Source organism: Pteronotus mesoamericanus, unplaced genomic scaffold, assembly GCF_021234165.1.
Source record: "Pteronotus mesoamericanus isolate MK-2021 breed Mesoamerican mustached bat unplaced genomic scaffold, CSHL_Meso_final contig_40, whole genome shotgun sequence".
Classification (NCBI taxonomy): Eukaryota; Metazoa; Chordata; class Mammalia; order Chiroptera; family Mormoopidae; genus Pteronotus; species Pteronotus mesoamericanus.
Window position 1 is genome coordinate 10247742 of NW_026555150.1, and position 72089 is coordinate 10319830.

Here is a 72089-nt window from a genome sequence, read left to right on the forward strand (position 1 = left end):
TCAATGTGTGGTTGCCTCTTGTGCGGCCCCTATTGGGTACCTGGCCCACAACCCAGGCATGTGATCTGATTGGGAATCGAACCAGCAACCCTTTGGTTTGCAGGCCAGTGCTCAATCCACTGAACCACACCAGCCAGGGCCTTACACTGACTTTAGAATGAACTTTTGGTGAATGCAATGGAATGGCAAAATGGAAGGAAATTATTTTGCTATTGGGAACTTAACTCAGGCATAAGCCTGGATCCAAATTGGATCTAAAAAGGTGCTCACAAGAGAATTTTCTTGTATGGACTCGGAGAGTATATTGTATATACTCTATTGTCTTAAATGTATTTTGACAGAGAAGCTAAACAAATAGCCTTGTCTTAATTTTGAGGAGTGAGAATGCAGGCATCATTAATTTTCACTAGAGTTAAATTCTAAAACTTTAGGAGCAGATGAGGTATGACTGTAATGCAATGAATATACAATTTGCAGTATCAATCTCATATGCTAAGTAAAAACTTTTTTATTATAACAGTAATAAAAAGTTAATAGATGTCTATTACTTTTTTAAAAATAATTGTATTTTAATCATGATATATTTTTTAAATTCTGATGATTTCAGGAAATCAGGTGTTACTGCTAAAAATGTTCATAAATAAAACAACCATACACAATTTCTCCATTGATATTTCAAATTTGGTGCTTCTCACCTTTTCAATTTCTCTATGGAGACTAAGTTTTCTTCTAATGTCATCCTGATGGTGTCTTCCTTTTTCATGCATCTGGAACTTGTTATGATTTTCTGCATTGTCTAATTCTCTACTAATCATATCTAAATATCTAGGTAAAAGTGCAAATATAAGTGAAGGTAAGTTGGGTGTTTCCCTTAGGATGATATGATCTATTTTTTTATATTCACAAAGCATTTTCTTGGTTGCTTTTTATTTCTTGAACTACAGAAAATATAGAGTTTTTCAGGGACATTTAAGAGAGCCTGATCCACAAACTCACCAACTCAATCTGTACTCATTTTACCAGACTCTGTTATACAAATCTCCGTTATTGTGGCTGGGATAGTGACAAAATGTGGAACAGAGTTAAAAAGCATTTTACACAGAGGTTATTCATAACTCAGATATTGTGGGAATATACCTTTCTAAAGATAGCTGAAATCAACTTAAGAATTGACTTAAGAGAAAAGAAAAATATGGCGGAGGAGTGAATGGTAGTCACACTGACCTCCTCCTCCCAAGATCAAACTGGAATTGTGACTAAATAATGGAGTAATCACCTGGAAAACGAAGGAACTATAGTGGGAGAGGAGCCTTGGCACGGAGGACAGACAGTGGATTCAACTCTCACACATCCCAACGGGTGAGAAGTGTGGTGGAGGCTCGAGAGGGTGGGCTGGGTGCCCACGGGTATTAGCACCAGAGGAATATTGAAACGGCCAGTTAACTTCCCCCAAGAAGAACGGGGTCTGAATCATAAACAGGGACCTCTAAACTACAGCAGCTAAAACCAGGAAAATACAGACAAAACGCAACCCCGAAAGCTGATGGGCGCTCTCTGCCAGAGACAGGTGGCTGGGGATGCAAAGAGACATTTAAAGGGCCAACGCAAAAATTGCAGTGGCAGCTGCCCTCCTTGATCTCTGGGTAGAGGCAGCAGCAGGGTGGGCTGGTGCCTGGGAAAAGATTGGTGAGGAAAAGTTTGTGAAGAGAACTGAGACGGCGGCCGGTGGAGCCCTGGTGGTAACTCACCTCCCACTCTGCAGCTACCATCTCTCTTAGGTATAAAGGAAGCAATTTACCTGCCTTTTGTGTACTCTGCACACAGCTTGTGCGCGTGTGAGCTGGGGGGCTAAGTCCAGACTGGCTGGGAGAGCCCTGAGGAAAGACTGGAGATGTAGGCATTGGGGAAAGAATGGAAGGAGGAACTGGGGAGTCCCGACTCCCTCCCCATTCCCTAGTCTCCATTCTGGGCAGGCAAGGCGCGCCCTCAAAGAGGCAGAAGCGGGCCCGCAGGAACCAGACTGCCCATGATTGAAACACAGTCCGCACAGTTGGTGGATCCTTGGCCGAAGGGGTCAAAGAACTGCCCACAGACCCCTGAGGAGAGACTGGAAGTGAAGGCGTTGCGGAAAGAACGGGAGGAGGAACCAGGGAGTCCCGACTCCTCCTTTCCCTGGTCTCCATTGCGCAGGAAAAGGACACCCCCCCCCAAAGAGCCAAAAGCTGAAAAGCACACAATAGAGAGCACAAAACCACCCAGTGCAGGTGCACACACTTTGTGCCTAGTGGCCGGCGAGGCTTGGCGAGTGTGTGTGTGGACCTGCGCGGGCCGGCAAGGCCTCCCACAGGTTCGCACCGATGGGGCCCGCCAGGGAGTGCACAGATCGGCAAGCCCAGGTGTAAATAGACCCGCGCCGGCCGCGAGTGCAGAGCAGGTCGCAGAAATAGTGGATCCTGGGATGAAGGGGTCACAAAGGTGCCCAGAGTCCCTGGAGGAGAGACTGGAGACAGGATTAAGCGGAGAGTCCAGGAGCTGACTTCCTCCCATTTCCGTAGTCTCCATTTGCCAAAGGCAAGCAACACATCCAAAGAGACAAAAGCAGGGAAAGCACACAATAGAAGACGCTAAACTGACCAGTGCTGGGGTGCCCGCTGGCCTGGGGGGCAAGACAAGTACGCGAGGTCACGAAGAAGCCCCCTGGGGTGGGGCAAGCACGCGCGAGCCCAGGCTGGTGAGGGATCCTGTGGGGCCCGGGAGCACGATCAAGGAGCCTGCACGAGAGTGCAGAGCAATCCACAGAAATAGTGGATCCCTGGACAAAGGGGTCACAGGGCTGCCCAGAGCAGGAGTCAGACACAGACAGTAGACTCCTGGCAGGCTCAAACAAACGACCCAAGACCATATAGGGTCAACAACTGACATCATCAGAGGCAGGCCCAGAAAGAAAAGTAAAGGAAAAAAAATAAAAAAATTAAAAAATAAATAAAAAGACCCGCCTACTACCATAGAAGTTTAATCCACAAAGTCAGGAAATCTAGACGGCCCAATTGAAGCAAAAGCAAAAATAAATAAATAAATAAGTAAATTACTTAACAGACTCTCACAAAAATGGGTATAAAAAGAAGTTCCCCTCAAATGAGTGGAAAAGGGGACTCCCCACAGAGAGAGCTAAATGAAATAGAGTAAGGGAACTCTCAGATATTGAATTCAAAACAATGGCTCTAAGGAAGCTCAATGAGCACAGAGAGCTCAAAGATAACTATGAGAAACTGCAGAGAAACTATCAGGATCTTACAACAAACTATATCAACCTGGAAAAGGACATAGAAACTATCAAGAAGACACAAGAGGATATGAAGAATACCATTTCTGAATTGAAGAACACAGGAGAAGGAATCCAAAGCAGGCTGGATGAAGCCGAGGATCGAATCAGTGAGATGCCGGATAAGGTAGAAGAAACCTCCCAGAAAGAACAAGAAATGGAAGAAAGACTCAAAAAGAATGAAGAGGCATTTAGGGAAATGCAGGACAACCTGAAACACAATAATATCCGTATAATAGGGATACCAGAAGGAGAACAAGAGGAGCAAGGGATAGAGAACCTCCTCGAAAAAGTAATGATGGAAAATTTCCTTAATTTGAAGAGAGAAAGGCTCCAGTGGATCCAGGAGGCACAGAGGACCCTACTAAAGAGGGACTCAAGGAGGTCCCCTCCAAGACATATCATTAAAATGGCAACTATCAAAGACAAAGAGAGAATCCTCAAGGCAGCAAGGGAGAAAGAAAAGTAACATACAAGGGGGCCCCGATACAGCTAGGAGCTGACTTCTCAACAGAAACACTACAAGCCAGAAGGCAATGGCAACAAATATTCCAAGCCATGAAAAGCAAGGGCCTACAGCCAAGGCTGCTCTACCCAGCAAGGCTCTCAATTAAAATAGAAGAGGAAATGAGGAGATTCCCAGACAATGGGAGGCTAAAAGAGTACATCTCTACCAAACCAGCACTCCAAGATATGCTAAAGGGACTGGATTAAGAAGATGAAGGAAAATAATGAGAAAGAGAAAAACACAGGTATAGAGAGAAAAAATGAATAGGTTTCTATCAGTAATAACTCTCAATGTAAATGGACTAAATTCCCCAATCAAAGGACACAGGACAGTTGAATGGATAAGAAAACATGACCCACACATATGCTGCCAACAAGAGACCCACCTCAGAATAAAGACGTACACAGATTGAAAGCAAAGGGATGGAAAAAAATATTCCAAGCAAATGGGCAAGAGAAAAAGGCAGGGGTTGCCATACTTGTATCAGACAAAGTAGATTTCAAAACAAAGGCCATATAAGGAGACCCAGAGGGGCACTTTATAATACTTAAAGGAAGAATTTATCAAGAAGACATCAACATTGTAAACTTACATGCTCCCAATATAGGAGCCCCAAGTTTATAAGGAAATGGTTGGACGACTTCAAAAAAGATACAGACAGCAACACACTAATAGTAGGGGATTTCAACACCCCACTGTCAAAAATAGACAGATCTTCCAACCAAAACATCAGTAAAGATATTGTGCAGCTGAATGACACACTGAATCAAATAGACTTAACTGACATATATAGAACCTTACATCCCAAAGAAGAAAAATACACATTCTTTTCAAATGCTCATGGAAGTTTTTCAGAGATAGACCACATGATAGGACATAAAGGAAGCCTCAGCAAATTCAGGAAAATTGAAATAATACAAAACATCTTCTCGGACCACAAGGGCTTGGAATTGGAAATCAACCTCAAAGAGAAACTTCAAAACCTTGCAAACTCATGGAGACTGAACAGTAGACTATTAAACAATGAATGGGTCAAGAATGAGATAAGAGAAGAAATCAAAAAATTTCTGGAAACAAATAAAAATGAATAGAAAACAGTCAAATCCTATGGAACACAGCAAAGGCAGTCCTGAGAGGGAAGTTCATAGCAATACAAGCTTACTAAAAAAGATAGAAACATTTGAAATAAAAGACCAATGAATAGTAAAACTCCAGGATTTGGAGAAACAACAACAAATTAATCCCAGAGCAAGTAGAAGGAAGGAAATAGTCAAGATGAGAGCAGAACTGAATGATATAGAGACAAAAAGAACAATTCACAGGATCAACCAATCCAGAAGCTGGTTCTTTGAAAAGATAAATAAAATTGACAAGCCTTTAAGCAGACTCATCAAGAAAAAAAGGGAGAGGACCCAAATTAATAATATCAGAAATGAAAGAGGATTAATAACAACTGATACCACAGAAATACAAAGGATTGTCAGGAACTACTATGAACAATTATATGCCAAGAAATTTGAAAACCTGGATGAAATGGACAAATTTTTAGAAAAGTATAATCTTCCAACACTAAAGGAGGAAGAAATAGAAAGCTTGAACAGACGGATAACAGCTGGGGAAATTGAAGCAGTAATCCAGAATCTCCCGCCACACAAAAGCCCAGGGCCAGATGGTTTCGCAGGAGAATTTTACAAAACATTTAAGGAAGAGCTAACCCCTGTCCTTCTCAGACTATTCCAAAAAATCCAAGAGGAGGGAAGACTCCCAGACACTTTTTATGAGGCCAGCATCGCCCTAATCCCAAAACCAGATAAAGACCCTACACAGAAAGAAAACTACGGGCCAATTTCACTGATGAACATAGATGCTAAAATCCTCAACAAAACATTGGCAAACTGCATCCAGGAAAACATTTGAACGATTATCCACCGTGATCAAGTGGGATTCATCCCAGGGATGCAGGGATGGTTCAATATACGCAAGTCAATAAATGTAATACATCACATAAATAAAAGAAAAGACAAAAACCGCATGATCATCTCGATAGATACTGAAAAAGCATTCGATAAGGTACGGCACCCATTTATGATCAAAACACTCAGGAAAATGGGAATAAATGGGGCATTCCTCAACATAATAAAGGCCATATATGAAAAACCTACAGCCAACATCATACTCAATGGGTAAAAACTAAAAACTTTCCCACTAAGATGGGGAACATGACAAGGACGTCCACTTTCACCCCTTGTCTTCAACATGTTACTGGAATTCCTAGCCACAGCTGTCAGAGAAGAGAAAGAGATAAAAGGCATCCAAATAGGAAAGGAAGACATAAAGCTATCATTGTTTGCAGATGACATGATAGTGTACATAGAGAACCCTGTAGACTCTACCAAAAAACTTCTCAACCTAATAAGTGAATTTGGCAACACAGCAGGATACAAAGTCAATATTCAGAAATCAAAGGCATTTTGTACAGCAGCAATGCAATAAAAGAAGAAAAAATCAGAAAAAAATACCATTCGATATAGGAAGAAGAAAAATAAAGTACCTAGGAATAAATTTAACCAAAGAGGTAAAAGACCTCTATGCAGAAAACTATACAGCATTGAAGAAAGAAATTAAGGAAGACACAAATAAATGGAAGCATATACCGTGCTCATGATTTGGAAGAATTAATATCCTCAAAATGTCCATACTACCCAAAGCAATTTCTAGATTCAACGCAATCCCTATTAAGATACCAATGACATATTTCACAGAAATAGAACAGACGTTTCAAAAATTTATATGGAATCATAAATGACCCTGAATAGTCGCAGCAATTTTGAGAAAGAAACACAAAGTAGGAGGGATCACAATACCGGATATCAAACTGTACAACAATGCCACCATACTCCAAACAATCTGGTACTGGCATAAGAACAGACCCATAGACCAGTGGAACAGAATAGGAAGCCCAGAAATAAGCCCAGGTCTATATGGGCATCGAATATTTGATAAAAGGGGCAGAAGCATAAAATGGAGCCATAATAGCCTCTTCAACAAATTGTGTGGGGAGAGCTGGATGGCTACATGCAAACAATTGAAATTGGATCATCAGCTGACACCATACACAAACATAAAATTAAGATAGATAAAAGACTTAAATATAAGTCGCAACACCATCAAAGTCCTAGAGGAGAACATTGGTAGGAAACTCTCACATATCCCACGCAGCAATTTTTTCAGCGATATGTCTCCTAAAGCCAGGGACATAAAGGAAAGAATAAACAAGTGGGACCTCATCAAAATAAGAAGCTTCTGCATGGCAAAAGAAAACATCAGCAAAATGAAAAGGAAGCCACCTGTATGGGAAAATATGTTTGCTAATGATACATCAGATAGAGGTTTGATCTCCAAGATATATAAAGAACTCATTCAACTCCACTCCAAGAAAAGAAACGATCCAATCAAAAAATGGGCAAAGGACCTGGGCAGAAGCTCTTCCAAGGAGGAGATACAGAGGGCCCAGAGGCATTTGAAAGGATGCTCAGCATCACTAGCCATCAGAGAAATGCAGATCAAAACCACCATGAGGTACCACCTCACACCGGTCAGAATGGCCATCATAAACAGATCCACAAACAACAGGTGCTGGCGAGGCTGTGGAGAAAAGGGAACGCTAGTACACTGTTGGTGGGAATGCAGACTGGTACAGCCATTGTGGAAAGCAGTGTGGAATTTCCTCAGAAAGCTGAAAATGGAACTGCCTTTTGATCCAGGGATTCCCCCGCTAGGACTATACCCTAAGAATCCCAAAATGCCACTCAAAAGAACCTATGAACCCCAATGTTCATAGCAGCACAACTGACAGTAGCCAAGTGTTGGAAGCAACCTAAATGCCCATCAGTAGATGATTGGATCAAAAAACTATGGTACATTTACACAATGGAATACTATGCAGCAGAAAGAAAAAAAGAACTACTAAACTCGCGGCAGCATGGATGGAACTCGAGAGCATTATGCTAAGCGAAATAAGCCAGGGGGCGAAAGACAAATACCATATGATCTCACCTATAAGTGGAACCTAACCAACAGTACAAAGATGCAAGGAAAATAAGACTAGCAACACTGAAAGGAAAACAAACCAACAGAGAGAAGAGGGAAGGAGGGGGGAGGGGCGGGGAAAAAGGGAGGGAAGGGGAAAGTCAAGGAATATATAGCAAGGACTCATGGACAAAACCAAAGGGGAAGAGTTGACGGAGGGAGGGAGGGAGGGGGCAAGGGAAAGTGGTGGGGGGTAGGCAGAGACAAATGTATTTGAAAAAATAAATAAATTAATTAAAAAAATAAGAATTGACTTCAAAAAACAAATATATTTGAATTTTCTTTAAAAATAAGTGGGTATTGGCCTCTCTGTTTTTCCCAACTTCTTAAAGAACCTTTTATTTATATGTAGGTCTGAAGAATCCCACTATGGGACTCTGGAGGATTTGTGTGTATTCTGGCATATGACATGAATCCATGGAATATAAGAGCCAGGTGATGGGGAACTGGCCCTCACCCTAGATAAAGGAGAGAGAACTATGTAACTCATTCATTTTACTTCTGGGGCCTGGGTTGGCCTCTGAATGATAACATTGAATATGTGTGGGCAATAGCTCAATGAACATACACAGTTGGTTGGGGAGCAACACCTGTTTATATTAGGGCAGAGTTACAGCAACTATTCTTTTTTGACCTTATAGTAATTTCCTTAAGCTTAAGGTTTAAACATACTAAAGAAATCTCCTCTCTCTCTGCTACTATTGGCTTGGGTTTTCCAAGCTCAGGGATTTGTGCTTTGGATCTCTTCTTCAAATATTAACTTACCTCTTGGGCTCCTAGCAACTCCAGTTACTCAGGTAATAGAAACTCTCCTCCCTACACTTGGAATCTAGGTTCCCAATCGCTTTTACCTCTTAATTTTCTTTCCTTTCTCTCTAGGTTAAAGACTATAGGGGGTTAAATATTATCTGGTGCTTTTTTTCATTTTGCTTTCAATTCTTTCTAGAAATTTTTTAACTTTCTGGGGTTCACAATATATCCCCAAACTATCCATTAACTTCTATCATACCTGTTCTTTATTAATAATTCTTGGTCTGGAGTTGCTTGGGTTCTTTCCTGTAAAAGCCATTTGTGGAACCGTGAATTTTCATGGGCTCTCTTCGTTTCATAAAGTTTACTTATTTGTTCTTCAAGCATTTTCTAAGAGGAAAAAAAAATAATTAAATTTTTATACTAGCCAGAAATAAACCTACACTTTTATATGTCTTTTGTTTAGGCCTAGGTAAACTTCCTGTACTTTACAAATGATTAATTCTGTTAACTTGCATTTAAGTCTGATGTGGCTCCATTCTAACAAGTGAAAATTTCTCTCTGGAAATGAAAAACAAAGGTCTTATTTTTACCTCTTACAGATCTCTAGAGATCTTATTTAATTTGTTATCTTAATTATTCTAAATTAGTAACATTATAAGAAAATATTCTTCAGAGGACCAAATTTTTCTTTCAAAACCTACATAAAAATCTTTCTTACAGGCCCCTCAAAAAATAAATTTAAGTACTAAACTTACTTGTTCTCTTATATAGTTTCTTTCAAAGTCTAATTTTAAACTGGTCAGGTAGTGCCTGTATTTATTCAATTCCTTCAAAGTACACACAACCTATAAAAACAAAAACAAAATATATAAATAGAAAGTTGTAATAATCATAAAATCTTCCCAGAGAGTCATAAGAAGATTCATTTGGTAACAATTTTGGGATCAAGCGTTAATAATAGCACATTTTGGTAACAATTCGGAAGGTAGTATCTTTTTACAAGTGCTTTATCACCAAAAAATTTCTATACAAATAATATTATTTCAATAATATGATTCACATCATAATTGGGAATTTACTATTCCCAATGAAACTGTTATGTAAACACCAGTATAATAATGATGTTTAACACCCCTGAGGAATTTATTCTCTCAAGCTGTATTCTGCAAGGTTTCCATTTTGTCTCTAGTCTTCTCAAAGGATATAAGAAATATTCCTTGATAGGTAAACAGTAACATTATTACTTTTAGAGCTAGAGGAGAGGCACTACAATATAGCTGGGAAAATACATACATAAATGTGTTTTTATTTACCTACTCAAATAATTTGGTATTTACTTTTTGCTGTTACCAAAGAGAAAAACTTTAAATGGGAACAAGTGGTTTAATTTAGACATAACAGCTGCATGGTTTCTCTCTACCCAAATACTAAGTTATTCATTGTTTTCTACTAGGTACCCTGTAGTGCTCAGCTAAAAGTTGATAAATTCCCAGTGAAGTACAGAAGTTAGTATCTATCAAGTCCCTAAACTCTTGCTGGTTAAGAGGAAGTAGGCTTCAACCCACTTTATTACTGCTGGTGATGTAGCCGCCTTTCTTTAATTTCCTCAGGATATCTTTTCGCTTATAGTATGCTTTTAAGTGTGGATCATGAAGGCTTTTATAGCTGGTTTCCAGAAGTTGACAATAAGGGTCAGTCAGGTTAAAATCATAAGAAGGTTGATGAAGCTATAAACACAGATCGAAAATTGTTATGTAAGATGCATGAAATCACATTTTTAAACTTCAGTTTGTTGAAATGATTAGGCTATTCACTGAAAACAAAACATGCAAGCAGAATATGAAGTGAGGGAATACAGACAATGGACTGATTAGGATAAATATTACTGCCTTTCTCTTCCTCTCTTCTCTGCCAGAGCTGTCTTTAGGCTGGAGGTGGTAACCTCACCTCAGTCCAATTCCTGAACACTTAGGTGTATCCCTAAAAGTAACTATAATGTAGGTAAGATACGTGATATGTGGGAAAGGGTCAGACAGAAATGGACCCTTTTTTCCATTTAAAAGCTCCCTTTGTAAATTTCTGAACACTTGATTGATGCCATCCTCTTGTCTCTCACAAAGAGACCTATATCAGGAAGCTGGATTCCCTGACTACCAATGTTTACTTAAAAATGTAAAGAAAGACATCCTTCTGGGCAAAGATTTAATTTACAGTGAAACTAGATAGGAAGCCCACATCTTTCCTAGAATAAAAACAATCATCAGTGATGGCAACTGAAGTGATGCTGCAATTATAGAGGATTGATTATTGCAGCTTCTTCTTCTTCTTTTAGATATTGACTTGTCATTGACAGGCATGTGTTGGCTACTGACCTATCAAGAAAGAACAGATTTATTTGTTAAGGCCAGGGTAAGCTTTCTTGTATCAATTAAAATTACTGGTTTTCCTGAACTGAAGAGTCACTCTATTATATCACCACTACCTGCCAGTGGGAGATCATAGGGGAGACTTTTAAAAGTATGCACATTGCTTTTTCACTTACCATGTTATCTTTTCTTGAAAGCAAAATGTCCGAGTTAATTGGCAAAGTATTCACTATTAACTTTACAATAAAATTAATATGTAGATTTTGTGAACTGTCCCTATCTAAGTATGGTAATACAAGATGGTAAAATACAATAATTTTGCTTCCACTTGTATTCAACACAATGTGAAAGACCTTTAAATTTCCCATTTCCATAGTGCTCTGCTAAAGTGGTCTGCAGTTCAAGAAGCAGCAGGGTCAAGTGAAGGAGTGTGACTTTAAAGTCAGGAGACAATGGTTTTTGTCTGAAATCTGCTGCTATGTACCTGTGACATTAGATAAATTATAGTTTCAGAGTAAAATGAGGTTTTCAGAAAATTAAATGTGTAAATATAAAGTCTTAGTTCCTTGAGGAGATCCTGCTAAAAGACAAGCATCCCACAAAGTTAGTCTTCAGGGCAGCTGAATGTACTCCCTGGCTATGATTAAATGCACACATTTTAGGGTAATCAATATAATAAAGTATATAGAGTCAGTATAAATAAGTATAGAAAAACCTGGAAATAAAAAAAAGTAGCTTACAAGTGAATAACAGAGGAACAGAATAGAAATACAGCAAACAGAAGGTACTTGAGGAAGCAGCCAACAGATACGGCTCCAGTTACAAATTAAAAAGGAGTGTTATTATCAGTAGTGAAACAGGTTCTGAGTATGTTTTAGGAAAGCTAATTTGTGAGAGTGTGATGACTCAACTTCTGTGAAGTTGGCATATATATAAAACATATTGGTTTTCAAAAGAGAAATTATATTGTTTTCCTAGAGAGCCCAGAAATAAACCCATGTCGATATGGTCAGTTAATATTTGACAAAGGGGGAAGGAACATAAAATGGAGTAAAAAATCCTCTTCAATAAATGGTATTGGGAGATATGGACAGCTACATGCAAAAAAATAAAACTAGACCCCCAAATTACACCATACACTAAAATAAATTCAAGATGGATAAAAGACTTAAATGTAAGTCGTGACACCATAAAAGTTCTAGAGGAAAGCATAGGCAGGACAATCTCAGATATTCCTCACAGCAACATTTTCACTGATACATCCCACAGGGCAAGGGATATAAAGGAAAGAATAAACATTTGGGACTACATCAAACTAAAAAGCTTCTGCATGGCTGAAGAAAGCATCAGTAAAATGGAAAGGGAACCAATTGTATGGAAAAAGATATTTGCCAATGATACCTTGGACAAGAGTTTGATGTCCAAAATATATAAAGAACTCACACAACTCCATACCAGGAAAATAAGCAACCCAATTAAAAAATGGGCAAAGGACCTGAACAGACATTTCTCCAAAGAGGACATACAGAGGGCCCATAGACATATGAAAAAATGCTCAAGATCTCTAGCCATTAAAGAAATGCAAATTAAAAGCACAAGATACCACATCACATTGGTCAGAATGGCCATTATTAATAAATCAACAAACAACAAGTGCTGGTGAAGTTGTGGAGAAAAGGGAACCCTAGTCCACTGTTCGTGGTGCAGACTGGTGCAACCACTGTGGAAAACAGTATGGAACTTCCTTAAAAAACTAAAGATGGAACTTGCCTTTGGATCCAGCGATCCCACCACTGGGACTATACCCTAAGAATCTTGAATCACCAATTCAAAAGAACCTATACACCCCAATGTTCATAGCAGCATTATTTACAATAGCCAAGTGCTGGAAACAGCCTAAGTGCAAATAAGTAAATGAATGGATCAGAAAAATAAAAAAAAAACAAACCTGTGGTACATTTACACAATGGAATACTATGCAGCAGAAAGAAGGAAATCCTGCCCTTTGTGACAGCATGGATGGAACTGGAGAGCATTATGCTCAGTGAAATAAGCCAGGGGGCGAAAGACAAATACCATATGATCTCACCTATAAATGGAACCTAATCAACAAAACAAACAAATGAGCAAAATAGAACCAGAGACATTGAAATAAAGAACAAACTGACAGTGGCCAGAGGGGAGGAGGGAGGGGGATAACGGGGGAAAGGAAGGGAAGGGGCAAGCCAAGGAACAGGAATAGAGAACTCATGGGAACGGAGAATGTGGGGGATTGACTGTGGGAGTGGGGGACAGGGTAGGGGTGAGCAATGGGAAAAAAGGCAGGACAACTGTAACGGAAAAAATACACTTTTTAAAAAAGATCATACATATTGAGCAAATATTAGAAATACCAAGGAGCCACTACTCATCCTTGATGGCACCCTAGACAGTGAAAGGGTAAAGATGTCATAACCATTCCTGTAGAAACTTTCTCTCATTGTGATCAAAGCACACACTCAATCAGAAAGTTCTGAAACTCCTTCAGGTTTGGCCTAGCTAAGGACGGGTGGGAAGTATTAGGCAGAGGACTTAAAATGTGTATAATGTGAGTGAAGCATAGTGAAACAGTAACAGTACTGATTCAGTACTGATGCTGAGTGATATAGTCTGTAGACCAATGGCAATGTAAATTCTAAGGAAATATAAGATTGGAGGTTGTGACATGGGAAAGTCTTCATATAGTGGCTCTTGAAAGACGACTCAAACTGAAGGTCAGGAAGGAGAGGAGGAAAGTGCATGACAGATGTACAAAAGCATAAGAGTAGGAATTAGTATGGTATGTATGGGTAGGTAGAGAGACCCCAACCTTCACAGCTAAGGCTCTCGGTTGGAGGTAAGGCTGAATTGGTTGGCTGAAGCATATCATGGGGCCTTCTACCATAAAAGTGAGGTCCAGACATTAAACACTTCCACTAATTTAATTTCACTTGGGTATGTGAAATTGAAGCTGACTCAAAGGAAAACCACAGCAGTGTTTCAAGTTTAATACCAAGCTGAAAAGGGTAAAGAAAATCACTGAAGCACTAGTTTACCTTTTCACTTATATTTGTAGTGTAGAATACATTACTGCTTCCTGGGAAAACAGGCAGCTTGACCCCAAGAGGCAGATCCAGTAGATGAGATGCCCCTACTTCTGTAATGGGTTTTTTTCGTGAGGTCTGTCAGATACAATTAGAAAATTTGTCCTTTTTTCTTTAACTAGTTTTCTAGTTTAGACCACTCTACTCATATGTCAATGGGCTAATACCTCCAAATAAACCAAAGAATCATACACTTAGGGTTGAAAGAATGTGCCGGCCAACAACCTAGAAGGCCTCCCAGGTTACCGGGTTCGCCAGACCCATCTCTTGGCCCCGCCCATGGCCTCGCCTGGGCCAGAGGAACACCTAGCCAACTGACTGCCGAGAACCTGGGAGCCGGCAGCTGAGTCGTCAAGGACCCGCCCATTCCCCCTGTCCCGCTCTTCTGAGATCTCTGCCCATTTCGTCGGCGAGTCCTCCGGAGACCCCGCCCAGGAGCCCGGAAGAGTGTGACTGCGGACTGGCCGCCACTCACGGTTCTGCATTCCTCTGCGTAGTCACTTAGGCTGCGGGCGGCCGCCTTCCTGGCGGCGGGTTCAGCAGCCTTACGGCAGTTGCTGAAGTACAAATCCATGGCTTGCCATCAGCCCCCAGAGAGCCGGGGACTGTGCAGCAAGCCGTCGTTTTTCCTTGTCTTCACGGACACCTTTACCGCCTCGAGCCTCCTTCAAGACTGAGCCACGAAAGCAACGGTCGCCATGGCAACGCGTCCTTCTGGCCAAACTCCTCATAATGCTGCATTCCAGGCAGGACCTCTGACGTCCTCAATCTGCGTCTACGTAACGGGTGTCCCCACTTAGGGAGTGGAGGACAAGCGGGACTACTCACTCTCCCACCTGAGCTTGCGGCGCGTGCACAGTACCCAGGCCCCAAGATTTAAACACCTCAGAGTTAGGAAAGTCGTCTAAAGGTCCTGGTGTGAGAGGGCCACAGTTGAGATTCCATTTGTCTATAAAACTAACAGCCCTTATTTAAACTAAACCAGAGTATATCAAGCTTTTTCATGGTATCTGGCTGTAACTCTAATTCTTCCTAGCCCCTAAGGAGCTATTCATCACATGTCCATGAGTAATTGTGGTAGTTTGTACAAAGGCCAGAAGGCTGACTTTCCACATCTGCCCCCTTTATAAACACTGTGACCCTTCCCACTCTTCCATTAGCCATACCATTCCTCAGGCCTCACTTAGGACATGTTGCTTTTTCCAAGGCTCAATGCTTTCTTCCCATGTCTTCCTCTGTCCTGTCTTAGGCTCTTCATCCCTCTACCTTCTTCTCCCTACCTTTCTCTCTCTTTCTTCGATTCCTTTCTATCCTCACATAAGATTATCCAACCTTTATTAAGTACTTGCTCTATGCCAGACTCTGGGTGTGAGGATACAACAGTGAGTAAAAAATAGTTCCTGCCGCCTAGATCACTAAACTGTAAATACATTAAGGGCTAAGATAGCACTCAATGTGTCAGGAATTTGAACTTTGTCTCCTTGTTTTTTTTAATGCATTGTTTTATTGTGTTAAAAACTGCATAACATAAAATGTATTGTCTTAACCATTTTTAAGTGTACAGTTCAGTAGCATTAATTATATCCACAATATCTTGTGCAACAGATCCCCAGAACTTTTTCATCTTGCAAAACTTAAACTCTATACCCATGAAACAACTCTCCTTGTCTCCTTTCCCTTCAGCCCCTGGTAACCACCTTCATTTTCTATTTTGTGAACTTGAGTACCTTAGATACCTTATATAAGTGGTATAAGTAAAACCATATGGTATTTGGTTTTTTGTGATTGGCTTATTGCATTTAGCATAATGTCCTGAAGGTTCCTTCATGTAGTATGTGGTAAGATTTCTTTCCTTTATAAGGCTCTAAATAATGTGTATATACCACATTTTCTTTATCCATTCATCTACCATGGACATTTAAATTGCTTCTATCTTTTCGCTAATATGAATAGTACTACCATGAACATGGGTGTGCAAGTATCTCTTTAAGAGTCTACTTCAATTTTTTTGGATATATACTCAGATTTGGGATTGCTGAGTTATAGTAATTCAGTGATTATTTTTGTGAGGAATTACTATATTGTTTTCCATAGTGGTTGCAACATTTTACAATCCCAGCAACAGTACACAAGTGTTCCAGTTTCTCCACATCACTGCCAAAACTTATTTTCTGTTACATTTATGTTTTGTTTTATTTATTGATTTTGTGATTAATAGCTCTCCTAATGGGTATGAGGTGATATTTCATTGTGGCTTTGATTTGCATTTCTCTGACGATTAGTGATGTAAATCATCTTTCCATATGCTTGTTGGCCATTTGTTGTCTCATGGTTTTGGTGCACTTCTTTGTTATCTTTTGGCTATTTAGTAACAATACCTATCATTTATTGAGAATTTACTAATTTTAGATGCTATGCTAAACACTCACCTCATTTAATCCTCACAGCAGCCCAATCTATATTTACTTTATCTCTGTAGATGAAAAATTTGCTCACAATGACAATGGCTGATATATAATGGAGCTGAAATTTGAATCCAAGTTAACTGACCCCCAAAACTGTATTGTTAATCCATACTCTGCACTCTTATATGTGTTTTGATTCCACATATAGGATTATGACTCCTGCATTTACTACTATAGGCTGGGGAGATACTCTACTGGTAGTCAAACATCTCTCTATGAATGTCTGACAAGCAACTGAAATCAGTGTATGCAAAACTCAACTAAACCTCACCTTCCTGAAACAGAATAAAACAAAGGCCTCATTATTTCCCTGTATTTCTTCTCTCAGTGACAGGTACCACTTCTACCCAAGCCAAAAACCAGAAATTGTTCTTAGATGCCTCTTTTTTTCCCTGCAACTTTGACATTCAGTAAATCCCAAATCCTACTGTTTTGACCTCCTAAATGTTTCCCATGTCTCTTCTTTCCTTGCCATTTCTTCTACCACTGCTCTTAATAAACCACTCATCATTTTTTTTGTCCACACCATTATCACATCTTCCTAACATCTCCCTTCCACCTTTCACCTCTCCAATCTATCTTTCATATTGCCATGAAAGTGATCTTTTTAAACTGCAAACTGATCATGTCTCTTCCCTGCTTAACACCCCAAATGACTCTCAAGAAGAAAGAAAACAAAGCATAAAATGTCTTTGGGACTTGGCCCCTATACCACATAAAAAAATTAATCTTACAGCTGCTTCATATATATATGTTCATTGCCCAGGCTGTTTCCTCTGCCTTGCATGACTATGCCCCTACCTTGCCCAGGCTGTTTCCTCTGCCTTGCATGACTATGCCCCTGCCTTGCTTGGCTAATTCTGGGGCCTCAGCTGGAATGACTGGGACATTTGGACTCTCTCTTCATGAGTTTTTCATCTTCTATGAGGTAAAGCCATGCTTCTTTACACAGTTGTCTTAGGGCAAGAAAGGGCAAGCCCTGAAATGCAAATACTTTCAAGAATTGCTTGCATCAAACAAGCCAAAGAAAGCCACGTGGTCAAGCTCAGAATCAATATAGGAGATTAAGTAAGAGCATACAGAGAAGAGTTGTTCATTGAAGGTGAGTAATATAACAATATAGCACAGTCCACTCTATGGTCCCTATGATTTATATTTCTTCTATATGTAAAGTATACTTATATCTTTTTTATTTTTAGTGTTAAAGATTCTACTTATCCACTTTTAGAGAGAAGGGAAGGGAGGAAGAAAGAGAGGGAGAGAAAGATCAATGCTTGGCTGCCTCCTGTGCGTCCCTCACTGGGGACCTGGCTTGCAACCCAGCAAAGTGCCCTGACCAGGAACCGAACTGGCAACCCCTTGTCTCGCAGTTCGGCACTAATCCACTGAGCCACACCAACCAGGGCCTTACTTCTTTTTTAAAAATTAATTATTTTTTATCTTCACTTGAGGACATTTTTTTGAATAGCTTTTAGAGAGAGAGGAAGGGAGAGAAACGTCGATATGAGAAACGTCAAATGTTTGCCTCCCATACATGACCAGACGAGCAATCATATGTACCTGGGCTGGGGGCCAAATCTCAACCCGGATATGCGCCTTGACCAGAAGTTGAACCCACAACCTTTCGGTTATGGGATGATGCTTCTATCAACTGAGCCACACTGGCCAGGACTGCTTACCTCTTTTTTCAACTTTATTTTTATTGACATTATTACAGATGTCCCTTTCCAACTCCTTCTCTTTTTGCCCACCTCCAGCCAGCCTGCAACCCCTCTTCCCTCTAGCCATCACCATACTGTTTTCCGTGTCTATGGGATATGTATATATGTTCTTTGGCTAATCTTTTTGCCTTCTTTCATCCAGTTGTCCCCGCCCCTCAACCCCTTTCCTCTGATGGCTGTGAGTTTGTTCCATGTATCCATGCCTCTGTTTTTATTTTTTCAGTTTATTTTGTTCATTAGATTACACATATAAGTGAAATCATATGGTTTTTGTCTTTCCCTGACTGGCTTATTTCACTTAGCATAATACTCCCCAGGTCCATCCATGCTGTCCCAAAAGGTAATATTTCCTTTTATATGGCCATGTAGTATCCCATTGTATAAATGTACCACAGCTTTTTTATCCACTCATTTCTTGATGGGCACTTGGGCTGTTTCCAGCACTTGGCTATTATAAATAATGCTGCTATGAACATAGGGGTCCATATATTCTTTCTGATTGGTGTTTCAGGATTCTTAGGATATATTCCCAGACATGGGATCACCAGGTCAAAAGGCAGTTCCACTTTTAATTTTTTGAAGAAATTCCACACTGTTTTCCACAGTGGCTGTACCAGTCTGCATTCTCACCAACAGTGCACTAGGGTTTCCTTTTCTCTACATCCTTGCCAGCACTTATTGTTTGTTGATTTATTAATGATGGGTGTTCTGACTGGTGTGAGATGATATCTCATTTTGGTTTTAATTTGTATTTCTCTGATGGCTAGTGCTATTGAGCATGTTTTCATATGTCTATTGGCCATTCGTATGTCCTCTTTGGAGAATCGTCTGTTCAGGTCTTTTACCCATTTTGTCAATTGGACTGTTTGTCCTCCTGGTGTTGAGTTGTATAAGTTCTTTACATATTTTGGAAATTAACCCTTTGTCAGATGTATCACTGGCAAATATGTTCTCCCACACAGTGGGTTCCCTTTTCATTTTGTCGATGGTTTATTTTGCTGTGCAGAAGCTTTTTAGTTTGATGTAGTCCCTTTTGTTTATTTTTTTCTTTATTTCCCTTACCCCAGGAGATATATTGGCAAAAATATTACTATGCAAGATGTCTGAGATTTTACTGCCTATGTTTTCTTATAGGGTTTCTATGGTTTTGAAACTTACATTTAAGTTGATTTTTAGTTTATTCTTGTGTATGGTTTAAGTAGCTGGTATAGTTTCATTTTTTTACATGTACCTGTCCAATTTTCCCAACACTATTTTTTTTTAAGAGACTGTCTTTACTCCATTGTATATTCTTGCCTCCTTTGTCAAATAGTAATTGACCATAAAGATGTTGGTTGATTTCTGGGCTCTTTTTTTTTTTTTTGTCTTTTTCCAGCTTCTGGTGATTTACCAGCAGTTTTGTTATTCTTTGGCTTTTCAACTGCATAACTGCAATCTCTGTCTTCATCATTATATGACATTATCCCTGTTTGTCTGTCTTTACATGACCTTCTTCTTATAAGATACCAGTTATGTTGGATTAGGAACCAATCGTACTTCATTATGACTTCATCTGGACTAATCACATCTTCAATGTTCTGAAGTACTGTGGGTAAGGATTTCAACATATTTTTTGAGAAGGCACAATTAAACCCATAACAGAGCCTAAACAAGGTGAGGATGGTCTTCTCATGTGAGGAATCAGAGCTGGAGTAAGGTGAGGAAGGCATCCACACATATGCATGACATGGTGTGGGGCTGTCACATCCTGAGCAGAGTGAGCAGAGCATCTGTTAGGTGCCAGAGACCAAGCAGGATGAGCAGAGCATCTGTGAGAGGTGTGCTGGGTTTCCGATTCTGAACAAGGTGAGCAAGGGTGTTCTCTACATGAGGGCAGGAGAGGAGGAGTCTTGTATGGGTTGTTGGAGCCTCATCGGGGGAGAAATGTGTCCATGTAGGAGGGACAACCTAGTTTACAGTGCTAGAGTCTAAGTCAAGTGAGGAGGATGACTATGTGTGGACAGCCAGATATGGGTTTTCAGAGTCATCATGGAACATTATTGAGACAAGTGGCAGAACTTAAACAAGGTATTAAATTTTTCATGGTTATATTATGGTGATTTAGGAAAATGGTTTTGCTTATATTAAGTACTAAAGTATTGGGGGTATCAAATTGGCAACTAGAAAAACTCTCTTTGACTTGTAACTTTTCTGTAAGTTTCAAGATATAAAATAATTAAAAACTCGAAAGCAAATATGGCAAAATGTTATATTTCTAGAGACTTGGGTAGTATATTCACAGATACTTATTATGATATCTCTAGTTTTCTATCAGATTTTAACATTTCAAAATAAAAATTTTTCAAAATAAAAGGTAATGCATGCTCATAATAGAAAAGAAGAAAGTAAATCACACAATAACTTATCACTCCAAAAAACTGTTAATACTGGGTATATTTCCTTTATGTTATAAAAAAGGCAGTTATCGAAGAAAATTGAACTTGATGTTATAAACTTTTGAAGTGTGGGGATTTTTTAAAAAGATTTTATTTATTTATTTTTAGACAGAGGGGAAGAGGGGAGAAAGAGAGGGAGAGAAGCATCAATGTGTGGTTGCCTCTCACATATCCCTTACTGGGGACCTGGCCCTCAACCCAGGCATGTGCCCTGACTGGGAATCGAACTGGCGACCCTTTGGTTCACAGGCCGGTGCTCAATCCACACACCAGCCAGGGCTGAAGTGGGGATTTTTAAAAGGTAAAATCATATAAGTAATTTTCCTTTTTTCACCTCTAGAGAAAAAGTTGAAATTGTTCAAGTTAGTGTGTTAGATTTAAGGTGCCTGTTCACTTGCAAGTCATTGCTGGAGTCACTAGGGGGCACACTCCTATCAAAGACCATACTAAATTCTGAACATAAAGTATTGCAACATTCTTTGAAATATTTTTTAAAAGCTTCAAATGAACTTTTATCCGTCCTTTAAAACATCAGCATGGTATTTGGGTATCCTTTTCATTAATCTTATGTCTGCTTACTTTACTTTTAGAAAAATAAGTTGTGGAATCTACTGTTTTCTACATAATGGCTGTCAAAAGATTGGATTTTCCCTTTAAGTTTACTTCTACATCTTTGCCTTAGGTAGTAGCATGGATCCTCTTGAGGTTCTTAGGTTCTCCCTACAATTTTCTCACACTTCCACAGAGGTGAAATTGTCACAGTTACTCTGTCAGTGGTCCTGTCTTAGATATGCCTCCTTCGTTTGGGAGATGTGAAGCTAATTTTTATTTTTATAGATTAAGAATTTTGTTTTGTGAGTTTGATGGTTTTTAGGAAAAAGTAAAGAATTTTTTCCATGTTTGAAAGGCAAAATAATCCTGATATTGTGGTGTGTAGGAGAAGGTAGGATCTGGGTTCATTTGAGGTCGTGTTTGGGGGTGGTGGTACTTGCTGGTGGATCTGTGGCCATGAGGCAAACCCATTGTCAGACCCAAGATTATGCCAATTCACTTTTGTTATGATGAATAAATAATTGAGACACCAAAAGTGTCAGCAGTGAAAGAGACCTAAACAAACAACATTGTTTCCCATCAGTATTTAGTGAAATCCTAGGGTTCCATAAATGTTCGATGTGAATTTTCTTAGAAATTTTAAAGCCCAAACTTGCATTAAAGGACAATGTGTTCACTCAAGTGCCAAGCTAGTTTATTTTGGGATATACCTCAAAAGAATTACTCTTCGTATCTCAGTACTCATATTTAAACTTCTTTTAAATTTCATTGATTAATAATAATAATAGCTGATATTTACTGAATGCTTACTATGTGGCAAGCACTTTGTGTGTATCATTGGATTTAATTATATGGTTAAAATTATTATTTTCCTACTTTGTAGATGAGGGAACAGAGGCTCTTCACTTAGCATAATGCCCTCCATTCATCCATACTGTTGCAAATGGTGAGATTTCATTTCTTTTTTATGGCTAAGTAATATTCCATTATGCACCACTAATTTTTTATCTGCTTGCCAGTTGTTGGGCACTTCAGTTGCTTCCATATGTTGGCGATTGTAAATAATGTGGTAATGAACATGAACATAGGTGGTGCATATATTCTTTTGAATTAATGTTCTGGGTTTCTCTGGATATATACTCAGAAGTAGAATGGCTGGGTCATGTGGCAGTTGCATTTTTAATTTTTTGAGGAGCCTCTATAGTGCAGGGGGAGAGTTTATTTATTTATTTAATTTTTTGTGGGGGGAGGGAGGGATAAAGAGAGGGAGATAAACATCAATGTGTGGTTGCCTCTTGCGCGCCCCCCACCGGGGACCTGACCTGCAACCCAGACATGTGCCCTCACTGGGAATTGAACCAGTCACCCTTTGGTTCACAGTCCAGCACTCAGTCCACTGAGCCACACCAGCCAGGGTTGCAGGGGATGATTTTTTAATGTTAAAATCAGATAGGTCATTTTTCTTTCATTTTAAGTGATTTGCTCACTTAACTTAGATCTGTTGGACTCTAAGTCTTCTTTATGGTACCATTAAACTATATGGCCTCCACAAAAGGTTTCTAACAACCACTAGGCTCCCCCCCCCCGCACCAATCACAGCCTATGGGCCACACTCAGCTTAAAGATAATCAAGCAATTGGGAATTTACACTTGGCACATGCTCTTGTCAGAGCAGAGAATGTGGAGTGAAAACACCTAATGAAAGACTGTGTGGAACTGAGGGGCTGCAAAATAGGCCAGTGTGGCTGAAGTAGGTTTAGTGAGGGAGAGAGTAATACAAGGGATCAGATTACTAAAAAAGCACCAGAGTTTAGAAGGATTTATGGAACTTTGTAAGGCTTTCACTCTGAATGAAAAGTGGAGCTATCACAGGGTTTTGAACAGATGAGAGACATGATCTGACTCAAAGGTTTAACAGGATCATTCTGGCTGGTTGAAATTAGACAGTGGATAGTCAAGGGTAGAAACCAATTAGGAGGTATATTAGTTTCTTAGAACAGTAACAAAGTGCCACAAATTGGGTGGCTTACAACAACACAAATTTATTGTCTCACAGATCTGGAAGCTAAAGGTATGAAATGAAGGTGTGAGCAGGGCCACCCTACCTCAAGCTTCTGGGTAGAATCCTCCCTGGCCTCTTCCTAGCTCTTTCTGGTGGCTGTTTATCCTTGGAATTCCTTGGCTTCGAAGCTGCAACACTTCATTCTGTGCCTCTGTTATCATATATGACTTTCTCCCTGTTTGTCTCTGTTTTCACATGGCCATCTCCTCCCTGGGTCTTTCTCTTCATGTCAAGCCACCAGTTATGTTGGATTAAGGACCCACCCTACAGCAGTATGACTTCATCTGGACTTATTTAATTACATCTGCAATGACTCTATTTTCAACTAAGTTTACATCTGAGGTACTGGGGGTCAGGACTTTAACATATCTTTTTCTGGGAACACATTTAACTCATAACGGGAGGAGATTACAGTAACCTAGGCAAGAGATAAGGGGAACTTGGGCCAGGGTGGCAGCAATAGTGGTAGTGAGAAGTGATCTGGTTATGAATATATGTTGAAGGTAGAGCCAAAAAGTGTTACTGATAAATAGGAAGCGAGGCCTAAGATAAAGAGATGAATCAAAGATGACTCCAAGGTTTTGGCTTGAAGAACCGGAATAATGAAGTTAATAACAACCAAGGTTGTGAATATAGAAGGAGAGCATACTTAGAGGGAAATCATGGCTTGGTTTGGGACAAATTAAGTTTGAAATGCCTATTAGACATTCAAGTGAAAATATCCAGAACAGTGGGCAGTTAGATATATGAGCCTGGAATTCTGGAAAAAGTTCAGAGCTACAGACAGAAATTTAGTAGTGATTTCTAGGAACCATGAAAAACCACTTACAACTTGAGGTCGTAAAGCTTAAAATGAAACTTGTTCCAGCTAGGATCAGTTGCTGGGATGCAGATGTAGCAAGATGAAGAGTCAAATTTAATTTAAGTTCAGGTCTTTCCAGGTAAGTTGGTGGTGGTACAAGGAGGTGAGGAGTTGAAGATGGATGCCAAGGGGTGATTATAATAATGGACCATGGAATCTAAGTTGGATAAACATGAACATGAGAATATGAAGGTGGTGATGGGGAAAAAAAAGGTTAGGGGCCAGAGGATTGTTAGAGTGGAGATATTAGAGGGGATTAGATAGAAAGAGGGGTGAGTGGGGTACTTAAAATTGAGATACTTAAGATGGTGTGGTAATTTGTAATGGCAAGGTCTAGGAAATGAATATGGGTGTGGGTGGCTGATGTTGGTAAAAGGACAAGACCTTTGGACTAGAAGTCAAACAACTGAAATGCCAGAGTGAAATCTCCAAGAATGATGACATGAGCAGTTGTGAGAAAGAAAGAACCATGAGCTAAAATCATCAATGATTAAGGGAGTTTGAACAAGAGGAGGGTAGATGACTACAATAAGGATTAGTAGGTGATATAGTCTTATAGTAAAATGAAAGGAGGTGAGGCTCAGGGGTTAGGGAGGACCTACAGAAAGAAAATGGCAAGGAAGAGCAAGGACACATACTCCACCTCTGGGCCCAGTGGTACATTGGATATGAGAAAAAATAGCCACCACTTGAGAGAGTTGTTCAGGAAGCAGTGTTTTCAGAGGGTAGCCAAGTTTTTGATAAAGCAAGAAGTTCAAGGGAAATCTTGGGGAAGTTGAGGATGTTGGGGACTTTGCATAGAGCAGGACAGAAAGGTTTGGGAGGGTTGGGGAGGGGTGGTATATTGAGTCAGATTAGGGGATGTAGGAATTCATTTTCCACATGGAAAAGAATATCAGTAATAATGGATTATCTGGGTGGTTTGAACTTTTTGTGATAACAAGTGATAGGCATTTAGAGCATGGTGAGTCCTTATGATCACTTGGCTGGAGGGGGCAGATGGTCAGTTTTAAATATAGGGTCTTCTTCGTACTGGTATCTTATATAATTTGCAGAAATTGACAATGGGAATTATAAGGTGAAGTGGAGTGGTGGTCTTACCAAGAGTACGCAGAACACTGGGCTGCCTTTGATTTTCTCCAGAGAGCTGGGAAGTCTGGAGTAGACTTTATCTTACCAGGAGGGATTGTAACCCTTAGACTTCCTTTGTAATCCTATTGAGTAATTGTAATACTTCTTTTGTGTCTTTTATTTTCATAGAGTGCTCATCACTTTAAAATAGTTCAGTGATGTTAGTTTTTATAAAAATGACACATTATTCTTATAAAATATTCAAGTGATTGAGAAAAGTAAAACAAAATTTTTTTTAAAAAACATGCAAATAACCATGACTAACATTAGGTGAACATTAGACAACTGTATGAATTTTTACATTCGTAACTATTTTACATGCTCTTAGGTCTTTTTTAAATAATATGGGTCAATTGCCATACAGTTTGAATGCTATAGATTTATTCTAAACCTCTTAGTTTACAAATGAGGACATTGAGTTCTAGAGACAAAAAATACCTAAGACCACTCATCCAGTCAGTTAGACCTAGGTCTCTTACCTCTCATGAGAGGTTTTTGTTTCTGGTTTTGTTTTGTTTTGCTAAATAAAGCATGCTTATTTCCTCTTCTCTTACCACCTATATGACATACCCTCGGATCTTGCACTATATAGATCTCTGAGTGGCTCATTTTGTCTTTGTATTTGAACATTAATTTCATCATCCAACAAATATTTATTGAATACCTAATATATGACAAGCAAAAATGCTAGCCATTGGGGACATAGCAGTGAACAAAGCATACGATCTCTGACCTTGTGAAGCTTACATTATACAGAATGTACATGAAGTTTATACCTCACACCTTAATTTTATCCAACCTAGACAAGATGTATAACTATGATTTGTTTATGACCCTAAATCCTTCATGATGGTGGGAAAACGAAATGAGAAATTGTTAGACTTAAAATCATGTCAGTAACACATGGGAGTACCAAATGAGTACTTGCAAGTAATAGACATTAATACAATTTGTGAGCTCTAGAACACTTTTTTGTAACTATAGTTTTTTTAAAAATGTAATTTAAAACTTTAACTTAAAAATGCCATAGTGTCGCATATAAAAAAAGAAAACATTCCCCTAATACAACCATTTAAAACTTAAAATATATATTTAATCTATAGAAGCAAAGTTTTTATTTAATCCTACCTTCCAGAGGTAATAATTCTAAACACATAGATGTAAGCCCCTACCAACTTTTTCTATGCTTATATATATTTTAGTTTTTGTTTTTAATAATAAAAGGATTGTGTAATTGTAAAATTTTCAAACAATACAGAAAGAGTAAGTAGAGAGTGAAAGTTCCTCACATCTTCATCCCTAATCCCAGTCCTCATGGGTAAGCATTAACATATTGATGTGTATTTGAAGTGAATACTTTCAGGTCTTTTCTATGCATTTACAAATAAACGTATGTGTGCACACAGACATATGTGCACACATACATTCAAAGAAAAGGGGCTCTGAGGTTTTTTTGTTTGTTTGTTTTGTTTTAAACCAGCAACAGTTAGAAATTTAAAGTTCAGCAATTGAGGGTGCATTCCTGTTTTTAAAATGTTCTTCAAGTTTTCTTTCCATATGCAGCCTGGATTTAGTACTTGATGTTTGGAATGTGAAGAAATGCTGAAAGCTATTAACAAAGCTTTTGAAAGGAGGACCATTCATGTACTTTGTAGATACAAGGCCAAAATTGAATGTAGAGGCCAACTGAGCAGCTGGCAATGGGATAGGAAAATGAAGAACACACCAACATTAGTAGCAAGGTGATGGGCCATGGGAATCACATTATCTGGAGCAGTGTCCCAAAATTCCTATAATTTTTGAAATAAAAGCAATACTTGGAGCCTTATGGCCTTTTAACATTAATTGCTAAATGAGTGTGTTGCAAAACAAACAAAAAATACCCAGATATGGTCTAAATAAGACTGCCTTCTGCCCTAGCTGGTGTGGCTCAGTGGATTTAGTGCCAGCCTGAGAACCAAAAGGTCGCTGGTTTGATTCCCAGTCAGGGCACATGCCTTGGTTGCAGGCCAGTTCCCCAGCAGGGGGCATGTGAGAGGCAACCACACATTGATGTTTCTCTCCCTCTCTTTCTCTCTCCTTTCCTCTCTCTCTCTCTAAAAAAAAAAAATAAATAAAAATAAAAAATACTGCTTTCTATCATGTCTAAAATTGGAAAATTCGAAGATTCTCATTTTAAAAATTGTTTAGATACAAAGAATAAGCTACAGTGTATGTTTGATTAATGCCATCTCTCTAAACTCTTTAATGTCATCTCAGTACTCTTCATTACCAACCACCGCATGTGCTTTTCAGTTTGGGCAGGTCTACCCCACTGGAAAAGACACTGTGGTGATCTCTATCATCCCAACAATTAGATATTTGCCTTTTAATAAGATTTCACAAGAAACCTTGATGAAATCGTTATAACCAGACCTGAAATAATTAACCTTTGCTAATTTGAAAGGCCTAACAGGGAATAGTCTCTGCAGCAGGTGTATAATTTCACTTCTTCCAGAAAATTACTGGCCCAGCAGATGCTTCTTCTAACTGAAAAAGAAATTCCATTCAAAAATAAAGAAGTTTCACCTTTTATCATGAACATTGCACAGGCACAATGAGTTAAGACAATGGCTTCCCATGTAGCACTTTATGGCCTTGAACTTCTGATTGCTAATATTCATTGAGCACATACAGTTGATAAATAACCACCTGTTATCATTATCCATCAGTGAGTTGCAAGAACACTTGAGTTCTAGTCCCTGGAAGTTTTATAATGCATCACAGTATTAGGCTTTCTCAGAGAAGTACAGTAGGTTAGTGTGCCAAGGCTTTGAATTGAAAATAGAGGTTGTCTGTGAAAAACAATTCTATTTATACTGCCTTAGAGAAGAATCAAGAATAAGAAAGAGAAGCTATTTTTATACCATACTGCAAAGATAAGAAACCTTGGACCTATAATTTAGATGTGACCATGGGCTTAATACAGCTTGCAGCAATTTCCTGAGTTCTTACCCATTTTCCCCTATAGTGATCCCCACACATGTACAAACAATTTCTTCAAGTTGAGGGTAATATGAATATTATGTGAATTCAAAAGATATCTCTGGGTGTTAAAAGACAGGCTCCAGTGCTCTAATAATGGCCTTTGAGATGGAGAGATGCTTTGTACAGAAACTTAGTTTTCTGGAGGAGGCATTGGGTAGATGATCGCAATGTGAGAAGTGATGGAGTCTGCACCACCTTTGGGCTGAGTGATACTAAGTTTGAGAGGAAGTTACTGAAAATGTGGGGTTGCTGATCTTGGGTAGGCCAAGCTTGCTCAATGTTAGCTGGAGGTGACATTAAGGTGGCAAAGCTGGAGGGGGAATAGGGGTAAAGGCTTCTGAAACAGTAGCTGATAAATGGTCAGGCAGAGCATGCTGACTGGTCTTTTAATTTTTTACTTTTTTTCACTATTTATCTCCTTCTCTTTTTGGCTTAATTTCATTCTTTCTCCCTCTTCTTCTTGGGGTAGGAGTGGCAGGGATGGGCTTCAGAGAGGCTACGGACTCCTTAAAATTTCAGTAAAGAGGAGGATCTGTAGTTTGCGTAAGTTTCTCAGATCCAGACCTCTTCTCTGCTCTATCTCCCATCTGATTTCAAGTTTCTCATTATGAACCGTTAGAGTCCTCTTCTTTGAAAGTTCCCCTTTCTTGGAGTCATTTCATTCCTGTAGTTCCATTTTTACTCATTTAGACATCAAATAGAAGCTCCCTTTTATTTATTGAACAGTTGTTCAATTGTATTGTAACAGGTTCAATTGTACCTTTTATTGTAAAAAAAACAAGTGAGTGGGAGTTCTTATATTTATTGCCCATGAAACCTAGTTAAATATTTTTAAACAAATTTTTTCCTGTGGGACAGTTGCTCTAAGTGGAAACAAGATTTTCCATCCCTTCTGTGGAGGCTTTGTATTTTTCAGACCTATGGAGAAATAATATTCATTATAAGAATTAGAAATTATTGGTTGAGCTTACTCTGCCAGGGACTACATACATTGTCTTACCCGCCTCACAGGGTTGTTGTGAATACTGAGAAACTCAGGTACATGAAGTGCTTATTGCAATACTTGGCATATAGTAAGCTGTCAATGAAAGCGAGTGATTATTACTGGTGCTGTTATTACTATTACCACTATTATTGAGTTTTTGAAATAAGACACAGCCAGTGGCCTTTAAAAAGCAAAGTTCAAGGTATAATGACTAAAATTCTTGCTAGATACAGGAAAGCTGCTGGGAATAGGATAGCACATATTTTAGGGATATGGTAGAGGAACAATGATCTGGAAGCAACACGAGGAGTAAAGAATAGGCTGACAACTACCCAACTTTCAGCCTTGGAGATAAGGTATGACTACTTTTTTTATTCTACAAAAACCAATATTATTACTTTTTAAATATTTTTTTATTTTTAAATTACAGTTGACATACAACACTATCAACAATATCTAGTTTTAGGTCTAAAACCCAGTGATTAGACATTTATATAACTTATGAGGTGATTCCCCTGATAAATATAGTACCCACTTGGCACCATACATAATTATTACAATATTTGTTTTGGAAAAAAGCATCTTCCTTTCTTTCTTTATTTTTAATTCTTTTTAAATTTTTAATTATTTTTTTAACATTTTTTATTGTTCAGATACATTTGTCTCCATTTTCCAGCCACCACTTTCCCTTGCCCCACCAACCCGCACCTCCCACCCTCAATTTTTCCCCACTTTGGCTTTGTCCATGGGTCCTTTATACACATTCCTTGACTTGACCCTTCCCCTTCTTTTCCCCGTTACCCACCTCTTTCCTCCCCTTTAGTTACTGTCAGTTTGTTTTTTTCAATGTTGCTGGTTATATTATTCTTGCTTGTTTTTTTTTTTTTTTTTTTTTTTTTACATTCCACTTATAGGTGAGGTCAATGGTATTTCTCTTTAACCCCCTGGCTTATTTCACTTAGCATCATGCTCTCCAGTTCCAGCCATGCTGTCACGAAGTGTAGTAGCTCTTTCTTTCTTCCTGCTGTGTAGTATTCCATTGTGTAAATGTACCATGGTTTTCTGATCCACTCATCTACTGATGGACACTTAGGCTGTTTCTAGCACTTGGCTGTTGTCAATTGTGCTGCTATGAACATTGGGGTGCATAGGTTCTTTTGAATTGCTGTTTCGGGATTCATAGGGTATAATTCCAGCAGTGGAAGTGCTGAGTCAAAAGGCAGTTCCATTTTTAGCTTTTGAGGAAATTCCAAACTGTTTTCCACAGTGGCTATGCACCAGTCTGCATTCCCACCAACAGTGTACTAAGGTTCTCTTTTCTCTGCAACCTCACCAGCACTTGTTGTTTGTTGATTTGTTTATGATGGCCATTCTGACCGGTGTGAAGTGGTATCTCATTGTGGTTTTAATTTGCATTTCTTTGATGGCCAGTGATGATGAGCATCCTTTCATATGTCTCTGGGCCCTGTGTATGTCCTCCTTGGAGAAGTGTCTGTTCAGGTCCTTTGCCCATTTTTTAAAATTGGATTGTTTGTCTTCCTGGAGTGGAGTTGTGCAAGTTCTTTATATATTTAGGAGATCAAATAATTGTCTGAGGTATCATTGTCAAATATATTTTCCCTTATGGTTGGTTCCCTTTTCATTTTGCTGATGTTTTCTTTAGCTGTGCAGAAGTTTCTTATTTTGATGAAGTCCCATTTGTTTATTCTTTCCTTTATGTCCCTTCCTCTAGGGGAGATACTGCTGTGTGGAATATCTGAGAGTTTCCTGCCTATGTTCTCCTCCAGGACTTATAGTGTCATGACTTATATTTAAGTCTTTTATCCATCTTGAGTTTATTTTTGTGTAAGTTGGTGGTCGAATTTCAATTTTTGCATATAGCTGTCCAGTCCATATATATTTTTAAATGTTTGTTGTATATCTGTGAAATACAACATTGGTGTTTTAATAGAGATTGCATTGAATATATAGATTGCTTTGGGTAATAGGAACATTTTGATGATGTTAATTCTTCCAATCCATGAACATGATATATGCTTCCATTTATTTGTGTCTTTCTTAACTTTTTTCTTCAGTGTTGTATAGTGTTATGGGTACAGATCTTTTACCTCTTTGGTTAAGTTTATTCCTAGAAGCTATAGCGGGGAAGGGGCTCTGATCCCCCAGAGCCAGTCAGGGTCACCATGGATGGGAAAATAAACTGTATCAGACACAATTTGCCTGTCAGGAGAAAGGACTGGTGATTCCCTATAGTGGATAATGCCCCGAGCCCTTCCCTAGAAGTGGCATTTATTGAGAACGATATGCGCAGGGGTATACAGCATGCATACAAATCCTATCAATCTTCATGAAAAAGGCTATAGATGATAAATTGAAGAAATACAGAGGTTTATCTTAGATCAAGATTCACCAGACAAGTTGGCACCAGATGCTCATTAAGTCACAGTTTTCTGGACTCAGAAATTATCTCCTTGCTGTGAAGTAAAACACCTGGTTTTTCCTTATCAGGGTAGTGGGAAGCAGAGCAAGCTTCAGTGGATACAATGTATTCTTTTGTGGGACTACAGTCCCCAATGCCTCACAAACTGGTCCTCAACATCAGTACTCATTAACTCCAGGGCAGTCTTAGCAAAGCAAGTTTCATAAGATTTAATGCATTCCTTTGCCAGGCCTAATTGTCCCTGGGAACTGCCTGATCCAGTTCAGGGATGTATCTGCCTTTAGATTGTTTCACTGACTCACCAGGTGGCTGGGCAGAGCAGCCAAGAGATACGGAGACTTCTTTCAGATAGAATGAGGGCTCTGGCCATGACAAAGCCGAGGGGTGAGGGTCTTTTGCTCTTTTTCCGTGTCCCTCAAGTCCTTCTCTGATGGCTCCCATGCAACTATGCCTGTCTTAGGTTGCCCCTGCCATCAAGGGAACTTATCCATTGTTGACTAACCAGCCATCCTCTGGGGCCAAGCAGGGTGATGTGAGGCAGGCAGGTGCTGCGCCCATGCCAGGGGGACAGTTTTTGTCTGCTCAGTGGCCTATTTTCCCAAGGCCTCCTTGCTTAGCTCCAGCCTTGGGGCCCTCTTGCCTGTTGGCAAGGCTACAGTTCCTGAAACCAGGCAGGAAGGTTCCCAATAAGGTACTTTATTTTTCTTGTTGCTATAACAAATGCGATTTTTTCCTGATTTCTGATTCTGATATTCCATTGCTGGTGTACAAAAATGCCTTCAATTTCTGAATATTGACTTTGTATCCTGCTGTTTTGCCAAATTCACTTATTAGGTCGAGTAGCTTTTTGGTGGAGACTATACGGTTTTCTATGTACACTATCATGTTATCTGCAAACAATGGCAGTTTTACTTCCTCCTTTCCAATTTATATGCCTTTTATTTCTTTTTCTTGTCTGATTGCTGTGGCTAGGACTTCCAGTGCTATGTTGAATAGAAGTGGTGAAAGAAGACATCCTTGTCTTGTTCCTGGTCTTAGTGGGAAAGCTGTTCGGGACCACTTTGTGTGGTTTTGGGAATTGTAGCTCTGCATGAGCTAGGCCCCCTGCCTGTAAGTCTCGACTAGAAAGCCAACAATGCTGGGGGGGCATGGACTGATGCTAACACTGTGGGCCCCCTGGGAAATCTGGCCTAAAAAAATTACTGAAGCTTGCTCTGCTTCACACTGTTCTGATAAGGAAAAACCAGGTGTTTTACTTCACCAAAAGGAGATAGTTTCTGAGCCCTGAAAACTGTGCTTTAATGAGTATCTGGCACCAACTTGTCTGAAAGACCTTGATTTAAGACAAACCTCTGTATTTCTTCAATTTATCATCTATAGCTTTTTTGATGTAGATTGGTAGGCTTTGTGTGCATGCTGTATATCTCTGCGCATATAGTTCTCAATAAAAGCCACTTCTAGGGAAGGGCTTGGGGCGTTCTCCACTAGAGGGAATCGCCACCCCCTTTTCTTGGCAGAATGAGAGTGTCTGGAACGACTTACTTCCTCAGCTGTGGAGGCTGAGGGGACTGTGAGGCGTGGGGTAGCCCCCTCATGTGGCAACCGAACAGGGAATCTCAGGACCTGGTTCGGCCGAAGAGGCTATGAGCCATCATCGTGGACCACACACCTACTGGATGGGAGTTTCAGCACCCTTTTCATCCCTGGTAAGGACCCAGCAGCACCATCTCTTGTTGGTTATGCTGCGGGTGTGTGTAAGATAAAGGGGAAGGGGGATTTCTTCCAGGGTCATCTCTTGTGCCTGTTCATTTTCAGTTTTTCTGCCCTGCTCTTTCTCTGCCTCAGATAACATCTGACAGTTCAATCTGAATCCAAACACTCCTTGCAGTATATTGCTCTCTCTCCCTCGAGAGTTTGCCACATTCTGCGCGTGGGGCACGGGTTGAAGCATTTAAAGTCCACAAGGATGCTCTCCACAATAGACTCCCATGAAAGGATAAGCTGGACGTGGACTGGGACAGAACACTAGGTTTCTTGCCAGCCGTAAGCAAAAGTCCACGCAATGAGAGGCACACTGTAAAAGCAGTCATAGTCCTGTCCCTGTGGCACATTTCCCACCTAGGTTCTCGAGAAGAGAAAGCAAAAATCTAGCTTAAAGGAAAAAGTGCTGTTTTTTCCAGACCTTTTTTCTCTTCTCCCTCTGCTTTCAAATATGATTAGGAAGTTTCCAGCAATTAAATAATTAAATAGCCAGGACTTGAATGAGTGCTCTGGTCTTGGCCAGGCTCCAAAGATAAGAGGCACATCCTCTTACTGGCTCGGGTTCTGCTCAGGTGTCCCTATGTGAGTAGGGGCTTTGTGAGGGTGTCTGGGATCAATTTCTAAGACGTGCAGGGGCCTCACAGGGAATTCCAACCACAGTAATTAACTTTTGGCTCGTCCGGGGACATGCGATATAAGGATTGGTCACCCAGCACTCCAAGCCCCACTGGCTGTTTTAGACAGTCAGGGGAGAAACTGAGACATGTAAGAGAGTTGGGGTTAACCAAGGGGTTAACCTTTGGAAGCCCTTCTCTCAAGCACACACTTTGACTCACTACACTTATCTCAATCCCTAGCAATTAATCAGAAAATGCTTACAAGATTAGATAAGGTGGAGTAAAGATGAGAGAAAGTGAAAATGAAAACAAAAACAAAAGCATCTCAGCGGCAAAAATGGGCTCAAGACTTTCTAGGGAGCAGAAAATGTACTCTCAACTGCTTCAGCAGCTTTTTAAGGCTGCACGATGTCAGGTTAAAGAGAAAAATTCAACCAACTTATTGCAGACAGTAAAGAAATACTGTCCGTGGTTTCCAGATAAAGGTTCTCTGGATTTAGAAGTATGGGAAAAAATCAAGCAGAAACTGAAATGGCTTCAGGAAAATGGGACCTCTATAGGACATCAGAATTTACTAACTTGGAGCCTAGTTAGAACAGCTCTCATCCCTATTCACACTAGAAATCCTTGTAATCAGGAAAGCTCAGACTTAAAGGAAGGGTCCAGAGGGCAGATACAGGTGTGAGTGCTGAGTCTAACTGCAGGGAGCCACCGCCACAAACAGAGAAGGATTGCTCCTCTCCTAGCCCTCATCCCATCCTGCTTTGGGACATGGTGCTAGAAGATTTACACCCTCTGCCTCCTCCTCCCTCAGATTCTCCTCCGGCATTTACTCAGACCACCACTGAGGTGCAGCAGTGTCTTAAAGAAGCTGCAGAGGAAGGAGATTGGAAAGCTTTGTCGGCTTTTCCTGTTGTCATTAAGCAATGTGGACAGCCTGTCCATGAGCTGTTGTCTTTTATAACATATAAAGATTTAAAGAAGAGCATCAAAGACAATGGTCACCTGACACTTTAGGGCTTATCTATGCCATCACTGATGTCTATTGAATAGCCCCTTGTGACTGGATTGCTCTGGCTAGAACTGTTTTGACCTCAGCCCAGTTCACTGTGTGGCATTTGGAATACACTGACCGTGGCCATCGACAGGCCATAGAAAACAACAGGAATGGCAACCCCATGCAGCTTAATATGCTGCTTGGGACAAGTCAATATGAACCTCCTGAAGAGTAGGCCACAATGGATCCCTAGGTTTTACCCAATGCTCAACAGGAGGCTTCCTGCACCCTAAAAATTGTCCTGGAAGCTGAAGTCCAGGGGCCTGTCTCCTTTGTTAACATTTGACAAGGAGCCACAGAAGCTTATTTAGACTTTGTTGACAGACTTCAGGAAGCAATACAGAAGCAGGTTGAAAATCTGGAAGCTGCTGAATCCCTTCTATTACAGTTGGCCTATGAGAACACGAATGATGATTGTAAAGCTGTTCTCAATCCTATTAAGCTAACCACAACTAATATCAGTCAGTTCATCAAGGCCTGACAGAATATAGGCATGGAGCAACACCATGCCTCGCTATTAGCAGCTGCGATAAGAGAAGTTAAGTGTTTTGGCTGTGGCAAGCCAGGTCATACTCGCAGGTACTGCAAAGCCTCATTCCAAATTAATTCAGGGAGGCCACCCAATAAAGCTTGCCCACATCGTCGTAAGGGCAGACACTGGGCTAATCAATGTAGATCTAAATATGAGAATAATGGCAAACGACTTCCCCCTCAGGGAAATGGGCAGAGGGGTGCAAACTCCGGTGCCCCAAACCCCAACAGAAGTTCTCCAGACAACTGCAATCAGTTGTTCTGGAATCAGGAACATGCCGAGTCACCGACCTCCGTGCTGCCACAAGGGGGAGCGCAGGACTGGATTTGGTCACTACTTAGGAACTCATCTTAAAGGAACAAGACAAAACCCTCCTGGCTCCTACAGGAATGTGGGGGCTGTTGTCTGAGGGCACAGTTGGATTGATTTTAGGAATATCTAGTTTTACTGTCAAAGGAATCCTAGTTCAGCCTGGAGTAATTGATTCTGATTATCAGGGAGAAATTAAAATTATGATTAGAGCCTCTGGATATGTCATTCTTGCCTAGAGTTCTTGCATATAGCCCAACTTCTTCTTCTTCCTTATATAGTACCAAACACCTAAGATATTAAGAGAGGAAAAGGAGGCTTTGGCAGTACTAATAACCAGTTGGTTTTTGGAATGCTTCCATTAAATTAAATAAACCTCTTTTAGAAGTGACAATTAAAGACAGAAATTTCCATGGCCTGTTAGATACGGGTGTAGATATCTCTATAATTTTTAGCCAATACTGGCCTCCAGACTGGCCACCAGTGGAGGCTGACATATCCATAACTGGCGTAGGAGGCGACACTCAGCAACACAGAAGTGAAGTGTCTGGTCCCTTAGGTGCTATGGTCCTGATGGACAGATAGGGCGAATGCAGCCTTATGTCTTCCTGCCCCACTTAATATGTGGGGAAGAGACCTTCTTACCCAATGGGGAATTAAAATCACCCTTCTGCCTTTTCATTAATGACCACTGTTCAAATATCTCCTCTACCCCTCACATAGCTTTCAGATACACCTGTGTGGGTCGATCAGTGGCCACTGAAAAGGGAGAGAGAAAAAAACCATGAATTAGTACAATAGCAATTAGAAGCAGGACATATTGAGCCCTCTAGCAGTCTGTGGAATACTATGATTTTTGTAGTTCCTAAAAAATCAGGGAAATAGAGACTTATACATGATCTTAGAAAAATTAATGAGGTACTCCAGCCCATGAGCACTCTTCCACGCTGAGTTCACAATCCAGCTAGCCTACCTAAGGAATAGCCACTTTTAGTCATTGATTTAAAAGGTCACTTAAAAAAAAAAACAATTCCTTTAGCTGAAAAGGACAGGGAATGATTTGCTTTCTTTGTTCCGGTTCTTAACAATTCTCAACCATTATAGAGGTTTCAATGGAAAGTTCTACCTCAAGGCATGTTAAATAGCCTGTTTGCCAACATTTTGCTCACCAGACTTTACAACCTGTCCAAGAAAAGTTTCCTAATTCAATAATATATCATTATATGCATGAAATTTTAATTGTTCCATCCTCTGAAACACTAGCCAAAACCTGTTTACTTAAAGGAGGCAGTCTCTCATGCCGGCTTAATTATTGCCCTTGAAATGGTCTGGCAATCGGAGCTTTGGGAGTACCTAGGGCACATTCTTTTTCAATGGACAATTTGGCCTCAAACACTCCAAATCAGTCTCCCTGAACCTCTAACTCTTAATAACCTCCAACAACTGTTAAGCATTATTAACTGGATTCGACCTAGCCTAGGAATTACCATTTACCAGCTTACTCAATTTGTTCAACACCTTAAAATGTGACTCTAATTTAAATTCCCCTAGTATTTTATCCACCCAGGCTCTCCAAGAATTAGACCTTATCACTCAACATATCAGTGAGAGGCAGCTCAAAAGAGTAGACCATGAATCCCCCGTTAGGCTGTTCTGTTTTCCCAACTCTAGCCCCCCCAATGGGGTTAATTGGTCAGTTGCTGCCTCAGCTAGGCATGATAGAATGGCTATTTCTCTCCCATCAACCTCGACGTACTATAACTACTTATATTACAGCTTTATGCCATCTTATTATTAAAGGATGTGAGAGAACTCAACAACATTTTGGCCATAATCCAGCTGTTATTCATGTCGCGCTTATTCAAATTTACTTACAACAGCTATCCAGCCAGTCTCTAGAATTTCAACATGCTATCACAGATTTTATAGGCAAAATAGAATCGGTCTGCCCTCAGATAAATTATTACAAAACATCCCAATCCTTAATATTCGCCTGAAAGAAAAAATTAGTGAGACCCCTATGCCCAAAGCAAGGACTATTTTTACTAATGGTTCAGGATAAACAGGAAAAGCTGCTATCATCTTACAGGAAAATAAGGAATGGAAGCATTATTTCCTATGGTCATGCTTCTACCAAATGAGCTGAGCTCTCAGGAGCCAATATGGCTCTCCAGCAATGGCCTCACGAGCCCTTGAACTTAGTTTGTGATTCTGGTTATACTGTATATACTTGCCTTCATATAGATCAAGTTCTCGTTAAGCAATCTATTGACCCTTCTCTGCTTAGCCTATTTTTAACCTTGAAAACTTTATTAGATAAAAGGGAACATATTCTGTTTGTCACTCACATGTGTTCCCATACAGGTCTCCCTGGTCCTATGTCTGAAGGCAGTGCCCAGGCTGACACTCTAGTGAGCATAACAGATGCCTTTCAAAAAGCTGTTGCTTCTTATCAATTTTTTTCATCAAAATAGCCATGTACTTCACAGAATTTAAACTCCCTCATTCTTAGGCTAAACAAATTATTAAAGAATGTCCAGATTACCAGGCCATAGGTAAAGCATTGCCCTCTGTTGGAATTAATCCCAGGGGCCTAGAGCCACAAGTAATTTGGCAGACTGATGTCACCCATTACCCCTATTTTGGGAAGTTTAAATTTATTCATGTCTCTATTGATACCTTCTTGGGGACATTACATGCCTCTGCCCTTACAGGTGAATTGGCCAAGAACATACAAGCCCACTGGCTTGAGGCTTTCAGCCATTTAGGCCATCCACAGAAAATTAAAATTGACAATGGACTGGGATATACAGCCTGATATACTCAATATTTCCTACAAAGGTGGGGAATTCAACATAAAACACGTATCCCTTATAATCCCACAGGCCAACTAATTGTTGAATGCGCTCATCATACTTTTAAAATTTTACTTAACAAACAAAAAAGGGGGAGCCAGGAAATCTCTCCCCAAAACTTGATAATGCTGGCCATGTATACTTATAATTTTCTTAATTGTGACAATTCTCTTAACACACCAATTGAAAAACATTTCAATCACCAAAAAGCAGATAGTAAGGGACCCCGTCCTCTAGTATATATAGAGATTCCTTAGGAGAAGGGAAGTGGGAGGGGCCAGTTGAATTGTTAATGTGGGGAAGAGGGTATGCTGTGTTTTAGTACCCACAGGTCCTTTGTGGCTGCCTGCCAAGAGGATAAAGCCTTACCATGGGAGACCCTCATACCATGTGCTTCAACCAATCAGAAAGGATCTGCCGTCTTGAGGACCTGACCAATCAGCTATCCCGATGGTCAAAAGGGAGCAAGGACAAAGGATGCGGCCGCTGTCAGAAGCCAGAGATGCTGATAACCGGGACTTCCTCACATGCTGATCCAAAAGGAGTGACTTGGGGAGACCTAAAAAATCTCAGTCGTAGGGCTGAAAATCTTACGAAGGATGTAGGGGTCCAAGATGCCCCTGAGAATCGATTTTTAGCCTACTTATCAGTAGTATCTTCTAACTCCACCAAAATTATAGTAATGCTTGTCCTGTTGGCTGGTTTTGGGGGATTTGGCCTTGTCGCTGATGTTCAACATGTTTCCTGGGGTCACATCCTTGATTCACCCTTGTTTAAGCTTCACACATGGTGGAATCTGGAACCCGCTTTCTCTAGTAATGATACCAAATGGATGGGGGGAACGTGACTCCCTCTGGATGAGCCTTTAGAAGAAAAAGGGCATTGGTTATCTATCCCTGAATATACTGTTTGTATGTCAGAACATTTACCTGCTTGTTTCTCTACTTCGTCTGATACTTTGTGCCTTCCCATAGTGTTCAAGTGGTATGTGTATGCCATTGGCAGTGAGAAAGCTCAGACTAATCTCTGCCTAATAGGAGCCATAGGCTTCAAGAGGGAGAGAAAAGGGTGAGAAAACCACCCCCCAAATATACCCCTTTGTAAAATCAAAGCCAGGACCACTGAACCAGTCACTTGGTCAATATGCAGAGACCAACAGGCCTCACTCATTAATTTCTAACACCCCACTTACAATTGAGAACTGGGGTGCCAAGTGGAAAGTACCTCGTGCTGTGCAAAGACAGCATGGCTCCGTGGGGGAACTGGGGCCCCCATCATCAGAATTGTTTCCAAGAATCACACTAGCCCTTAGCAGGTCAATACTTGGAGAATGGGACTTCCATTCGTCGAATGCCTCCTTAGACACATGCAATACATCCAGGGGGAGGGTGACTCCTGAATGAAGTTCTCTTAGTTTAATATCCAGTGCTTCCTGGGTTACGGTGTGTACTTCACACCTTTTTCTTTTTCTTGCCATCCCAGGAATGCCTCGTTTAACCTATAATAATTCCAAGTTATATACTTCCCCTGGATCTATCTATGATAGTTGCCTTACCTGCACTAATGTCATACAACCTAATCTTACTACAAACTTTGTCATCCGCAGACAAACCAAAATTTGGATTCCAGTTAGTGTCACCTGGGAATGGGAGGACAAGAGAGGCCTGGCTGCTCTCAACTGTGCCCTGTTCCAGGTCCAGGTGCAGCGCTTCCTACAAACTCTCATTGCCTGAATCGTCTCTGCTATCATCATTGCTGCCTCTGCAGCAGCAGCTGCCACAGCCCTGACAGAGTCTGTCCAAACCACTCACTCTGTTGATGTCCTTCTTACAAACACCACTCAGGAAATGATCCAGCAGACCCACATTGATCAGGAGATCCTTTCTAGGCTCTCAGCCATACAATCAGCCATAACATGACTGGGAGAATGGCAGGATGCTCTTGTCACTCATCAACAACTTACATGTGACCCAGGTTTCTCTAAGCTGTGTGTTAGCCCACTGAAATGGAACTCCTCCAAACGCTCTTGTGGGGAGATACAACAACGCCTTTGGGGACATTTTCTGCTAATCTTAAAAGACAAATTGATCAACTCCAGCTTGAACTGCGCCAACAGCTCCAGGACATTAAATGGCTCACTGAGCAGGAGGTCTTTAAGACCCTGCATAACAACCTCCAATGGCTCAATCCAAAAACTTGGTTTGAGGGACTGAATTTACATGTTTGGGTCATGGGCACTGTGGGATGACTCCTGATTATTGTCATTTTTTGTGCCTTGAGATACATTTGCAAATTGTTCTCCAGGGACCGTGTATGTGAGAAGCAGGTAGCAAGCTTTGTTGGACTAAATACCATGTCTGCCTTAACAAACAAAAAACGGGGAGATGTTGGGGACAACTTTGTGTGGTTTTGGGAATTGTAGCCCTCTGCGAGCTATGCCCCTTGCCTGTAAGCCTCCACTGGAAGGAAAGCCAGGAATGCTGGGAGGCTCATGGACTGATGCTAACACTAAGGGTCCCCTGGGAAATCTGGCCTAAAAAATACAACATAATTACTGAAGCTTGCTCTGCTTTGCACTGTTCTGATAAGGAAAAACCAGGTGTTTTACTTCACCAAAAGGAGATAATTTCTGAGCCCTGAAAACTATGCCTTAATGAATATCTGGCACCAACTTGTCTGAAAGACCTTGATTTAAGACAAATCTCTGTATTTCTTCAATTTATCATCTATAGCCTTTTTGATGTAGATTGATAGGATTTGTATGCATGCTGTATATCTCTGCACATATAGTTCTCAATAAAAGCCACTGCACAAGAAGGGCTTGGGGCGTTCTCCACTAGAGAGAATCACCACTCCCTTTTCCTCGCAGAATGAGAGTGTCTGGAATGACTTACTTACTCAGCTATGGAGGCTGAAGGGACTCTGCGGGGTAGGGTAGCACCCTCAGAAAGCTTTTATTTTTGCCCTTTCAGTATGAGGTTGGCTGTAGGTTTTTCATATATGGCCTTTATTATGCTGAGGTATGCCTCTATTACTCCCACTTTGCTGAATGTTTTCATCATAAATGGATGCTGTATCTTATTAAATGCTTTTTCCACATCTGTGGATATGATTATGTAGTTTTTGTCTTTCATTTTGTTTATGAGATGTATTACATTTATTGACTTGCAAATATTGAACCATTCTTGCATTGCTGGGTAAATCCCACTTGATCATGGTGTGTAATCTTTTTAATGTATTGCTGGATGTGGTTTGCCAATATTATGTTGAAGATTTTAGCATCTATGTTCATTAGCAATATTGGCTTGTAGTTTTCTTTCTTGGTTGTGTCTTTGTCTGGTTTTGGGATTAGGATGATGCTGGCCTCATAAAAAGAATTTGGGAGTCTTTCCTCTTCTTGGATTTTTTGGAATAGTCTGAGAAGGACAGGGGTTAGCTCTTCCTTAAATGTTTTGTAAAATTCTCCTGTGAAATCATCCGGTTGAGGTCTTTGTGTGCTGGGAGTTTTTTGATGACTGCTTCAGTTTCCCCAGTTGTTATCAGTCTGTTCAGGCTTTCTGTTTCTTCTTCATCCATTGTTGGGATGTTATGTTTTTCCAGAGATTTGTCCATTTCAATGAGGTTTTCAAATTTCTTGGCATATAATTGTTCATAGTAATTTCTTACAATCCTCGGTATTTCTGTGTTATTAGTTGTAATTTCTCCTCTTTCATTTCTGATATTATTTATTCGGGTCTTCTCCCTTTTTTCTTTCCTTTCTTTTTTTTTAGCTTACAAAAGTATCAGTTATTTAAAACTCATAATTTTTTCATTTGTCCATAGAAACAGTGTTAGAAGTTAATTTCCTAAGCAAGCTCACATATATGAAATATTACATTTGCATTGGAAAATAGTAATATATATATAACACATGCTATATGTATTAAAATAAGATTGAAAAGAAATTTTTAAAGATATTTAGCTTAAGCTGATACTTTTATTTTTTAATTTATTATTTTATGGTTCAAATACATTTGTCTCCATTTTCCTGCCACCACTTTCCCCTGCCTAACCCACCCCCTCCTCCTACCGTCTGTCCTTCCCCACTTTGGCTTTGTCCATGTGTCCTTTATACATGTTCCTTGACTTGACATTTCCCCAATATTTTAAAAAGGATATTTTAAAAAATATATTGAATTGTGTGCAAAAAAGGAGATAAGTGGAAACCTAATTTTTATAACAGCTCTATTGAGATAGAATTCATTTACCATAAAATTCACCCATTTCAAGTGTATAATTCAGTGTTTTTTGATATATATCACTCATATCTAATTCAAGGATGTTTTTATCACGCAGAAAAGAAACCCCACACCCATTAGCAGTCACTCCCCATTCTTCTTTGATCCGGCCCCTGGCAACCACAAATTATTCTGTCTCTATGGATTTGTCTGCTGTCAACATTTTATATAAGTGGAATTATAAAATACTTGGCCCTTTGTACCTGGCTTCTTTCACTTAGTATGTTTTCAGGATTCACCAGTGTTTTAGCATCTATCACTACCTTGTTCCTTTTTATGGCTGAATAATATTCCACTGTATGGATTACATGTCAGTTTGTTGTATCAGTTTATCGGTTGATGGATATTAGAGTTGTTTCCACATTTTGACTACTGTAATGCTGCTGTAACCATTCATATACAAGGTTTTGTGTGGACATAACTTTTCAGGTCTCTTGAGTATATACCTAGGAGTAGAATTGCTGGATCATATGTTAGCTCCATATTTAACTTTTTGAAGAATTGCTAAACACTTTTCCAAAGTGGTACCATTTTACAATCACCAGAATGAAAGTTCCTTTATTCCACATCTTTATCAACAGTTGTCTTTTTACTTTTAGCCATCGTAGTGGGTATAAAGTGGTAGGTATCTCATTGTGGTTTTGATTTCCATTTTTCTTTTTTTTTCCAGCTCTCTTTTATTTATTTTTTAAAATACATTTGTCTCTGCCTCCCCCCCCCACCACTTTCCTTTGCCCCCTCCCTCCTTCCCTCCCTCAGCTCTTCCCCTTTGGTTTTGTCCATGAGTCCTTGCTATATGTTCCTTGACTTTCCCCTTCCCTTCCCTTTCCCTGCCCCCCTGATTTCCATTTTTCTAATTTTAGTATGTAAAGCATCTTTTCATGTGCTTAAAATCCGTTTTTCAGTCCTTAATTGGGTTATTTGTCCTTTTATGATAGAGTTGTAACTGAGTGGTGAAAGTTCTTTTTTTTTTTCCTATATATAAGCAAGTTTATTGTATTTTATTCTTTTTTGTTAACGGGAATTTTATTGTATTTATTATTTTAATTTATAAATCATGTTTATCCTATTACAGTTGTCTCAGTTTTTACCCCTTTACCCCCTCCACCCATCCCACCCCCCACCCCACACTCCCACAGTCAAATGCTATTATGTTGTCAATGGGTCATTCATACATGTTCTTTGTCCAGTTGTTTCTCCTTCTTTCCACCATTGTCCTCTTACCTCATTCCCTCTGGTCACTTTCAATTTGCTCCATGTCTCCATGCCTGTGGTTTATTTTGTTCGTTAGTTTATTTTGTTGAGTAGAGTCCACTTATAGGTGAGATCATATGGTATTTGCCTTTCATCAACTGGCTTATTTCACTTAGCTTATTATTCTCCAGTTGTAGCCATGTTGTCGCAAAAGGTAGGAGTTCCATCTCACTCTCTTTCTTTCTTTCTTAAATGCAGATTGATTTTTTAAATGTCAAAGTTAATTATACAATATTAAAAAAATTTAAAACCATTATAAAGTCTCAGCAATTAAACCAACATGACATCAGCACAGAAATAATCAAGTAGACCAATGAAATATAATGAATATTCTAGAGACAAATATATATATATATATATATATATATGTCTAACAATACAATATATGATTAAGTTGATATTTCAAATCAATGAGTAAAATAAGGCTTATTCCACAAATAAGGTGCATGGACCACTATTATTTGAAATAAATCAAATATAAAACTCTATTTCACACATTATTACAAGAAATATTCTGGTGAGTTAAAAATCAATATGTAGAATCTATGGAGTTTTAGTAGAAAATAGAACTAATATTTTTCATGACCTGAAGTAAAATATTCAAACCCAGAAGCTATAAAGTAAATATTGACAATATTAAACATTTAACTATATAGTAATATACATATAGAAAAGTTAAAAGACAAGGATTAGAATAGAAAAGTATTTGCAACACATCTAAAACATTGTTAATAGGTTGCTTTTTTTTTGTTTGTTTTGTTTAGGGAAAAAAGTTCTACAAACCTTTAATCAATAAATGGATAAAGAATACCAAAAAGTCATTTAAAGCTTTTTTTAAAAAAAATAATAGAAATAGGCAAGAAATATACTAAAACAGGTTTAGTTTCAACAAATAGTAAAGGAACAAATAACATCATTGTCACAATCAGATTAATGAGTATTAAAAATATTGGTAATATCAAGTATTGGCAACTCTGAAAGTAACTGGGTATTCACAGAAACATTTTCTTCATCTTAAAGCAGTCTCTTTAGCATATTTTGCAGTGCTGGTTTGGTGGAGGTGTATTCTTTTAGCCTTCTTTTGTCTGGGAAAACCCTTTTTTTTGTCTTATGTTTTAATTGAGAGCCTTGCTAGGTATAGCATTCTTGGTGGCAGGCCTTTGCTTTTCATGACTTGGAATATTTCTTGCCATTCCCTCCTGGCTTGCAGTGTTTCTGTTGAGAAGTCAGCTGCTACCAGTATTGGGGCTCCCTTATATGTTACTACCTCTTTCTCCCTGCCTGCTTTAGGATTCTCTGTTTGTCTTTGATCTTTGCCATTTTAATGATGATGTGTCTTGGAGTGTGCCTCATTGGGTTCCTCTTGAATGGGACCCTCTGTGAGTCCTGGACTTGTCTGACTTTTTTCTCCTCCAATTAGGGAAGATTTCCATCATTACTTTTTCAAACAGGTTCTCTAACCCTTCCTCATCCTCTTCTCCTTCTGGTATCCCTATTATATGGATATTATTATATTTCAGGTTGTCCTGCATTTCCCTCAATGCCTCTTCATTCTTTTTGAGTCTTTTTTCATTTTCTTGCTCTTTCCAGGAGCTTTTTTCTACCTTGTCCTCCAGCTTGCTGATTCGGTCCTCAGCTTCATTTAGCCTGCTTTGGATTCCTTCTACTGTGTTCTTCAATTCAGAAATTGTATTCTTTATTTCGTCCTGTGTCTTATTGGTAGTTTCTATGTCCTTTTTCATGCTGATATACTTTGCAGTAAGTTCCTTGTAGTTTCCCTGTAGTTTTTTTTGTAATTCCCTCTGAGCTCACTGAGCTCAGTGAACTTCCTTAGAACCGTTGTTTGGAGCTCAATATCTGATAGTTTACTTGCCTCTATTTAGTTTAGTTCTCTTTCTGGGGATTGCTCCTTTTCCTTCAAGTGGGGCATATTTCTTTTTCTTCCCATTCTTTGTGGGACTCTTCTTTTTTGCTTCTGCTTCTTAAGTTGTTATGCCTTGATTTCCTGACTTTGTGGTGTGAACTTCTGTGGTTGGATCCTGCTGTTTTTACTCTCTGGATCTGCCTCTGATGATGTCAGATGTTGTCCCTGTCTGACCTTAGGCAGTCTGTTCTAGACTTCCAGTAATATGCTGTCTGTGGCTGTCTCCTTCAGCTGTTAATCTATTCACTCTGCGCTCAGCAGGCACCTTAGACAGCTCAGGGCAGGGTGGAGTCCCTCCTGGGGGCAGGGTTATTGGGTCCTCTCATTTTGCTGCCATATGGGGGAGGAGTCCACACTGGGTTCCTGCCTCCTACTCTCTCTATTCTCTCCCCAAGGCCTCCGTCTCTCTTCAAGTGTCACCAGATCTCTCCGTGCCCCCTTTATCCAGGGATCTACTGTCTGTGGCTGCCACTCTGCACTCAGCAGGCAGCTTAGGAAGCACAGGGCAGGGTGGAATCCCACCTTAGGGTGGGACTATTGGGTCCTTTGATGCTGTTGCCTCTCAGGCGGAGTGGTCTCTGCCTGACCAAGAAGACTGCTGCCACATGGGGGATGAGTCAGCACCGAGGTTCCCGCCGGCTACTCTCTCAGTTCTCTCCAAAAGCCTCCTTCCCCAGTGTCTCCTTAGGCATCTCTAGCCCACTCTGACCCACCTTTGCCAGAGACCAGGGTATGTGGCTACAAATGAAAATTTATGCGTTGGTCCTTTAAACAGTTCCTCGTGTCTCCAGCCACCTGTCTCTGGCAGAGAGCAACCCCACTGCTTTTCGCAGCTGGCTGTTTTCTGTGTACTTTTTGGGCTCTGGTGCTCTGGGCTAGAGATTCTGGCTTTTGGTTTAGACCCCGCTCCTCTCAGGGGGATCCCACTGGCTGTTTCAATATCCTTCTGGTGCTGCCACCTGTGGGCGCCCCGCCCACCTTCTCAGGTCTGTACCGTGCTCCTTACCAGTTAAGTTGCGCTAAAGCCAATTCTTCTGTCTCCGAAGTTACAAGGCTCCTCTCTCGCTATTGTTCAGTTGTTTGTTCCAGGTGATTTCTCCAAAATTTAGTTGTAATTCTAGGTTGGTCCTGGCCTGGGAGGAGGTCAGTGTGACTTCCACTCAGTCCTCCGCCATCCTGATTCCCACCTCTCTCCCTTTTTTCTTGATGAGTCTGCTGAAAGGCTTGTTGATTTTGTTTCTTTTCAAAGAACCAGCCCCTGGATTTATTGATCCTTTAAATTGTTATTTTAGTCTCTATGTCATTCAGTTCTGTTCTGATCTTGATTATTTCCTTCTGGACTTTGTTTGTTGTTGTTTCTCCAGTTCTCGAAGCTGTAGGATTAGGTCGTTTATTTGAAATGTTCTACCTTTTTTAGGTAGGCCTGTATTGCTATGAAGATCCCTCTTAGGACTGCCTTCATTGTGTCCCATAGGTTTTGGACTGTTGTGTGTTCATATTCATTTGTTTCCAGAAACTTTTTGATTTCTTCTTTGATCTCATTATTGACCCATTCATTGTTTAATAGCATGCTATTCAATCTCCATGAGTTTGAATATTTTTTAGTTTTTTCCTTGAGGTTGGTTCCTAGTTTCAAGCCCTTGTGTCCTGAGAAAATGCTCACTATGATTTCAGTTTTCTTGATTTTGTTGAGGCTTCTTTTGTGTCCTATCATGTGGTCTATCTTTGAAAATGTTCCATGTGCATTTGAAAAGAATTTTGTTTCTTTGGGAAGAAAGCTTCTATATATGTCAGTTAAGTCCATTTGATCTAATGCATTCTTCAGTTCTACAATATCCTTCTTGATGTTTTGTTTGGAAGATCTATCCATTGAGGACAGTGGGGTGTTAAAATCCCCTCCTATGAGTGTGTTGCTGTCTATATCTTTCTTGAAGTCCTCCAAGATTTTTCTTATATATTTGGGTGCTCCTATGTTAGGTGCATACATGTTTACAATGTTTATGTATTCTTGATGGATTGTTCCTTTGAGTATTATGAAATGTCCTTCTGGGTTTCTTTTTATGGCTTTTGTTTTGAAATCTAAATCTATTTTGTCTTATATAAGTATTGCAACCCCAGCTTTTTTTCCTTTCCATTTGCTTGGAATATTTTTTCCATTCCTTTACTTTCAGTCTGTGTAGGTCCTCTGTTCTGAGGTGGGTCTCTTGTAGGCAGCATATGTGCGGGTCATGTCTTCTTATCCTTTCATTTATCCTATGTCTTTTAATTGGAGCCTTTAATCCTTTTCATTTAAAGGAATTGTTGATAGATATGTCTTTATTGCCATTTTATTATTCATATTTTTAATCTTTTTCCTTCTTCTTAAAGAAGACCCTATAGCATATCTTGTAATACTGATTTGGTGGTGATGAACTCCCTTAGCTTTTTCTTCTCTGGGAAGCTGTCCATATGTCCTTTGATACTAAATGATAGCTTGCTGTGTAACATAATTTGGGCCACAGGTTCTTGCTTTTCATAACTTGGAATATTTCATGCCCATCTCTTCTGGTCTGCAAAGGTTCTGTTGAGAAATCAGCATGTATTCTTATGGAAGCTTCCTTGGAGGTAACTAACTGTTTTTCTCTTGCTGCTTTTGAGATTCTCTCTTTGTCTTTAAACGTTTGCATTTTAATTATGATGTGTCTTGGTGTGGGTGTTTTTGGGTCCATCTTGTTTGGAATTCCCTGTACTTCCTGGACATGTATGTCTATTCTCTTTTCCAGGTTACAGAAGTTTTATGTCATTATTTTTTTCATGTATTTTTGACACTTTAAATATATCATCTTTATTATATTTTTTCCATTACCATTTAGACCCCTTATTCCCCCATGCCCCCTGCAATCACCACACTGTTCCATCACTGTAAGTCCTTTTTCCTTTTTGCTCAATCCTTCCACACCTTAAACCTCCTCCCACCACAACCACTAGCTTTCATCTATTCTCTTTCTATGAGTCTGTCTCCATTTTGCTTGTTAGTTCGTTTTATTCATTAGATTCCACATATGAGTGAAATCATATGTCATTTGTCTTTCTCTGACTGTCTTATTTCACTTAGCATAATGTTCTCCAGGTCCATCCATACTGTTTCAAATGGTAATTTTTTTTCTTTTTTATGGCCGAGTAGTATTCCATTGTGTAAATGTCCCATAGTTGTTTTATCCACTCATCTATTAATGTACATTTGAATTACTTCTATGTCTTGGTGATAGCAAATAATGCTGCAATGAACACAGTGGTGCTAATACTCTTTCAAATTACTATTTTGGGGTCCTTGGGATACATTTTCAGAAGGGGGGATGGTGGGTCAAAACGCAGATTTATTTTTAATTTTTGAGGTATCACCATACTGCCTTCCACTGTGGCTGCACCAGTGTGCATTTCAACCAACAGTGCAAAAGTGTTCCCCATTCTCACCATCCTGACCAGCACTTGTTTGTTGATTTGTTGGTGATAGCCATTCTGACAGGTGCGAGAGGGTATATCATTGCAGTTTTTGTTTGCATTTCTTTGAGTATTAGTTACGTTGAGCATCTTTTCATATATCTATTGGCCATCTGTGTGTCCCCTTTGGAGAAGTGTCTATTCAGGTCCTTTGCCCATTTTTTAATTAGGTTGTTTGTTTTTTTGGTATTGAGTTTTGCAAGTACTTTGCAAATTTTGGATATTAACCCCTCATCAGATGTATTGGTGAATGTGTTCTCCCATTGTGTGGGTTGTCTTTTTAATTTTGTTGATGATTTACTTTGCTGTGCAAAACCTTTTTAGATTGATGAAGTCCCATTTGTTTATTTTTTCTTCTGTTTCCCTTGTCTGGGGAGGTATATCTGATAAAATATTTCTGTGAGCAACGTCTGAGATTTTGCTACCTATGTTTTCTTCTAGGACATTTATGTTTTGGGGTCTAACATTTAAGTCTGACCAATTTTGAATGTATTCTTGTGTGTGGTGTAAGAAGGTGGTCTAGTTTTATTTTTCTGTATATATTTGCCCAGTTTTCCCCAACACTATTTATTGAATAAACTATCTTTATTCCATTGTATGTGCTTGCTTCCTCTGTTGAATATTAATTGACTATAAAGATGTGGGTTTATTTATGAGCTCTCTATTCAGTTCCATTGATCTATGTGTCTGTTTTTATGCCAGCACCAGGCTGTTTTGTTTAATATAGCCTTGTAGTATAGTTTGATATTAGGTAACATGATTCCTCCAACCTTGTTCTTCTGTCTCAGGATTGCTGTTGTTATGTGGGACCTTTGGTGGTTCCATAGAAATTTTTGAAATATTTGTTCCAGTTCTGTAAAACACATCATTGGAATCTGCATAGGAATCGTGTTGAATCTATAGATTTCTTTGGGTAGTATGGATATTTTAATGACATTAATTATTCCTATCCATGAACATGTTATGTGCTTCCACTAATTTGCATCTTCTTCAATTTCTTTCTTCAAAATCTTATAATTTTCAGAGTACAGTTCTTTTATATCTTTGGTTAGGTTTATTCCTAAGTATTTTATTCATTTTGAATCACTTGTGAATGGAATTGTTTTCTTAATTTTTTTCTGTTAGTTCATTATTGGCATATAAAAATGCAACTGATTTCTGAATATTAATTTTGTATCTTGCTACTTTGCCAAATTCATTTATCAGTTCTAGTACTTTTTTGGTGGAATCTGTGGGGTTCTCTATGTACAGTATCATGTCCTCTGCAAATAAAGACAGTTTTACTTTTTCCTTTCCAATTTGGATGCCTTTTATTTCTTCTTTTTGTCTGATTGCTGTGGCTAGGACTTCCAGTGCTAAGTTGAATAAGAGAGGTGAAAGAGGACATCACTGTCTTGTTCCCGATCTTAAGGGGAACACTTATAGTTTTGCCCATTGAGTATGATGCTGGCAGTGGGTTTGACATATATAGCATTTATTATGTTTAGGCATGTTCCTTCTATTCCCACTTTGCTGAGAGATTTTATCATAAATGGGTGCTGGATTTTATCAAAAACTTTTCCTACATCTATTAATATAATCATGTGGTTTTTATCCTTCATTTTGTTTATGTGGTGAATCACATTTATTGATTTGACAATTCTGTACCATCCTTGCATTCATGGAGCAAGTCCTACTTGATCCTGGTGTATGATATTTTTAATGGATTGCTGTATTCAGTTTGCTAATATTTTGTTGAGGATTTTAGTATCTATGTTCATGAGGGATATTGGCCTATAATTTTCCTTCTTTGCAGTGTCTTTATCTGGTGTTGGATTTAGGACAATGCTGGCCTTGTAAAATGAGTTTGGGCACCTTCACTCCTCTTGAATGTTTTGCAATAGTTTGAGAAAGAGAGGTGTAAGTTCTTCTCAAAATATTTGGTAAAATTCACCTCTGAAGCCAGCTGGTCCACGGCTTTTGTTTGTTGGGAGTTGTTTGATTACTACTTCAATTTCATTAGGTGTAATTTGTCTATTCAGATTCTCTGATTCTTCCTGATTAAGTTTAGGGAGATTGCATATTTCTTGGAATTGGCAGTTTGTTGGCATATAACTGTTCATAATATTTTCTTGCAATCCTTTGTATTTCCTTGTTTGTCAGTGTTATTTCTCCTTTTTCAATTTTCATTTTATTTACTTGGGTCCTTTCTCCTCTTTTCTTGTTGAGACTGATTAAAGGTTTGTTAATCTGTGCAGACTGGCTGGGAGAGCCTTGAGGAGAGACTGGAGACGGAGGCATTGGGGAAAGAACGGGAGGAGGAACCGGGGAGTCTCGACTCCTTCTCCTTGCCATAGTCTCCATTGCGCGGGAAGAGGCCACACCCCCCAAAGAGCCAAAAGCCGAAAAGCACACATAGACACCCCAAAAAACACCCAGTGCAGGCGTGCACACTTGCACCGAGTGACCCGCGAGGGTTGGCGAGCGTGTGTGTAACCTGCGCGGGCTGGCGAATTCTTGCACCGGCCGACAAGGCCTCCCACAGATTGGCACCAATAAGGCCTGCGAGGGAGTGCGCAGAGCGGCAAGGGCAGGCGTAAATTGACCCGCCCGACCGTGATTGCAGAGCGGCCCACAAAACTAGTAGGGCTGCCAGAGTCCCTGGAGGAGAAACCAGAGACAGGATTAACTGAAGAGTCCTGGGCTGACTTCCTCCCATTTCCGTAGTCACCATTTGACGAGGGCAAGCAACGCACCAAAAGAGCCAAAAGCGGGGAAAATACACAATAGAAGACCCTAAGCTGAACAGTGCCGCGGAGCTCCCCGGCCAGGGGGCCAGATGAGTATGCAAGGTCACGAATAAGGACCCTGGTCTGGGGCAAGCACATGCGAGCCCAGGCAGGCGGGGGATCCTGCCGCACTGGGAGCGCGCTCAAGGAGCCTGCATGAGAGTGCAGAGAGATCCCAAAAGAATAGCCCAGCCCTGACCGAAGGGGTCACAGAGCTGCTCCAAGCAGGAGTCAGACACAGGCACTAGATTCCTGGAAGGCTCAAACAAACAACCCAATATCCTATAGGGTCAACAACTGACATCATCAGAGGCAGGCCCAGAAAGAAAAGTAAAGGACAAAAATACTTTACAGACTCTCACAAAAATGGGAAGAAAAAGAAGTTCCCCCCCAAATAAGTGGAAAAGGGGACTCCACACGGAGAGAGATAAATGAAATAGAGGCAAGGGAACTATCAGATATGGAATTCAAAACAATGGTTCTAAGGAAGCTCAATGAGCTCAGCCAGCTCAAAGATAACTATGAGAAAATGCAGAGAAACTATCAGGATCTTACAGAAAACTCTATCAGCCTGGAAAAGGACATAGAAACTATCAAGAAGACACAAGAGGATATGAAGAATACCATTTCTGAATTGAAGAACACAGGAGAAGGAATACAAAGCAGGCTGGATGAAGCTGAGGATCGAATCAGTGAGATGGAAGACAAGGTAGAAAGAAGCTCCCAGAAAGAACAAGAAATGGAAAAATGACTCAAAAAGAATGAAGAGGCATTTAGGGAAATGCAGGAAAACCTGAAACGCAATAATATCCGTATTATAGGGATCCCAGAAGGAGAAGAAGAGGAGCAAGGGATAGAGAACCTCCTCGTAAAAGTAATGATGGAAAATTTCCCTGATATGAGGAGAGAAAGGCTCTCATGGATCCAGGAGGCACAGAGGACCCCACTCAAAGGGACTTAAGGAGGTCCACTCCAAGACACATCATCATTAAAATGGCAACTATCAAAGACAAAGAGAGAATCCTCAAGGCAGCAAGGGAGAAGGAGAAAGTAACATACAAGGGGGCCCCGATATGCCTAGGAGCTGACTTCTCAACAGAAACACTACAAGCCAGAAGGGAATGGCAACACATATTCCAAGCCATGAAAAGCAAGGGCCTACAGCCATGGCTGCTCTACCCAGCTAGGCTCTCCATTAAAATAGAAGGGGAAATACGGAGTTTTCAAGACAAGAGAAGATAAAAGAATACATCTCTACCAAACCAGCACTCCAAGATATGCTAAGGGGACTGGTTTAAGAAGATGAAGGAAAAGAATGATAGAGAGAGGAACACAGGTACAAAGAGAAAAGATGAGTGAGTTTCTATCCGTAATATCTCTCAATGTGAATGGACTAAATGGCCCAATCAAAAGACACAGGGTAGCTGAATGGATAAGAACACATGACCCACACATATGCTGCCTACAAAAGACCCACCTCAGAGCAAGAGACCTACACAGATTTAAAGTAAAGGGATGGAAAAAAATATTCCAAGCAAATGGGCAAGAGAAAAAGGCCAGGGTTGCCATACTTGTATCAGACAAAGTAGATTTCAAAATAAAGGCCATAAAGAGAGACCCAGAGGGGCACTTTATAATACTTAAAGGAAGACTCTATCAAAAAGACATCAACATTGTAAACTTATATGCTCCCAATATTGGAGCTCCCAAGTTAATAAGGAAATTGTTGGATGACTTCAAAAAAGGTAGAGACAGCAACACACTGATACTAGGGGATTTCAACACCCCACTGTCAAAAATGGACAGATCTTACAAACAAAACATTAATAAACATATTGTGGTGCTGAATGACACACTGAATCAAATAGACTTAACTGACATATATAGAACCTTACATCCCAAAGAAGAAAAATACACATTCTTTTCAAATGCTCATGGCAGTTTTTCAAAGATAGACCACATGATAGAACACAAAGCAAGCCTCAGCAAATTCAGGAAAATTGAAATAATACCAAACTTTTTCTCGGACCACAAGGGCTTGAAACTGGAAATCAACCTCAAAGAGAAACTTCAAAAACTGGAAAACTCATGGAGACTGAACAGTAGACTATTAAACAATGAATGGGTCAATAATGAGATAAGAGAAGACATCAAAGAATTTCTGGAAACAAATGAAAATGAAAAGACAACTGTCCAAAACCTATGGGACACAGCAAAGGCGGTCCTGAGAGGGAATTTCATAGCAAGACAGGTTTACCTAAAAAAGATAGAAACATTTCAAATAAAAGACCTAACACTACAACTTCAAGAACTGGAGAAACAACAACAAATAAATCCCAGAGCAAGTAGAAGGAAGGAAATAGTCAAGATGAGAACAGAGCTGAATGACATAGAGACAAAAAGAACAATTCAGAGGATCAACCAATCCAGAAGCTGGTTCTTTGAAAAGACAAATAAAATTGACAAGCCTTTAAGCAGACTCATCAAGAAAAAAAGGGAGAGGACCCAAATTAATAATATCAGAAATGAAAGAGGAGAAATAACAACTGATACCACAGAAATACAAAGGATTGTCATGAACTACTATGAACAATTATATGCCAAGAAATTTGAAAACTTTGATGAAACGGACAAATTCTTAGAAAAGTATAATCTTCCAACACTGAAGGAGGAAGAAACAGAAAGCTTGAACATACAGATAACAGCTGGGGAAATTGAAGTAGTAATCAAGAATCTCCCAGCACACAAAACCCCAGTTCCGGAATGTTTCACAGGAGAATTTTACAAAACATTTAAGGAAGAGCTAACCCCTGTCCTTCTCAGACTATTCCAAAAAATCCAAGAGGAGGGAAGACTCCCAGACTCCTTCTAGGAGGCCAGCATCACCCTGATCCCAAAACCAGATAAAGACCCTACAAAGAAAGAAAACTACAGGCCAATTTCGCTGATGAACATAGATGCTAAAATCCTCAACAAAATATTGGCAAACTGCATCCAGCAAAACATTAAAAAGATTATCCACCACGATCAGGTGGGATTCATCCCAGGCATGCAGGGATGGTTCAATATACGCAAATCAGTAAACATGATACATCACATAAATAAAAGAAAAGACAAAAACCACATGATCATCTCGATAGATGCAGAAAAAGCATTTGATAAGGTACAGCACCCATTTATGATGAAAACACTCAGCAAAATGGGAATAAATGGGGCATTCCTCAACGTAATAAAGGCCATATATGAAAAACCTACAGCCAATATCATACTCAACAGGCAAAAACTGAAAGCTTTCCCACTAAGATTGGGAACACACCAAGGATGTCCGTCACCAAGGATGTCCGTTTTCACCGCTTCTTTTCAACAACGTATTGGAAGTCCTAGCCACAGCGGTCAGACAAGAGAAAGAGATAAAATGCATCCAAATAGGAAAGGAGGAACTAAAGCTATCATTGTTTGCAGATGACATGATAGTGTACATAGAGAACCCTGTAGACTCTACCAAAAAACTACTCAACCTTATAAGTGAATTTGACAGGATACAAAGTCAACATTCAGAAATCTAAGGCATTTTTGTACACCAGCAATGCAACAGAAGAAGAATAAATCAGAGAAAAAACTACCGTTCTATATAGCAAGAAGAAAAATAAAGTACCTAGGCATAAATTTAACCAAAGACGTAAAAGACTTGTATGCAGAAAGCTATATAACATTGAAAAAAGAAATTAAGGAAGACACAAATAAATGAAAGCATATACCATGCTCATGGATTGGAAGAATTACTATCATCAAAATGTCCATACTACCCAAAGCAATTTATAGATTCAAGGCAATCCCTATTAAGATACCAATGACGTATTTCACAGAAATAGAACAGTCATTTCAAAAATTTATATGAAACCATAAACGACCCCGAAGAGCCGCAGCAATTTTGAGAAAGAAACATAAAGTAGGAGGGATCACAATACCGGACATCAATCTCTACTACAAAGCCACCATACTCAAAACAATCTGGTCCTGGCACAAGAACAGACCCATAGACCAGTGGAACAGAATAGAAAGCCCAGAAATAAGCCCAGGTCTCTATGGGCATCTAATATTTGACAAAGGGGGCCAGACGCATAAAATGGAGCCATAATAGCCTCTTCAACAAATGGTGTTGGGAGAGCTGGACGGCTACATGCAAAAAACTGAAATTGGATCATCAGCTGACACCATACACAAAAATAAACTCAAGATGGATAAAAGACTTAAATATAAGTCACAACACCATCAAAGTCCTAGCAGAGAACATTGGCAGGAACCTCTCAGATATCCCACACAGCAATTTTTTCACTGGTATGTCTCCTAAAGCAAGGGACATAAAGGAAAGAATAAACAAGTGGGACCTCATCAAAATAAGAAGCTTCTGCACGGCAAAAGAAAACATCAGCAAAATGAAAAGGGAGCCAACCGTATGGGAAAATATATTCGCTAATGATACATCAGATAGAGCTTTGATCTCCAAGATATATAAAGAACTCACTCAACTCCACTCCAAGAAGACAAACGATCCAATTAAAAAATGGGCAAAGGACCTGGGCAGAAGCTCTTCCAAGGAGGAGATACAGAGGGCCCAGAGGCATTTGAAAGGATGCTCAGCATCACTAGCCATCAGAGAAATGCAGATCAAAACCACCGTGAGGTACCACCTCACACTGGTCAGAATGGCCATCATAAACCGATCAACAAAGAACAGGTGCTGGCGAGGCTGTGGAGAAAAGGGAACCCAAGTAAACTGTTCGTGGGAATGCAGACTGGTACATCCACTGTGGAAGGCGGTGTGGAGTTTCTTCAAAAAGCTGAAAATGGAACTGCCTTTTGATCCAGTGATTCCCCTGCTGGGACTATACCTTAAGAACACCAAAACGCCAGTTCAAAAGAACCTCTGCACCCCAATGTTCATAGAGCACAATTGACAATAGCCAAGTGTTGGAAGCAACCTAAATGCCCATCAGTAGATGATTGGATCAAAAAATAATGGTACATATACATGATGGAATACTACACAGCAGAAAGGAAAAAAGAACTACTAAAGTTCACGACAGCATGGATGGAACTGGAGAGCAATATGCTAAGCGAAATAAGCCAGGGGGCAAAAGACAAATACCATATGTTCTCACCTATAAGTGGAACCTAACCAACAATACAAAGATGCAAGAAAAATATGACCAGCAACAGTGAAAGGAAAAGAAATCAAGAGAGACAAGAGGAAAGGAAGGAGGGGAGGGCAGGGAAAGGGAAGGGAAGGGGAAAGTCAAGGAACATATAGCAAGAACTCATGGAGAAAACCAAAGGGGAAGAGCTGAGGGAGGGGGCAAGGGAAAGTGGTGGGGGGAGGCAGAGACAAATGTATTTAAAAATAAATAAAGAAAGAAAGGGAAAAAAAATTTTGTTAATCTTGTTTATCTTTTCAAAGAACCAGGTCTTGGATTCATTGATCTTTTGTATCATTATTTGAGTCTCTATTTCAGTTATTTCTACTCTGACCTTAATTGTTTCCTTCCTTCTGCTCACTTTGGGCTTTGTTTATTGTTCTTTTTCAAGTGCTTTTAAATGTAAAGTTAGATTGTTTATTTGAGCTTTTTTAATTTTTTATTTTTTTGAGATAGACCTTAATGCTATGAATTTCTCTCATAAGATTGCTTTCCCAGTGTTCCACAGATTTTGGATTATCATGTCCTCATTTTCATTAGTCTCAAGATATCTTTCGACTTCATTCTTGATCTTGTTGTTGACCCATTCATTCGTTAATAACATGTTATTTAGCCTCTATGCCCTTTTGTGTTTTTCAGTATTCTTCCTGTGGTTGATTTCTTGTTTCATAGCATTGTGGTCAGAAAAAATGCTTGATACAATTTTAACCTTAAATTTATTGAGACGTGTTTTGTGTCCTAGCATGTGGTCCATCCTAGAAAACATTTTGTGTGTGCTTGAAAAGCATGTATATCCTGCTGCTTTGGGTTGAAATTCTCTGAAAGTATCAATTAAACTATTTGATCTAGTGTTGTTTAAGGCCACTGTCTCCTTGTTTATTTTATGCCTGGGAGATCTATCCGTTGAAGTCAATAGTGTGTTAAAATCCCCAACTATGACTGTATGTCTGTCCATCTTGGTTTTTATGTCCATGAAGATTTGCTTTACATGTTTAGGTGCTCCTATGTTGGGGTGTAAATGTTTACTATGGTTATATTCTCTTGTTGGATTGTTCCCTTTATCATTATGTAGTGTCCTTTTTTGTCTCTTACTATAGCCTTTGTTTTAAAGTCTATTTTGTCAGATATAAGTACTGCTCTGCCAGCTTATTTTTTCTCTTCCATTTGCATGAAATGTCCTTTTCCAACCCTTTACTTTTACTCTGTGTGTGTTTTTGATCCAGTATGGGTCTCTTGGAGGCAGCATATTTATGGGTCTTGTTTTCTTATCCATTCAGCTACACTCTGTCTTTTGGTGGGAGCATTTAAGCTATTTACATTTAAGGTGATTATTGATACATATGTAGTGCCATTTTATTGTTAGACTGTTTTCCTCTGTTTTTTTTTTCTTTCTCTTTTTTTCTTCTTCTTACAGCAAGACCTTTAACATTTGTTGCAGTATTAGTTTGGTGTAAACAAACTCCTTTAGTTTTTTCTTGTCTAGGAAGCTCCTTTTTCTCCTATTTTAAAAACTTTTAAAAAGGTTTTATTTATTTATTTTAGAGAGAAGGGAAGGGAAGGAGAGAGGGAGAGGGAAACATCAATGTGTGGTTGCCTCTCCTGTGCCCCCTACTGGGGACCTGGTCCGCAACCCAGGTGTGTGCCCTGTCTGGGAAACAAACTGGCGACCCTTTGGTTCACAGGCTGGTGCTCAATCCACTGAGCCACACAGCCAGGGTTCTCCTTCCATTTTAAATGATAGCCTTGCTGGGTAAAGTAACGTTGGTTGAACTTCCTTGTTTTTCATCATCTTGGATATTTCATACCACTCCCTTGTGGTCTGAAATGTTTCTGATGAGTAATCAGATGGCAGTGTAAATGGTGCTCCTTTGCATGTAACTACCTGGTTTTCTCTTGCAGCTGTTAGGATTCTCACCTTATCTTTAGGCCTTGTCATTTTAATTGTGATGTGTCTCAGTGTAGGCAAGTTTGGGTCCAACTGGTTTCGGACTCTCTGAGGTTCCTGGACTTGTATGACTTCCTTCCTACACACAGGTAGGAAGTCATACCTTCCTAATCTGAAGGTATGGTTTCAGACTCTCTGAGGTTCCTGGACTTGTATGACTTCCTTCCTACACACAGGTAGGAAGTCATACCTTCCTAATCTGAAGGTACGGTTTCAGACTCTCTGAGGTTCCTGGACCTCCTTCCTACACACAGGTAAACAATTCTATCTGAAGGTACGGTTTCAGACTCTCTGAGGTTCCTGGACTTGTATGACTTCCTTCCTACACACAGGTAGGAAGTCATACCTTCCTAATCTGAAGGTATGACTTACCTTCAGATTAGGGAAGTTTTCAGTTCTTATTTCTTCAAATAGGTTCTTAATCGCTTGCTCACTCTCTTCTCCCTATATTCCCATGATGTGGATGTTGTTACTCTTCATGTTGTCCAAGATGTTACTTAAGCTCTCCTCATTTTTAAAAATTATTTTTCTTTTTGCTGCTCTGCTAGATTGTTTTTTTTTCCTTGTCTTCCAAAATATTGATTCAGTCCTCTGCTTCATCTAACCTACTGTTTATTCCTGCCAGTGTATCATTTATTTCACATATTGTATTATTTATTTCTGACTGGTCCTTTTTTATGATTTTTATATCTTTTTTCATGATATTGAGTATCCTTATAATCATTACTCTAAACTCTCTGTTAAATTGCTGCCTCCATTTCATCTGGTTCTCCTTGAAAATTCTCTTGTTCTTTCATTTGGGGTCTATTTCTTTGTCTTCCCATTTTGGCTGCTTCTTTGTATTTTCTTCCTTAGATGTTAAGTCATTAAACTGATGGGCTGTTAACCTAATTAATCTGTAATTAGCAATCAGGTGTAAGTACTACAGAAAAGTAATTCCTCTGGATGGGGCTATTGCTTCCCCTCAGGCTGATGCCATTTAGAGAGGAGTGCACTGCCTGAGAGAGATGGCTCCTGTGGTATGGAGGATGACTCAGCACATGGGTCCTGGTGGCTGTTCCCTCAGTTCTCTCCCCAGAGCCACCAACCCCAGACTCTCCTCAATGGTCTCTGGTCCACTCTGCCCTCCCTTTGCTGGCACCCAGGGTAGGTGGCTGCAAATGAAATTTTGTGCTTTGGCCCTTTAAAAGGCTCTCTGCATCTCCAGATGACTCTCCCTGGGTGACAGAATACCTGTTACTTTTCACAGCTGGATGTTATCTGGGTTCCTTTCTGGTTTTGGTGCTGTAGGCTAGGGAGCCCTGCTTGGGGTTTAGACCCCACTTTTCTCAGGGGGATCTCCCCTCCCACTGAAATATGCCTCCGGCACTTCAGGTGTTGTCTGTGAGAGCCTCATCAGCCCTCTCATGTCTCCTTCACACTCCCTACCAGTCACGTTTTAGTGAAGTATTTTCTTCTCTCTGTCCATGGTTGTAAGGTTTCTTTCCAGCTAGTGTTCAGTTGGTTATTCAAGATGATTTCACTACAATGTAGTTGTCATTCCAGATTGGTCCTGGGAGGTGGTTAGTGTAGCTTCCACTTATTCCTCCACCATCTTGGATCTCTCCTCAAATATGTCTTAAATTTCTTGCTCTCTCTTCTCCTTCTAGCACTTCCATGATGCGAATGCTGGTATTCTTTTTTTTAAAGATTTTATTTATTTATTTATTTTTAGATAGGGGAAGGGAGGGAGAAAGAGAGGGGAAACATCAATATGCTGTTGCCTCTCATGTGCTCCCTACTGGGGATGTGGCCTGCAACCCAGGCATGTGCCCTAGACTGGGTATCAAGCCCATGACCCTTTGGTTCACAGGCCGGCACTCAATCCACTGAGCCACACAAGCCACGGCAGAATGTTGGTATTCTTGATGTTGTCCCAGCAACTTCTTAAATACTGTCTTCATTTTGGGGGGTTCTTTTTTTCTTTTTGCTGTTCTCATTGGGTGTTTTCTTATTTCTTCTCTTCCAAATCACTTATTTGATTACCTGCTTCATTTTCCTCCACTGTTGATTCCCTGTAATGTATTCTTCATTTGAGTTAGTGTATCCTTCATTCATGACTGGGTAGTTTTTATGGTTTCCATGTCCTTTTCCATGCTGTTGAAGTTCTCACTAAGTTCCTTGAGCATTTTTGTAGCATTGTTTTGAGCTCTGTATCTGGTAGTTTGCTTGCTTCAGGAGAACCCTCTGTGTGGGCTGCGTACACTGTCCTGTTGTAGTTGAGCTTTGTTTGTTGTTGGCATGTCACTGGTTGAGGGTTGACCCCCACTCAAGTGGTTTCAAAGATATGCTTTGACTATAGTGAAGGAGCTTCTGTGCAGAGGCCAATGCCATGGAGCAGGACTTGCTTCAGTGGGGCTTTGGCACTCACCATGTCCACCACTTGGGTGCCATTTGTGGAGGTGGTTGGGTGGTGCTTTGATGTGACCTGAAGCTGTCTACCAGGTGCACTGGCTCTGGAACCTCCTGGGGGGTACAAAGTCAGCCACTGCCTGTGTCGTGCCCAGGGCCACTTGGCATGTGCTGCAGAGCTATCTGTAGATGGCTGCTACATGTTCTGGGTTTGGAGGTGTACAGGTGAGGCCAAGCTGAAAACTGAGGCTGGTTGTGGCTAGTGCTAGGCCTGGGGCCATTTAGCAAGAGGTAGAGGGTACACAGAGGTCAGATGCTGCTTGTTTGAGGGATTTTAATAAGTTTGAAGCATGAAGCAAGAGAGGCCATTTGTATGGAAATGTCACTGAAAGTGGCTTTATTGGGCCCACAAGTTGGGTGGGGAAGGATCTTGAAATCACCAGGTTGGGGTGAATAGTGTGAGCCAGGTTGATGGAGACTCAGATATGGCACTGCCTGCCAGCTCTATAGGGAGGGCTCAGAAAAGGAACAATGGCCTCTGCTAGCACTTCTGTCTAGGAGAAAACTGCCCCCCTTGCCCTTGACCGGATGCCAGGCAATTCAGTTCCTCCCTTATGTCCCTGGTGCCTTTCTAGCTGCTGCCCCAGTGCTGGAGCTCAGAGAGAGTGAGTCCACGTAAGTCCATGTGTGGGCCCTTTGAAAGGAACTGCCTGGGACTCCAGGAGCCCTCCTTCTCACTCAGTCACAGTCCTCACTGATTTTTAAAGCCATAAGTTATGGGGACTTCTCTTCATGGCACTGGAACCCTGGGATTGGGCCTGGTGTGGGTCTGGGACCCCTCACTCCTCAGGAGGGGACCTCTGCAACTGAGATATTCCTCTGTATTTTAAACTGCCGCACGTGGGTGAGGCACCAGCTCATTTTGCACTTCCATGCCTCCTACCAGTCTCTATGTGGCTTCTGTTTTATATCCTTAGTTACAGGACTTCTGTTCATCTAGGCCTTCTGAATAATGGTTGTTCTGTGATTTAGTTGTAAGTTTGATGTGGTTGTGGGAGGGTCCAAGAACCATGTTTACTTATGCTGCCATCTTGACTTGAACTGAAGATATGACTACTTTTGAAAATGGTCTTTAGCAAGGTTATCTATTGTAGTGAATAAGAGCACATCCCTATTTGGGTGTCAGTCCTAGCTGTGCCATTCGCTAGCGCTATGACCTTTAGTAAATCACTTAATTGTTCAGAGTCTCAGTTTCTTCATCTGTAAAATGGGGGTACTAATATAATTCAGAGAATTGTGTGATAACATATGAGATAATAATAAATGTGAAGTAATCTTAGAATGTCTTCCACTCCACCTAGTAAATGCTGTTGTTATTATCATTAATATTCTAACCACCTTACAAAGCAAGGATGAGTACCCAATTTCACAGTTGAGAAAAGCAAGATTTAGGGGACTTGTTTAAGGAACAATGAATAAGTTTGAGGCTAGAATAATTTGAACTATGATCAGTATGCCCCAAAGCCCGTGATATTTCCCAGAAACATTATTCTTATTAATTTTTAATAATCATAAATGAGGAGCAGAAGGTTATTTATCACTTTAAAATAATAACAACATCAAACCCCAAATATGCCCGATAGCCCTTGAGGTACCCTGGATGTTCATTTCACTTGGTTCCAACCTCAGAGAAAATGAGCTGTTTGTTACCTAGTTTAGTGGAGTTACTTTTTTCTTCTTTTTCAAAGCCCACTTCCCCCGTTTAGTAAATTAGTGTTATTTCTGTGAAACAAAGGTGTTTCCGATGTTTCAGCTTTTTCATCTCTAGCTAAGCATCTACCTTTTGGCAAGTTTTTACTTTCAGTTTGATGACTGCTGCACCAAACACAAGGGCCTCAGGTCTAAGCATTTCCTGGAACTCAATATCTACGTGAGAATGATGCTAGTGCTGGGCTCAGACTATATAAAAAATTCTAGACCTCACGTTTTCAGAAGGCCTACCTGTTTCTTTCATTCCTCACATGATGCTGCACTCATACCTTTGGCTTTAGGGCTTTTTTTTTTTTTGCATATGGCATTGCTGTCTCTGGCATGTGGTAATCTCTGCAGCTTTTGTGATGCTTCTCTTTTTTGAAATAAAATGCTCCTTTACTACTGCTGGCATAAGCCCTGTTTATCCCTGTTCCCTTTCTGACCCCTCCCCCACATACAGCTGGCATATGGTGTTCCTAGAGCCTCACAATTGTTATCCGGCAGAGGGGTGAAAGGGGGAACATTTATCTTATTGAACTTAGGGTGAGCAAGGGTTCAGTAGGATTAATGTCTCAGGGAGATTAGTGGAATTGTGAGTGGGAATTATTAATTGCATGGTCTGAATTTATTGGAAAGAAAATTATTGCATGTGCATTATAAAGAAAGCATTGTGCTGAATACTACAGGAATACAAAGACATTGTCTCTGTCCTTACAGGTAATATGAGTTAATAGAGGGCTAAAACAACTGTTAAAGTTTTAAGTCCACAAGGAAAGTAAAAAAAAAAAAAAAAAAGGAAAAATATCTATGTGAATAGAGTGTCTTTAGGACTAGACTAGAAAAAGCCTCAAAAAGGAACTGATATCTGGCTCTGGCACAAAGTAGGTGCTCCAGAAATATTTATTAAATTGGGGTTAGACAGATAAAGTATGACAGAGGGTACTGTAAATGGAGGGAATGATGTGAACAACATGTGGAGGCAAGAATAGTCATAATTTCAGGATAACTATAAAAAATCTAAAGGCAAGTGCTGGTGAGGATATGGAGAAAGGAAACCCTTGTGCACTGTTGGTGGGAACGCAGACTGGTGCAGCCACTATGGAAAATAGTAAGGAGTTTCCTAAAAAAAAATATATATAGCATTACCACATAGTCCAGCAATCCCACCTCTGTGTATTTATCAAAAAGAATTGAAATCTGGATCTCAAAGGAGTATCTGCAACCCCATGAACATTGCAGCACTATTCATGATAGCCAACAAGTGGAAACTATCTAAATGTCTATTGACAGATAAATGGATAAAGAAAATGTGGTATATACATAAATAAAATACTATTCAGCCTTTAAGAAAGAAGGAAATTCTGTAATATGTCACAATATTGATGAACCTGGAGGACATTATGTTAAGTGAAATAAGCCAGTCACAGGACAAATACTGCATGATTCCACTTACAGAAGGTATCTTAAATAGTTAAATTCATAGAATCGAAGAATAGAATGTTGGTTGTAGGTAGGGGGAAATAGGAAGTTACTAATCAAACTGCTCAGTTTCAGTTAAGCAAGATGAGTAAGCTCAGGATATTTGTACAACATTGTACCTATAGTCAACAACATTGTATTTTACACTGAAAATTTTGTTGAGGATAATATTTGCTGGTTGGCCAGTCAAGATGGAGGTTTAGGTAGAAATACTTCACTTCCTTGCACAATCAAAAGAAGGGTAACAACCAATTTAAAAACAAAAAACAAATAGAGCTGCCAAAAAATTGAATGGTATCGAAGTCTGACAACCAAGGAGTTAAAGAAGAAACATTCATCCAGACTGGTAGGAGGGGCAGAGATTGAAAGCTGGGGCGGAGAGGACCTGCGGCAAGGCAGCAGACGGGGCAGGCAAGGTGGCAGCTAGCAGATGGGATTTCCCACATTCGTGTGTGGATAAGCTGGGAGGAACAACTGGAGAGTAAGACAAACTGCAACTCAGGGTTCTAGCACAGGGAACTAAAGCTTTAAAACCTCTGTGGTAAAAACCTGTGAAGGTTGCATGGAGGGAGAAACTCCCAGTCTCACAGGAGAGTCCACAGCAAAGACCCATGAGGTCACAGAACATATACAAGTCTACCCATGTGGGAATCAGCACATGAAAGAGCAAAATCCACTTGTGGGAAGTGAGAGAAGTGACTGAAAGTGGGGCAAGAACTGAGCAAGCAAGCAAGTGACATTATTCCCTCTATGACCCCACCCTCACATATAACCCTATAATGCAGTGAAGTGGGTTGCCTCACCTTGATGAATACCTAAGGCTCTGTCCCTTACAACATAACAGGGGCACCATGATAAACATGGCTCAAATGAAAGAACTGATCAAAACTCCAGAAAAATAATTAAGTGAAGTGGAGATAGACAACTTATCAGATGCAGAATTCAAAACACTTTTAATCAGGATGCTCACAGAAATGATTGAGTTCAGTTAATGAAGGAAGAAATGAATGCTATACAAAGTGAAATAAAGGAAAATATACAGGGAATCAACAGCGGAGAGAAGGAAACTGGAACTCAAATCAATGATTTGGAACAAAAGGAAGAAATAAACATCCAACCAGAACAGAATGAAGAAACAAGAATTCCAAAAAATGAGGAGAGGTTGAGGAACCTCTGAGACAACTTTAAATGTTTCAATATCCAAAGCATATGGGTGCCAGAAGGAGAAGAGGAAGAGCAATAAATTGAAAAATTATGTGAACAAGTAATGAAGGAAAACCTTCCCCAGTATGGCAAAGGAGCTAGACATGCAAGTCCAGAGTGCTCAGGGAGTCCCAAAGAAGTTGTATCTAAGAAGAAACACACCAAGACACATTATAATTAAAATGACAAAGGTTAAAGATAAGCAGAAAATCTTAAAAGCAGCAAGAGGGAGAGAGTTACCTACAAAGGAGTTCCTATGAGACTATCAGCTGATTTCTCAAAAGAAATCTTACAGGAAAGAAGGAACTGGAAAGAAGTATTTGAAGTCATGAAAGGCAAGGGCCTACATCCAAGATTACTCTATCCAGCAAAGCTATCACTTAGAATGGAAGGGAAGTAAATCACTTCCCAGAAAAGGTAAAGCTAAAGGAGTTCATCATCACTAAGCCCTTATAATATGAAGTGGTAAAGGGGCTTATCTAAGAAAAAGAAGATCAAAAACTATGAACAGCAAAATGAGAACAAACTCACAACTATCAACAACTGAACCTAAAAACAAAAACTAAGCAAACAACTAGAACAGGAACAGAATCACAGGAATGGAGATCACAAGGATAGTTATCAGTGGGGAGGAATAGGGGGAGAATGGGGAAAAAAGGTGTGGGGAATAAGAAACGTAATTGGCGGGCACAAAGTAGATAGGGGGAGGTTAAGAATAGTATAGGAAAAGGAGAAGCCAAGAACTTATATGTACAACCCAGGGACATGAACTAAGGTCAGGGGGAATGCTGGAGGATGGAGGGTGCAGGGTGGAGGGGGATAAAGGAGAGGAAAAAAAATGTGATAACTATAATAGCATAATCAATAAAATATACTTAAAATTTTTTGTTGAGGGTAGATCTCATGTTAAGTGTTCTTAACAAAATAAAGCAAAATAAAATAAAATAAAAAAGAATGTTCATGTATACTAGAAAGAGGAAATGCTTTAGGTCAGAGTAAATGGTGAGGGAGGAGTGGGGAGTGAGGCTAGGATGAAGGATCATGGCCTGGAATGCCAGGCTAAGGATTTGCCTTTTATATAGAACATATTAGGGAGCTACTGAAGATTTGAGAGCACTAGAATAATTACATGGAGTTATTTACTAACAATTCTGATGACAGAATTGGTGGCCATTTTTTTTTTACACAGCAATTGAAGGGAAGTTAAAAGAATAAGCATGAAGTAAAAGGCCACTATTTATGATGATCAGGCTGTATTCAAGACTTCCCCTAAAGAATAGTTTTGGTAGAAGGACTTCAAGATGCCAGAGTGAATGGATGTCACACTGACCTCCTCCCAGGACCAATCTGGAATTACAAGTAAATTGTGGAGAAATCACCTGGAATAAACAATGAACAATAGCAAGAGACGAGCCTTATAACCTCAGACAGACAGAAGAATCAGCTTTAGCACAACCTGACTGGTAAGGAGTGTGGTGGAGACTTGAGAAAGCAGGTGGGGCGCACATGGGCCGCAGGAACAGAATGATATTTAAAGGCCAGTTGGATCTCCCTGAGAAGTGTGGGGTCTTAAGCATAAGCAGGGATCTTCAGCCTACAGCACCAGAGCCCAAAAAGTACACAGATAACAACCAGGTGCAAAAAACAGCATGGTTGCTCTCTGATAGAGATGGGCAGCTGGAGATGCAAACAGCTGTTTAAAAGGCCAAAGTATAAATTTATTTGCAGCCACTTACACTGGGCTCCAGCAAAGTCCAGGGCAGAGTGGGCTAGAGAAACCTGAGGAGAGATTGTGGAAGGAGGATTTGGGGACAGAACTGAGGGAATAGCCGGTGGGATCCCAATGCTGACTCCTCCCCCATATGGCAGCAGCAATCTGACTCAGGCAGACCACTCCCCTGAGAGGCAGCAGCATGAGAGGACACAATAGCCTTGTCCCTAGGATTTGGCCTGGCCTGGTGGTGCTTAGACAGACTGCTGAGTACAGAGTGGCAGTCACAGATAGTAGATCCCTGGCTAAAGGGGGCACAGAGTGGTCTAGAGACAATTGAGGAGGGACTGGAGATGGAGGCTTTGGGGAGAGAACTGATAACAGCCTGTGGGATTCTGGTGCTGACTTATCCCCCATATGGCAGCAGCAATATGGCTTAGGCAGACCACTTCAATGTGCTGCAGCAGCTTGAGAGGACACAATAGCTCCATCCCCAGGAGGGACTGTGCGCTTCCCTGTGGTGCTTAAGTCTGACTGCTGAGTGCAGAGTGACTAGATTAACAACAGGAGACAGTTACAGGTAGTAGATCCCTGGAAGTCTCGAACAGACTCCCTAAAGTCAGGCAGTAAATATCTGACATAATCACAGGTAGATCTAGAAAGAAAAAACAGTGGTTTCCTACCATAGGATTTCACACTGCAAAGTCAGCAAATCAAGGCAGATCAACTTAAGATGCACAAGCAAAAGAGTCTCACAAATAATGGGAAGACAAAGAAACACCCTCCTATCAAAGGGAAAGGAGGAATCCCTGGAAAGAGTAATAAATGAAATAAAAGCAAGTAGACTATCAGATATTGAGTTCCAAACAGTGGTTCTAAGGAAGCTCAATGAGCTCAGTGAGCTCAGAGAGAATTACCAAAAACTACAGGGAAACTACAAGGAACTTCCTGCAAAATATATCAGTATGTAAAAGGACATAGAAACTATCAATAAGAGGCAAGAAGAAATGAAGAATACAATTTCTGAATTGAAGAACACAGTAGAAGGAATCAAAAGCAGGCTAGATGAAGCAGAGGATGGAATCCGTGAGCTGGAGGACAAGGTAGTAAAAAGCTCCCAGAAAGAACAAGAAAATGAAAAAAAGACTCAAAAAGAATGAAGAGGCATTTAGGGTAATGCAGGACAACCTGAAATGTATTAATATCCATATAATAGGGATACCAGAAGGAAAAGAGAATGAGGAAGGGATAGAGAGCCTGTTTGAAAAAGTAATGATGGAAATCTTCCCTAATTGGAGGAGAGAAAAAGTCATACAAGTCCAGGAAGCACAGAGGGTCCCAATAACAGGAACCCAATGAGGCCCATTCCAAGACACATCATAATTAAAATGGCAAATATCAAAGACAACAAGAGAATCCTAAAGGCAGCAAGGGAGGAACAGGTAGTAACATACAAGGGATGTAGCAGCTGACTACATCCAGCAGCTGACATTTCAACAGAAATACTACAAGCCAGAGAGGAATGGTGACTGAGATATATTTCAAGTCATGAAAAGTAAAGGCCTGCAGATAAGACTACTCTACCCAGCAAGTCTGTCAATTAAAATGGAAGATGAAATAAGGAGTTTCCCAGACAAAAGATGGCTAAAAGAATACACCTCCACCACACCTGCATTGCAGGATATGCCAAAGGGACTGCTTTAAGAAGATGAAGAAAAAGAAGGAGAAAGAGAGGAACACAGGCACAAAGGGAAAAAATGAGTAAGTACTTATCAATAATAACTTTAAATGTGAATGGACTAAAGGCTCCAAACAAAAGACATACAGTACCTGAATGGATAAGGAAACATGGCCCACATATATGCGGCTTACAAGAGACCCATCTCAGAACAAAGGACCTACACAGACTGAAAGTAAACATATGGAAAAAAAATATTCCAAACAAATAGACAGGGAAAAAAAGCTCTGGTAGCAATACTTGTATTAGACAAAACAGATTTCAAAACAGGTTATAAAAAGAGACCCAGAAGGACACTTCATAATACACTCAAAGGAACAATCTATCAAGAAGACATACACATTGTCACCCTATATGCACCCAATATAGGAGCACCCAAATATATATGGAAAATCTTGGAGGACTTCAAGAAAGATATAGAAAGCAGCACACTGATAGTACGGGATTTTAACACCCCACTGTCAACTATGGATAGATCTTTCAAACAAAATATCAACAAGGATATTGAGGAATTGAATGATGCATTAGATAAACTGGGCTTAACTAACATATATAGAAAGTTTCATCCCAAAGAGGCAAAATACACATTCTTTTCAAATGTACATGGAACATATTCAAAGATAGACCACATGATAGGACACAAACAAGTCTCAACGAATTCAAGAAAATTGAAATCATAAGCATTTTCTCTGGCCACAGACCTTGAAACTAGAAAGCAACCTCATGGAAAAATACTCAAAATCATTGAAACTCATGGAGACTGAATAGCATGCTAATAAACAATGAATGTGTCAATAATGAAATCAAAAATTTTCTGGAAACAAATGAAAATGAACACACAGCAGTCCAAAACCTATGGGACACAGCAAAGGCAATCCTGAGAGGGAAGTTCATAGCAATACAAGCCTACCTAAAAAGAACATTTCAAATAAAGAATACAACCCAGAACTTGTTTCTTCAAGAACTGGAGAAACAACAAACAAAGCCCAGACCAAGTAGAAGAAAGAAAATAATCAAGATCAGAGCAGAACTGAATGATATAGAGACTAAAAGAACAATTCAAATGATCAACAAATCCAGGAATCGGTTCTTTGAAAAAATTAAAAAAGTTCACAAGCCTTTATGCAGACTCACCAGGAAAAAAAGAGAGAGGACCCAAATAAATAATAGTAAAAATGTAAGAGGAGAAATTACAACTGATAACTCAGAGATATAAAGGATTTTAACAAAATACTATAAATGATTATATGCCAAGAAACTTGAAAACCTAGGTGAAATGCACAAATTTCTGGAAAAACATAACCTTCCAACAATGAATGAGGAAGAAGCAGAAAGGCTCAACAGCCGGGGAAATTGAAGCAGTAACAAAAAAGCTCCCAACACAAGAGCCCTGGACTGCACGGTTTCACAGAATTTTACAAAACTTTTAAGGAAGAGCTAGCCCCTGTCCTTCTCAGACTATTCCAATAAATCCAAGAAGAGGGAAGACTCCCAAACTCTTTTTATAAGGACAGCATCATCCTAATCCCAGAACCAGATAAAGACATAACAAAGAAAAACATACAGGCCAATATCACTGATGAATATGGACGCTAAAATCCTCAACAAAATATTGGCAAACAGCATCTAGCAATACATTGAAAGGATCATTCACTATGATCAAGTGGGATTCATCCCTTGCTTCAAATATGATTCATTATTTGCAACTCAATAAATGTAATATATCCCATAAGCAAAAGGAAAGACAAAAACTACATGATCATATCCGTAGATGCAGAAAAAGCATTTGATAAGGTAGAGCATCCATTTATGATAAAAACAGTCAGCAAATTGGGTTTAATAAAGGGGGGCATGCTTAAACATAATAAAGGCCACATATGACAAACCTAGAGTGAACATCATACTCAAGGGGCAAAAACTAAGAGCTTCCCCACTAAGACAGGGAACAAGACAAGGATGTCCTCTTTCACCACTTCCATTCAACATAATACTGGAAATCCT